This window comes from Pyrus communis, chromosome 8, assembly GCF_963583255.1.
Source record: "Pyrus communis chromosome 8, drPyrComm1.1, whole genome shotgun sequence".
NCBI classification, from domain to species: Eukaryota; Viridiplantae; Streptophyta; class Magnoliopsida; order Rosales; family Rosaceae; genus Pyrus; species Pyrus communis.
In genome coordinates, this window is record NC_084810.1 from 941046 (window position 1) to 1008730 (window position 67685).

The 67685-nt window shown below is 36.2% G+C and overlaps 8 protein-coding genes, 2 non-coding genes and 2 pseudogenes across 11 annotated transcripts; 4 read left to right on the forward strand and 8 right to left on the reverse strand.

Moving 5' to 3' along the window:
• Window positions 1–4466: 4466 nt before the first annotated feature.
• Window positions 4467–6755, reverse strand: LOC137742156 (bifunctional protein FolD 2-like). Of its 2 annotated transcripts, none has more exons than XM_068481925.1 (6): window positions 6625–6755; window positions 6110–6299; window positions 5849–6032; window positions 5577–5734; window positions 5178–5390; window positions 4467–4788 (listed from the first exon to the last, which is right to left on the reverse strand). In XM_068481925.1, the coding sequence occupies exons 2-6, from the start codon at window positions 6221–6223 to the stop codon at window positions 4558–4560; spliced, it is 900 nt and encodes a 299-aa protein (XP_068338026.1). In that variant the 5' UTR covers window positions 6224–6299; window positions 6625–6755; the 3' UTR covers window positions 4467–4557. The 2 variants fall into 2 exon arrangements, with proteins under 2 accessions (XP_068338026.1, XP_068338027.1); XM_068481926.1 differs by lacking the exon at window positions 6625–6755 and adding an exon at window positions 6393–6512.
• A 6859-nt stretch (window positions 6756–13614) lies between these two features.
• LOC137743865 (heavy metal-associated isoprenylated plant protein 36-like) lies at window positions 13615–15491 on the reverse strand (annotated as a pseudogene).
• A 3215-nt stretch (window positions 15492–18706) lies between these two features.
• LOC137742437 (dephospho-CoA kinase-like) lies at window positions 18707–23078 on the reverse strand (annotated as a pseudogene).
• On the forward strand, window positions 21036–21106 carry TRNAG-CCC (transfer RNA glycine (anticodon CCC)). Its single transcript has one exon. It is a non-coding gene; the product is annotated as a tRNA-Gly (tRNA).
• A 1333-nt stretch (window positions 23079–24411) lies between the features above and the next one.
• On the forward strand, window positions 24412–26766 carry LOC137743705 (pentatricopeptide repeat-containing protein At1g06143-like). Its single transcript, XM_068483637.1, has one exon. The coding sequence runs from the start codon at window positions 24482–24484 to the stop codon at window positions 25898–25900; it is 1419 nt and encodes a 472-aa protein (XP_068339738.1). The 5' UTR covers window positions 24412–24481; the 3' UTR covers window positions 25901–26766.
• Window positions 26767–26942: 176 nt separating this feature from the next.
• LOC137741350 (glutathione S-transferase F13-like) lies at window positions 26943–28115 on the reverse strand. Its single transcript, XM_068481073.1, has 3 exons — window positions 27776–28115; window positions 27626–27674; window positions 26943–27504 (listed from the first exon to the last, which is right to left on the reverse strand). The coding sequence occupies exons 1-3, from the start codon at window positions 27920–27922 to the stop codon at window positions 27047–27049; spliced, it is 654 nt and encodes a 217-aa protein (XP_068337174.1). The 5' UTR covers window positions 27923–28115; the 3' UTR covers window positions 26943–27046.
• A 1677-nt stretch (window positions 28116–29792) lies between these two features.
• Window positions 29793–32970, reverse strand: LOC137741974 (autophagy-related protein 18a-like). The gene is made up of 4 exons (XM_068481691.1): window positions 31979–32970; window positions 30928–31132; window positions 30271–30397; window positions 29793–30106 (listed from the first exon to the last, which is right to left on the reverse strand). Exons 1-4 carry the CDS (start codon window positions 32834–32836, stop codon window positions 30016–30018), a joined length of 1281 nt encoding a protein of 426 aa, XP_068337792.1. The 5' UTR covers window positions 32837–32970; the 3' UTR covers window positions 29793–30015.
• Window positions 32971–33204: 234 nt separating this feature from the next.
• Window positions 33205–33276, reverse strand: TRNAD-GUC (transfer RNA aspartic acid (anticodon GUC)). The gene has a single exon. It is a non-coding gene; the product is annotated as a tRNA-Asp (tRNA).
• Window positions 33277–33390: 114 nt separating this feature from the next.
• Window positions 33391–35883, reverse strand: LOC137741789 (uncharacterized). The gene is made up of 12 exons (XM_068481507.1): window positions 35838–35883; window positions 35679–35769; window positions 35536–35587; window positions 35307–35315; window positions 35090–35188; window positions 34789–34999; window positions 34398–34648; window positions 34191–34316; window positions 33997–34112; window positions 33809–33903; window positions 33597–33688; window positions 33391–33498 (listed from the first exon to the last, which is right to left on the reverse strand). Exons 1-12 carry the CDS (start codon window positions 35881–35883, stop codon window positions 33391–33393), a joined length of 1296 nt encoding a protein of 431 aa, XP_068337608.1.
• A 595-nt stretch (window positions 35884–36478) lies between these two features.
• Window positions 36479–39813, forward strand: LOC137743903 (wee1-like protein kinase). Its single transcript, XM_068483833.1, has 10 exons — window positions 36479–36726; window positions 36837–36897; window positions 36989–37064; window positions 37161–37421; window positions 37534–37601; window positions 37717–37826; window positions 37910–37950; window positions 38027–38175; window positions 38811–39164; window positions 39469–39813. Exons 1-10 carry the CDS (start codon window positions 36509–36511, stop codon window positions 39562–39564), a joined length of 1434 nt encoding a protein of 477 aa, XP_068339934.1. The 5' UTR covers window positions 36479–36508; the 3' UTR covers window positions 39565–39813.
• Window positions 39814–47754: 7941 nt separating this feature from the next.
• Window positions 47755–54701, forward strand: LOC137743487 (potassium transporter 5-like). The gene is made up of 8 exons (XM_068483390.1): window positions 47755–48101; window positions 49046–49271; window positions 50396–50644; window positions 51500–51550; window positions 51883–52143; window positions 52686–52853; window positions 53022–53276; window positions 53475–54701. Exons 1-8 carry the CDS (start codon window positions 47907–47909, stop codon window positions 54464–54466), a joined length of 2397 nt encoding a protein of 798 aa, XP_068339491.1. The 5' UTR covers window positions 47755–47906; the 3' UTR covers window positions 54467–54701.
• A 4192-nt stretch (window positions 54702–58893) lies between these two features.
• LOC137741299 (nuclear transcription factor Y subunit B-4-like) lies at window positions 58894–59643 on the reverse strand. Its single transcript, XM_068481021.1, has one exon. It carries the CDS (start codon window positions 59599–59601, stop codon window positions 59104–59106), a length of 498 nt encoding a protein of 165 aa, XP_068337122.1. The 5' UTR covers window positions 59602–59643; the 3' UTR covers window positions 58894–59103.
• Between the last annotated feature and the right edge of the window lie 8042 nt (window positions 59644–67685).

Here is a 67685-nt window from a genome sequence, read left to right on the forward strand (position 1 = left end):
TCGTAAGCAGCCTCACCTTTACTTTGCAAAGAGGTGGTTTTCACGATGCTAATGAAACATAAGGATTAGGACTAATTGTTATTTAGATCAAACTAAAACAAGTTCGGGGACAAGAGGGAGTGGATAAGCTGCAGAATCTCATTTATCAGCTAGACATGTTTCTCATTTCTTTGGTATGCCGCAGCTCTTGATTTTATTCAATGTGTACTTTAATTTGTAATGAGGTGGGAAGGAATTCGACCACAAAAAGTTGAGTTGTATTTGATCATGTTGAGCCATGTCAAAGCGACAAAATCATTGTTGTAGTATTGGAGGGAGCTAGGAATTCGACCACAAATGTATATATATATACACATATTAGAGGGGGGAACTGTTATTAGCACTCCAAAAATCTCATTTGGCTCTTCTCATATGTATTTTTCTTTCTAAATATAGAAAGTTTCGAGTGTCAAATGAGATTTTTGGAGTACCAATAACAATTCCCATTAGAGGAAGAAAAATAAACATGCAGATTGATAGTGCACACATAATACAAGCCCCTTCTCTTTTGAGTGAAATATGTAAGACTATGGAGAATGCGTAGCATTTGCTATTGTAAAATGGGATCTTCCTATAAGAAGTCATTTTTAGATGATGCGCTAACATTGATCACAGCATAATTGGATACCTAGAGGCAGCAATCGATGGGCCATAGGTTAGGTTTTATCACGTACACAAAAAAAGCCTCCGAGAATTGTACTAACTAGTACGCATATTACTACTTGTCATGATCGATTGATTATTTTGGTCTTTGGATAATATGGTGCTCAATCCGTTAGTAGTTTGTAGTCGACAGAATGTGTAATTAGGATCATTTAAAAGAGGAAGAGAGAGATCTCTATCCTTGATGTTTCTGAAGTGGGTTAGTAGGATTGACTAATAGGGGTTGTAAGATTTGAAATAAGTGATCTGAACTATTCAGTCCGTCGACTCCAGATTGCGAGAACCGAAAAGGATCTCAATTCAATTAAGACACAGCTCAGTCCACAATAATGCCACAAGGGTGCACGTTGCATATTCAAATTATATATGCAGCTCCACAGGATTTTCAGGTGATGTGTCCCACCCTGTATGAAATTTGAGCATAGTCATGGTGCTAATCAATCGTTATAAAGTGTGTGTGTGTGTGTGTAGATGCATCGATCTGACACCATGTTCAAGTGTGCACCAGCATGCGCATACAAAAGGAGCACTCCTTCTTTGGGCGATTAGGGTTGGAGGAAAATGAAGGATCTCAATTTTCTGTTTACTACTTTTACCCTAAAGTTCGGGCTTTGCAAGAGACGGACGTACGCCACTAGTGAGAGACAGAAACCGAGTCACCATGCACTAGCTATACCTTGAAGACTTTGAAACCATGTGGGAGGAATTCAAAACATAACACATAAAATCCAGAATAAACTCTTATAAATTTAAGTTATTTGGTTCCAACAAAGTTTAGATAGTAACTCTTAATAATCACAAAAAGAAAAGTTTACATATTCGTGTCAAAGTGCAAATCATTTCTCCTTTCAATATAAGGGAATCAAATATTTTTCTTATATGAAGAAAAACGACCATATGTTGATAGTGCATGCACTCTCTCATGAGTGAATGGATGTATTTCACATCTTATAAATAACATGTATTCATTGTATAAATTTTATAACCATAACTGTTTAATTGCTCAATCATCCTTATAAAAAAATCAATTCAATTGGACATCATTTACACATCCAAATATATCAAATAAATGAACGGTTGATCATGAATATGTTACTTGGTACTCACATTGTAGATTGGTTCTATACATTTGGATTCATAAATAATTTCTAATTCAAATTATTTTTTGTAGAGACAATTTTTAAATGAAGATTAAAAAATTAATTTATTCCGATTATAAAAGTTATAAGGTGAGTCGCATGTGGAATATGTGCATTCCCGCAATAGGAACGCAATTGTTATCCATATATGTTTACGTGGATCATGTAACAAACAAATAGGGGAAGGGAAGGATCTCCTTAGACAATGACCATATATCTTTCCATCTTTGACAAACATGGTTTTAGTTTATTCTGCCTCCCACCAGAGAGTGCTGTCAAATACCCACTTGTCAAACAACTTTACGAGCCAAAGTTGACAAATAAAATGCTAAAGCAACTAATTAAATGCTCAAGCACATAACCAAATATGCACTACAATAAAACATCGATAAATGAATGTCCAGTCAATTAATGGGGTGTGATACCCACACACACCCCATTTTACTTCTCACATATTTTTTTAATTTTCGGTTATTGAATCGGATGAATTGAATAAGATCAATAGACAAAAATTATCAAATGATGTGTGAAAAGTAAAATGAAGTGTGGCTAACACACCCCTAAATTAATAACTTCGGTTTTTACTAAGTCAAAGACATTTTTGGGCCGAGAAACTCACTTTTTGCATTCCAAATGTCTTCTATATCTTAGAGGTCTGAGCAAGAGGCCGTATTTATATTTTTAGGAAAATTAATGAAAATGGCTTGAAAACTTTGAGTTTTAATGACAATGATAAAATAAAGGGTAAAATGAATAGTACAATGATTGACTTTTTAGTGTAAAAATGTGGTTTTTCGTTAAAGTGAACAATACCGCAGATTTTTCGTTAAAACTCCCATTATTTTTTTATGATACTTTTTGGATGAGAAAAACAATTCATTCTGCTAAAAAGGAATACCTGACTATAGTTATACCTCTCCCGATTAACAGAGCGTGAGAAAGAGGCAAAGTAACTCAACTAGAAGGGCTATTTCAATAGTGGCATCTAACATGCATATACGAACTCAATTCATTCTTTCTGGATAGGAACGTAGAAACAAACGAAAATGTTTCTTGGATGAAAAAAAAAAAAAAAAAAAACAATTGCAGGTTTATTTTTTGTTTGGAACAAATAATATTTTTATTTTTTATTTATACCTTTGTTTTTCATTCCCGACTTGTGCAAATGTACTAAATAATAGTCTCGCTAAATAAATAAGATAATAATTCTTCAAATTCTTTTAAAACCTAGACGAACATATAAATTAGTAATTGACAAAATATATAAAAAAAAATAACCACATAAATATTCATAATACATATTTATGATTTGTTTACTTTAAACTTATATATTTTTTAATTCAACTCTTTCTCAAAATAAACTTCTATATATGTTTCAAGATAATGTCATGGTTGTTTTTAAGGCTTATTTTAATTGTCTTTTCATTTACACTTTTACCTCTCTATGTTTGAAAAATGAGTTTCTACCTCCTTATTTTGCCCTTTCTCTCCCCTTTTTTTCTTCGGTACTTCTCTCTATTTCTCTCTCTCCCCTCCTTCGTCCTTCTCTCTCCTACTTCTTATCCATATTTCTCCCCTCTTCTTGTTCGTATTGTTAGCTAGATTTATAAGTGTTTTGTTTCTTTTATGAGAACAATTGGGATTTTTTTTTTTTTTTTGGCTTTAATATTTTGTTAAGTACTTGATTTTTGAGGTTTTGGTGATTTGGATACATAAATTTTGAAATTGATCTTGTAGAAGTGCTGAAATTTTGAAATTGATATTACAGAAGTGCTAGAGTTTTGAAACTGATCATGCAGAAGGTGCTGAAAGTTTTGAAATGGTCTTGTGAAAATGTTAAAATTTTGAAACTAATCTTGCAAAAGCGCTAAAAATGTTGAAGCTGATCGTACAAAAGTGTTGGAATTTTAAAACTGAACTTGTAGAAGTGTTGTAAATTTTGAAATTGATATTGCAAAACTGCTTAAAATTTTGAAACTAATTTTGCAAAAATGTTGAAAATTATCTCGCAAAAGTGCTGGAATTTTGAAACTGATCTTGCAGAAGTGCATGAATTGTAAACTGATTTTGTAGAAGTACATAAATTAATTTATACGGATCTAAAATCAACTTGAAGTTGTTATAGGTGATATTAGTTTGTACGTTTGGAAGTTTTTATAGGTGATGTTAGTTTCTAATTTTGGCTTGGTTAAGTAACAAGTTTATTGAAAGCATAACTGAAAATTTAAAATTTTGATTTGCTGATTTTTTGGGTTAAATTTGTTGGGGTTTAATGAAACACACCCACAAGTTATTAGATAAGACCTCATACCTAGATCTAACGTCGTATAACCCAATTGAGACAACGTAGAATAAGCTAAGCTTTTCTTAATATCTTCTTGAGCAAGAGCTAAAGTGGCTCCTAAAATGATGAGCCCATCAATAAAATTATTTAAACACACAAAATTAACACTCTAATACGGGTAAGTCCTACCAATTTACGCATTCCCCGCCCTACTTGTATTAGAAAATGTGTCAATTTGTGTCTGAACAAATCATTAATTAACTCTTCATACAAGCATAGCATGAAACAGCTCAAGATCAGTCCAAAGACTTAAAAATAAAATGTAAAATTTATAAATTACATCCATAAAAATCAAACTTTATTGCCGAAATGTGTACTGGAATTAGCAGCAGCTTATTATGAAGGGATCAAAGGACAAGGGGAGGGGGGGCTTTATTGAGCAATAGCATGCTTAGCACCATCCAAAGTGTTCTTGAGTAGCATTGCAACCGTCATTGGTCCGACACCACCAGGAACAGGAGTTACCCATCCGGCTACCTTACATGCTTCCTGGAAATCTACATCTCCAACCAATCTATAGCCTGACTTTCTGCTCGGGTCGTCTATAGCATTTGTGCCAACATCAATGACAGCAGCACCCGGTTTTATCCAACTACCCTTGATCTGAAATTCAGTAAGAAATAGATTTCGTTGAGTCAACACATACAATAATCGACACTAGGGCCAATGAAGACAAGGAAAGTACAAAATTGACACAATGCAGCTGCACTGGCAGATGTTGGTTATTCCATTGAAGCAACGATAGAGCCTAGTGAAAGCTTATAAACATCTAATGAATTGTCTTGCAACTGCAAAGTGAAAGATGATGGAGTGTCCTTTTTCCTTCACTTGGGATGAATGGAACCAAACAACTAGTCGTATTCTTCTAACTAGAACAAAACTAAGTACTAGATTTTTCATGGAAAGCCAAGAAATATGAAATAAGATAACACCTGCATGTCATAAGATGATGTTACTGCATACCACGGATCTATAATCTATGAAGTGCCTACCATCATTGCCTGTCCCGCTGCAGCAATAATAATGTCCGCTTCACGAATGAAACTCTCTGGATCTGGTGTGCGGGAATGGACTACGGTAACAGTAGCATCTGCTTTCAAAAGCAGCAATGAAACCGGTAATCCAACAATGTTACTTCTGCCAACAACCACTGCCTTCTTTCCCTTTATGCTTATCCCACTTCGCGACAGAAGTTCAAGACAGCCCTGCAGAAAAAATAACCATTATAAGACAAAACTACAACCTATACATGAATGGCTTTCACGATTTTATGTGAATAATACTTGGATAATAAGGGTTCCTTCCTTGTTTGACAGAATACTTGAACAAACCAAACATACGTGTGCTGTGTGTGCGTCAGCATCTATCTGTGTTTAACACGAGTGTCTTGCCTTGGGAGTGCAAGGAAGGAACAAAGGTTCTCTGCCTTTCATTGCAAGCTTGCCGATGTTGAGAGGATGAAAGCCATCGACATCCTTCTCGATGCTGATTTCGCTCAACACTTTCTCCTCATTAATATGGTTTGGCAATGGGAGCTGAACTAGTATACCTGTCAACAAAATTAAACCTACTTTCAGGTTCCACTAAGCCTAAATCAAATATCTTCCGAATAATTTGTCAACTCAAAAGTATAAATTGAGCAATCATCATTCATTCAACTAACCATGTACATCGGAAGTAGCATTCAATTCGTGAACTTTGGCAATGAGGTCATCCTGGGACACATTCTCGGGGAGGTCTATATCCACGGATTTAATCCCAACTTCAACGCACGCCTTTCGCTTCATGCTCACATAGCTTTGGGAGTCCTTCCTGGTTCCTACTATCACTACCGCCAGTCCCGGGACCTAAACAATTTCCCAATTACAATGTCAAAATTCATCCACCAAACAACATCAAAAACCCAGCTACAGAAAAAGCAAACCTTGCCGTATTTCTGCGACAGATGGCGAACTTCCTCAGCAATCTCATTTCGGATGGTCTGAGCTATGGCTTTCCCATCGATTATCGCAGCCTTGTGATCAGATTGCGAAGCCATTGATCAACCACTCACTCAATCCTCAAGATATGAAAGACGGGTCGGGCTGATTCGGAGCTCGAACCGCAGCGGGTTACTGTAATCCAGTAAAACCAACCATTTATTTTCTGTACCCATAAAAACCCTAAACTGGAATTACATTTTCTGAGACCAAAGCATCGAACTTTACAGTTCCTGCAAGTTTGCCCAACATGAAACTGAATCTTTTAAACACCAAGAAGCAGTAAAATCCTCTAAACCTTCCACAAAAAAATCCGAAACCGAATCTTTTGAACACCAAGAACAAGATAACAATGATGGGGATAGTACTCCACAGAATCAAATAACAAACATAAAAAAATTAAAAAATTAAAAACAATCCAGAAATCTCAACAAAAAAAAGGAGGACCAGAAATACTCACCGCAAGCTTAGCGAAAGTGGAAGAAGCAGATGACGGGGAATCTCAAATACCAAATTAGGGTCACCAGCAACCAAATTGAGATAAACGACGCCGTTCGCAAGTCTTTTTGTTGTGGTTGGTGGGGGGTGTTAAGTTCCAAAATCAAATAACGACGTCGTTTTAAAATTGCGCTTCGGTTTGTTTTATGAACCACTGAAACCGAACTGAACCAATAGATTTCGGTTTAATTCGATTTTTCAACTTCGGTTCAGTTTTTCTCGATTCAATTTTTTTCAACTTCACTTCTTTTTTTTTGGTTTTTGATTTTTTGAACTTAATTCTTTGTGTATGTAAAACTTTTTTTTGACAAAAACAAAAAATTTCTTACATATAAGAAACAGAACAGTATCGATTATGATATCACGTATGACCATATATTTGATATTTTGGATAAAATACATTCATATGGTAATTATTTAATTACACATAAATCACCAATAATCTATCGTATTTGACATAGTTTATAACAAGTATTCAAAACCTAGGTGTGGCTCCAAGACCCCAAGAATATGAGAGTTCTAATGGGGTCTTCTGCATAGTTGTTCCATCTTCTTCTCCCAATTGGTTTGGAAACTAAGAGACCCCTACCATTATTATGACCTCCATGCCTAGCCATAACCACCATGGCGGCCTGATAAGCCTGACGGAGCGTTTCTCGGAAACCCCTCGTCGATTCATCACACAGAGAACTCTCCCCACAGATGTTTTGGGGCTTCATTCTTGATACTTTGATAGTAGTCTCTTTGTTTGTTTGGCCAAGAGGGTAAGATATTAGACTTGCTTATGGCCTTGCCTTGATTCTTATAGAAGAACAAAATGGTAGGAACATGCTGATGACATGAGGAAATGCTTGAATCCAATGCCATATTCTAGAGGAATGTGTGCTCATTGTCCATGTGTCTTATGCCAAAATTGATTGATGAAACATGATATTATTTAGGACTGGTTTGCCTTGCTTAAAGTTTTTTAAAGGTAGATTTTTATAAAAGTTAGGGCCTTTGTGTTAGGCAAATGAAAAAAAAAATGTGTGTTTTTTTTCAAAATTAAGTATCCAAAACAACAAAAAGCAGAAGCGACACATGATTTTCAAAAAACGATTTTTTTTATTGGAGGCTGGTGAACAATGTTAATTAATAAAATTTTCATATTAACAATCCTAACCCTATCTTTTTTTTTTTTTCTTTTTTGATAAAAGCACTTTTAACACTATAGTTTACGAAACTCTTACTTGTTTTTTCCACAGTTATTTTTTCTCACAGCACATTAACCCTAAACTAGCCATAGTTGCTTACATGTGAATAATATTCTTCTCTTATACATAAATTATAGTTTGATATATACGCAAACTTGAAACGATATATATAAAAAAGCAAGTATCTTTAAAAGAAATTGAAGTGATATCTTTAAAACTCCAATTTTTATTGTGCTAAGAATTTGAAAGATATGCCCCTTTCAAATCCGAATACACTTTTTAACAAACTTAGATTCCAAATGTTTATATTCGAAAAATGAACAAATGTTCATGGGAAGCTATCAAACTTAAGATGCTTTGCTACTCAATGTGCTAAGACAACCCACCTATGGCTGATATGCTCATTTCAAACTCACAATATGAAAAGGTGGAAAGAAATGAGTGGGAAGAGGATGGGAATAAATTCAATCGTATCTTTGTTTTTGGCATAGTTAGTGCCATCAAATTGAGCTTTTCGTCTAGTGATGTTAAGTAGGTCTATAATTTTTTGCACGACTCATTAATCCAACATAAAAAGATGCAAAAATAATCTATTTTGGGTCAACCTGTTAATGAATCGGATCATTATCGGATCACCGGTTAAGAATCCGATAAGTATCATTTGCCAAATCTAAATATTAGTCACTAGAATTTTTGCATGACCCATTATAACTCGTACCCGTCATGTAATGACACGACTAGTTAACGAATCAATTCACATGTTAAGAAGACATTAAGATAACAAGTTTGACACGAAAACGACACAAACACGATAAACACAACTCGTTTCTCATACCTAATGTTTAGTCTATACTTTGTGAGAAGTTTCGAGTTTGGTTGTTACTTTTTTTTTTTTTGAACAAACGATATTATCTGCACTAGGAGGGAGGGGATGAGTTAGCAATAATGTAGTTCAAATTTATCTTTAGCGAGAATCAAACCTAAGACCCCTCATTTACAAGTGAAGAGAAATATCATTATACCATAATACTAAGTGGCTGGTTTTTACTTTTCTACTGTAGAAGATTCAAATTTAAGATCTTAAAGACAGATATAAATGCTCTTAACTATTTGTGCTAAAATCCCTTACTTCAGCTCAATTTTTATGAGTAACATGTATTGGATAAATAAAAATACAATTAAAAAAAAAAAAAAAAAAAAAGCCGACATGGCCGGTCCGAATCCAGTGGGCCCAAAAATGAGAGTGCACTACTCTAGACCATGCCTAACTAGAAAAACTGCCTACTCCAACCGGGCTTTAGAATTTTGTTCGGGCCGAATGTAGGACAATTACATTTTTCACTGGGTTGGGTATCTTTTCCCAATTTCGTTGGACTGATGAAATTGATTTTTGTTTCGGATCCCTATTTTACAATTTTGCCCTTTTCTGTTTTTCTTTTTGTGTTTATCTCGGGAAGGATTCGGATCCTCTAATTTTTTCTTTTAAAGGAGACTAGTTGGCAACTTTATTGTGGCGGTTTACCATTTAGAGCTCAAAAAGACTCATAGAGACATTTCAGTCTCATTCTAGCCATCATTGTATGATTCATCAGCGCTAAGAATTGAATGCATAATGTACCATGTGAAATACAATCTGAAATTTGTCCCCGCACCACTATATGTGGTCATTCAGATCCTCTAACTGGTTTCAGTCCATATTTTACGATTTTCTTTATAAAAAGATTTGTATTAGCAAGGATTCTGAAACCTGCACTTTCTTTCCTTTTTCAAGTTATATTTTACACATACAAATAGCGAATCACTTATATTTGGTCTCAGCTACCTGAAACTAATCTCACTCAAATAAAGTAGGATACCCTATGCCAATGTCTGGACATAAGAATCTTTTACGAGGGCTGGCTTAGTCAAATAGTAGTGCTCTGGATCTTTGCCCTTTATGGGCGGTTGGCTAGGTCAAGAATCAAACTTCATTATCCGATTGGGCAAGTTGTGGAAAACTACTTGCTACAATTGTGATCAATTGGGAGGCCAAGGGTCACCAACTTTGTGGGACATATCATGTAAAACGACCGGCTGCTCTCAACCTAACCTTGAAAAACATATCGTGTTTGTTGTGTTCGTGTACCTATTATTTAAAGGGGTCATGTCTTGCCGTTTCGTGTCAAATTAACAAGTCATCGAAGAAATTATCATGTCTAATGTCTAAATCTAACAAACGATATTTTATCAGGTGCCCTGATAACTACCCGATAACGACCCGACTCACTAATAGATTCCTAACGGTTAACCTGATAACGATCGACTTGTTAACACGTTGACCCTAATTAAATCTATTCCTTTCGTGTTGTTTCTACCGATTAACAAGTTGTGCAATAATTGTTAGGCCTAACTCAACCTGTTAGAATTTATCTTCCAATGAATACGTCATCCTACTTATTTGTTAGTGATGTTACCATTGTACCATCAAGCTTTAATATCCACCTAAAAATAAAACACAAGCTCTAAACTATAGAGTAATGGAATTAAAGAAATCATTTTTTTCACCTTTTTCCGTACAAAGATTTTAGATATTCAATAGAAGAGAAAATCAAACACTGAACTTCAAATACAAAACCGAATCTTCTTAACCAATTACGTTACAAATAATATCTAATGAAAAATATAAGAATACATTTCATATTCTCTTTTATATAATATCTCATTCCTTCTCATCTATATAACGAATAGTACAGCAATTGTCGTCCAAATACGTAATACTTTAACACCAACATCCAACAGCCTCAAATATCTTCAATCTTTTTCCTTTTGGATCGTGATCATAAATTACAAAATGCAAACGGTTTATGGTTTTCTTTCTTTGTAGATGTTTTGCTTTTGGTGGTGGGGGACTTGGGGTTGATGAAAAAAATCAACTCCTTTTCTTTCTAGATTCTTCTAAATGCAGCCCAAGATATCATATCATTCAATCTTTACATCCAAAGGGAGCAAAATCTTTTAGTAATCATGCATGCAACTCATGAGATTTTTCTTTTCTTCGGCTTTTTATCTAAAATAGTCATGATATTGGTATAATTCTTCATTTTGATCTTTAAAATTTGAGAATCGATAGAAATAATCTCTGAGTTTATTTACTATTGTGACTTTATGACTTCTAACATAAAGCCATGTTTAGTTTTCTGGTTATTACCGGAAAGTCACGTGTTGTTTTGGCTGATGGGCCTGGTCCCATACCCCATACCCGATGCCAATAGTCTACGTTCTGAGGGTCGGGAAGACTTATAAAGACATCTCAATTTTCCTATGATTACCATCGTGTGATTCATTTACACCACGTAACTTATGAGATATTAATCAATACTGAAACAACGTTGACTATTTATATTATTTGTAGGTAAGTACATAGTTTAGAGTCAGCCAACTTTCATTTGACCAGCATGCGTTTTAGAATTATCATCCATGCATTTAGAGCCAGAAATTGGTTATGACTGTATGTATCCGTTGCGAGCCACAAATTGGTATGGAAATTGATCGAAAAGGAAATTTGGTCAATTCCAAGTTTTCTTTTATTTTTATGTGAAAAATATCTGATAGGATAAACAACTTCTCGAATCCGAATCCTGTCAGATCTTCTTTGTAAGAATCTCAGGAATTTATAAATTATGTCCGTTCAGCGTATATCGTATGGTCATAAATAATTTTAAATTTTTTATTCAAAATTAAACACAAATAGTACATGACAAAAACTGATTACACGATGTACGATAAACGGATAAAATTAACAAATCATCTAAATTCTCTCAAAGAGGATCCGGAGAGGATCCTGTTGGCAACTTCTCTTGAGGTGTAATCCGGTTTCGAAAGAGGTTTATTCCGGTTTGGATATTCCGAAAATCAATAAAAGGGAAAGTTGAGGGGAAGAGATTGAAATCTAGCTATACTATTCACATGATTAATTTGAAATATCAGTCCTTTGGACGTATTAGATAATATTATGTTTTTTATTTTAAATACTATTACTTTGACGTCGGACTGCATGCAATGAAGATTCCCACAAGGTTGAGAGTCGACACATGTACACATATGGCCCTCATAAGGTGATCACGAATCACATAGATATTTGGCATACATTTTTTTTAGGTGGAGAGTGGACACATGTACACATATGGCCCTCATAAGATGATCACGAATCACATAGATATTTGGCATACATTTTTAAGGTTCTCCCCTCAATTTAATCTTTTTTCTTTTCCCCTAATTGAACCAAAGAAGGTAAGAGTTATTGGGAGTCAACGGCCTGTTATCCTCGACAAGCCTTTAATCCTTCGAGTTCTCAAGAGCCCTTCCACACACAAGAGACTTCCGGATTACTACGCTGATTTTCATTTACGTTTGTTCAAAAAGTTTCACAATCAGTAACGAAATTAGAATTTTATATATGGATACATAAGTAATTTGAACTCAAAATAAGAGAGAATGGAGTAATTTGCATGAAGGACCTTAAGTTCAATAAAGAGAACTATAAAAACATTGTAAAAAACCCATAAATCCGAATATGAGGTAAAAAGTAAGCAAGAATTTTTTTAAAATATAAGTTCAAGCTAAAAAAAAAAAATTGATATAATAAGGACGGTAAGTGAAGGCTACACCCCAAAAAGAGGAATGGAGAGAAAAATGAGATCTGGCTTGGAGTAGAAAAGAGTTTGAATTGACAACACACTTGAATTTTAAAGGTATTAGACTGATATGTAGCAACATCATTTGTTAGAGTAGCAAGAAAATAAAAAGGCAAGATGGGAATAACACGCACCAGCAAGCTTACACTAACATGCTCAATAATAAAATCTTAGCTGAGGTTCTACACACCTATTTGTATCTTCTTACACAATTTTGTTTATTTATTAATTAAATATAAAAAATTAAAATTAATGAACATAAATAAGCATGATTATGTAAAATATACGAGTGTGCATAATTCATTTCCATTTAAATATTGGTCAAGTTAGAATGAGTTTAGTTGAGCAAATTGCACCATTAGTGAGAGGGATATCAAATTTATTCTATCCCCGATACCCTCTGGATCTTATTTCTTAGGTCTCGTCCCCATGCATGCTTAAAGCTTTTGCCCTGTTGTGCGACTTAAAAAGAATAAAGAGGTCAAAAGCTTAAGACAACCGCATACACAGAGGATAGCTTTCAGTCCAAAGTGAGTGGGAGACTAATAATATTCTGCAATATATATATATATATATATGTCGAATTTGGATCCTCTATACACCTTAACTCTTAATTTGTATGAAAGAAAAATCGGAAATTTTAATTTGTGTGAGATAAACTAGCGAAATGAGTTAACGAGGATTTGCCGAATTCAATTTGAATGGTCTAGATTGTTTCATCCTTAGGCTCAAGATAGTGAAATCCGAATGGATCTCTGTCCTGATATATCTACATCCCTCACATGCATAATTGAAATAAAAATCGGTACCGTCTACAGAGACACTTTAATTTCAAACCAAAAGATGGAGATATGCATGTTGCTTTTTCTAAAGGCGACTTAACTAAAGCATTAAGTAAATCAAATTGTTGGAACCAACTTATTTGTTGTCATTAAGTAATCAAAGAGACCTGCTAGCTAGCTAGTATGCATTTGGATTAAGAATTATACCTTCGCCTTTTCTTTGTCACCAAATTTTTAAGGATGAATTGTTGTTACAAAATCGACAAGGTGTCGATAATATGTCAATAAGAAAATGTGTCGATAATATGTCAATAAAAAAATGTACTGAACAATACTTATGCTCTGACAAAGGCCTTTCAACGATTCGACGTGCCCCTAAAGCAACACGCTTAACCTACCCGACCTCGAAGAAAATATATCGAGTCGCCTAAACACTAACTATAATTTTAAAAGACTTTTCATTACTTTACACATCAGGCTGGGAGGAAATGAAAGATTTAGGTCCTACAAATAACCAAACATTACAAGGCTATTGGCCTTCTTACGCAAGCAAACCCAAACTTAGTAATAAAGCTAAGCTACATAATACAACCCACTACAACCCCTTTTATTTTCCCCTACTTTTACATTTTAGAACTTTCGGTGTGTTTGTTGCATTGGATTATTTCGAACTGAACTATATTAGTTCTTAATCCAGTCGATCCAATCCAGTAAAACTTAGTGAAGGCAAACAAACACACCTTATAAGTACATCAAAATTTATCCTCCCTCCCTTCCTCCCCCAAGTACACACCGTATATACTAGTATATATACGCTAGTTCTACATACGACTCTCGTAAAATCTTCACATAATGTAGCACCCAACTCCATCTTCATCGTCAACGAACGTATCTTCATCATCGTCATTGATAAAATCGGACGGCAGAGCAAACGAGAACAAGCTCGGATGAGAATACGTAGCAGTATGCATGGGATCAGGAGCATAGTATGAGGTACTTGTACTGGTAGGGTACGCCGTATTGTAACTTAGCCCGTACGTTGGGGGCTGATAGTACATTGATGTTGGATACGGGCCAAGATACGCATGCTGAACTGGTGGGTCAAGATTCATGGAGGCAATCGGTTGGGCCATGTCTGGCCCACCAGCCATATACGGCCCAATACTGCCCGCAGGAGGCGGAGCATCTCCAAAATTGTGCTCGCCGGGGTTGGCAGGGACACCGCCGCCATTTGCGGAATTACCACTTTGCCCTTTCTTCTTCTTCTTTTTCTTCTTCTTTTTGGCCCCAGTACTTGCTGTGTTTCCGCCGCCGCCACCACCAACAGTAGGACTAGCACCGCTTTCTCCACCACCTTCGTTACCTTCGCCATCCTCTGCGTCGGATTCACCGCCGTCGTCAGCATCATCACCGCCGTTGGTTTTATCCGGTTGATCATGATCACCATCTTGTTCATGCTTATGATCTGCGGACTGCTTCTCACTGTTATTACTACTATTCTTTGATTTCCCGGACTTTTTCGATTTCTTAACTTTCGGCCAAAGCTCGGCGTGCTTCCCTGACTTCTGCAGCTTCTTCAGCAGAGTCTCCGCCTCCACGTTGCCGGTAACAGTCACTTTGTGCTGCTGCGAATCAATATCCGTCGTGTAAACCCCTGATCACGTCAATCAATCAAAACACGAACGATCAATTACGGATTAATTTAGAGAAGACAATCGCTAACGAAGTAAAATATTAGAACATCCGTGTCTAATAACCATTTGGTTTTTAGTTTTTTGACCGAAAAAAAAAAAAACGCGTAGCAAGAGGGACGAGGGAGAAATGAAGGAGAATGTATAAACGTACCATCGATGTTCTGAAGAACTTTCTTGACTTTCCTCTTGCATCCTTCACAGTGGATTGAGACTTTCAAGACCCATGTCTGCAAAACGGAGGAGATGATCAACTTATAATTTGTGAAGAAAAAAACTTGAAAAATAATGAGAAAAAAAGAAGAAAATATTTGTACTAATTACCTGGTATTTTAAGGTTCCAGGAGCTTCTTCAGCCGGTTTTGCCATTGATGAGAGAGAGAGGAGAGAGAGGAGAGGGTGATGAAGTGGAGAATAAGGGAAGTGGGGAGCCTTGGGGGAATGTGTTATGAGGTTTAAAGAGTGCGAAGGAAGCATCTGATGTGGTCATGGTGGGGATGCCACGTCAACTTCCACACTCCCAATGAACCAGTGCTGCTCTGACACGTCATCAAACTCACGTGACAATGTCACGTGACCATTCCCTGAGGACCCCACCACATCTCAATTAACTGACTTCAATTTCACACTCTCACAAGCTCACTGATTCGCATGCGTAAATTTCATATTTTCACCTGAAGGTTATGAAAACCTAATTCAAATCAATCTGACAATATCTCAAGTTAATCACGCACTTACGTTGCTGAAACTTTCTTATCTCACAGTCCGGCACAGTGACATTCATTGACAAACAACATACAGTTCCAGATTTCAATCCAAACTCTGCCCGTGAGGAGAGAGAACCTTTTGATTGATGATCAGCTTTGTACTGTGACTTTTGCTGCATCTTTTGCTATCCTCAATAAGATCGGACGGTCTTTATACTTTTTCAAGGTTCTGATCATCGACTTTTACTGCCACTGATATAATTGACTGAGATGGGCCCTCAGCTAACCTACCCTCAAAGGATGCTGTTCAGAACTTCCGAGGCCTAGAAGTTTCTTGCAAGTAATCCAGGAAGCATGGCTATGAACAATCTTTTCTGCTCTCGAGCGAATCTACATTGCACCGTCGGAGAGGAGTTTGCCTTGTAATTGAATGTATACGTACAAAACTTATACGTGTGGTATATGAAACAAATGTTTATACACTCAAGTAGAATCTGTTCGTAATCGGATATATACGTTCGAGTCATGTAATGAATAAGATAAAAACGTTCTGGCATGTAATCCAGAACGCAGGACTATGAATGATCGTCATTGTTTTTGAGCTAATCTAAATTGTAAAGGAATATCTGTTTTGTAACCAGTTGTATAAACTAATATCATATTATTAAAGAAAATATGAACAAAGTGCTATACAACCAATTACATTTTAGAATAGACCTGATAATACCGCAGATTCTCTCGATAAAACTGATTTTGCATTTTAACAATTTTTTATTTTTTTTCATTCTCTCAATAAAACGGTGAATAGGGTATTCTACCACGTTCTAGAATCAACTGGACTTAAGGCTGCCCTCCTTTTTCTTTTTTCTTTTCTGATCAGAAAAATGCTGCCCAGCCTTAGGAAGGGCTTGTTAACCTTTATATATAAAACCAACAACTTTTTTTGGGGTCATAAGTTTTATCAAAATATTTGGACAAAAATGCTTTTAAAATAAAAAATGTCAAAAGCAATTCAAAGTAATGCACCAAATAATACAAGGGATTATTCATTTACTTCAAATATTTGACTTTTCTTTTGTCAATTCATGCATATAAATACATTTAAAATATGTAAGTTGTGCGTAGCACGCTGTGATTCAAAAAATATCTTCTGTACGTGAGTAAGCGAGTGCATGAAGGCTAGTAACATCAGAAACTAAAAAAATTGTAGCAGTGGTAGGAGAGAAACAAAAGCATGAACACCAATGGCATGGCATAAGTCAATTATGTAGTCAGCTGAAGCATTCTTCTCTATAGATATATATGAGTGATTTTACGTCTTTTTTGATAGCTTCTTTGCGGTTATTTATGAGATTGTAGAGCGAGTGCGGAATTAAAACAGGTTGTTGGATCAAAGTAATAACAACAAAAGAGTTACATTTGAGAATCACGTCCGTACATTCCTCATTCTAAGCCATAAAGAGACCCATGTAAACACCCCAAAGCTCAGCTTCCATGATGATTCGTCTATCCAAGTTAGCAGCAAAGGCCTTAATCCATTTCCCCACTCGAAGTTACAAAGCAAACCTCCAACACTTATGTGGCTAAACGGATCTTACAACTTCTACCAGTATTAATTTTGTATCTGCCCGTTGGCGGACGGATTCAATAAAATGAGATGATTTGTCTAGGAGGCTTCTTGTAAGAACACTTGTTGGCATCGTACCAAAACCAAATGGAATTTTGAGGCCAGAGAGGAGTCTGTTCATTTGCAATATTGCATGAACAACAATTGTACAAAGTTTGGTGGGGTGTAAAGTGCAAAAGTAATTGAGATAGAAAAGACTAGGCAACTTCCTTTGCTCTGGGCCATTGCCATTTGCCACTATGCTTTGAGTGAACTTTTGATGGCGTTTTGGACTATCCTTGAGATAGTATTTTATATAAAACGAGTTTATTGTAGCGTGATATGTCAGTTTAATAATATAATTTACGTAAAGAGAAGCATGCACACACAAAAGATACAAACAACTAGAAGTTGACAGTTATTGTGGCTGCTAGTTGTACAAGTTTCTGTAAATCAAAAGGCAAAAGTGATGTATACGCATGAAAGATAACAATGGAAACATTCTCAAACACAACCGGAAAGAGATCAAAAGACTAAACTATGGAAGCACTTTTGATGAGAGATTATATTAGAAGTAAAGACATCATACATAGTCCGTCTATGGAATAAACATCGATCCAATTTTTATTGAAGAATGAAATGTCAATGCGTCATCAATATTGTATTCATACTTAGCGGTGCAACTTGGCTCTTACTCAGTGTATTGCGCTCAAGACGGATCTCTTTATTGGGCTAGTTGAGACATGTTTTTCATTGGGATGTGCTTGGTTTAACTAACATAATGACGTATGAGTTGTATTCGTTGGAGGCTCTATGGTTTAGCATCAAACTATCGGATCATACCCTGATTCAGTTATACATCAAGATAACAAAACGTTTGACAAATTATCAATCCATTTTCGACAACATTGACACAATATCGACCGAAAGAACGAACGTCCTACACAAAGACTCTCAATCGTGTGTGTGTATCTATACAAAAAATTCCATGTTGTCACAGCAGACAATACAGTTAACGGGTTTCACTTTCTGCTCTTTATATGAACCAATGATTCGCCAGGTCATGAGCACTAGAGTGACTTGTGACACTACTTGGCATTCCAAATCGTTCCTGCTTTATCAAATAATATTCATCCAATCACAGAAAAGAAATCAACTAACTTAATCACTACAACATCCTAATTAATGCAGTCCAAATAATCACGGAAAGTGACTCGACTTCCTTTTCGACATGACACCCTCGACATTTGGAAAAGTTGAGGTTACATGCCCCCGGCTCATACACTCTACTTACCTCTCTACCGCATGAGGAGACAGATAGTAACAGAGTGTGAAACGGGGGCATGGAAGTCTCTCTCCTGCTTATATCAAGTTTAAACAGATCAATATGAAATTATGAACTCAAAAAATCGAAGCTCTGGCGCAAATCATAGTTTGCAAATGCATCGAATCATCCCTCGTTGTTGCTACAAAACACAGAGTGAACCTTTTGGTTCTATGAATGACAGATTAAGTACCCAACAAGTACAATTCTAAGGTTGCTACATAAACTCTGACTTATACAAGACTTTCTTGAATATAAGAACGCCTACGATGATGGAGACAAGAACGGACGAGGCACCTTGTCTAGAAAGCCCGAATTCGGTCCATGTCAAGGGCTTTGTGACTTCAAGCAAGACATTGCGAAACTGTTCTCTTAAATCGTCTAGCGATCCAGTGTTGTCAACCACTATGTCTGCCTTGGTCCTTTTCAAATCGAGTGACATCTGAGCATTTATCCTGTTTCCAGCATCATCCTCACTTGTTCTGTCCCTCGACATGAGTCTCCGGAGCTGAGTTTCAGGATCAACCCATACAACAATAATAGGCTTTGTCCACTTGTCCATCTTGGCCTCGAACAACAGAGGAACATCAAGAACAATAACCTTACACCCCTTCATCCATAGCTTCAAAATTTCCCAAAAGATTCCAGACGATATATAAGGAGCTAGCAGTCTACAAGAAGATAAAAACTAGGTATTACAGCTCATATAATATGTAACTTGTGCTATAAGCTACACCAAAGTAAAATCTCATAAAGTGGTACCACAACATTTTGAATTCGACGAAATCTAGGTAACTTTTACTAAAAGGAATTGGCATATTTTTGCTGTTTTTAAGAAATCACACGCATGAATTTTGACCTTGACGTGTCAAAACTCGAGGGAGTTCTATAGAACCTAAATGCTATTTTTTCCTTGGCCATTCTAGGTTTTACATCTAATGCAACACTAGCTTTTCAACAAGCAGCCAGGAAATCCAATGGTTAAAATTTATAAAAGAGTTTGATTTGCTCAACTGCACTAGGGGTAATGTTGAATCATACAGCACAAAGTAATAACAAAGCAGTACTCTAAACAAAATCGCAAACGAAAACTGGAGCTAATAGCAAAGGGGTGGTACCGGTTAAGAAGTTGGCGCTTTTCGGGATTAGAGAACACAATTTGTCCCAGTTTAGGCCTATCAACTTCTCCATCAAGTTGCAAAATATCCTCTCCAAATGCTGAAACAACCTTTTTCCAGCCACCAGTCCCCTTCTTCAACACATCCTGAAACCGAAAAGATACTGAGTCCATGAAACAGCCAAAAACAACACATTGCCATCAAACTTTCATGACTGTCAAAAGCATAAATATCAGGGTTTGCTCATCACTCACTCGAGCAACAAGATCCGCATCAACGACCGGAATGCCGTGTTCCTTGAAGAGATTGGAGACGGTACTCTTCCCGGAAGCAATTCCACCTGTCAGCCCCACGATCCTCATTCTTTCTACTTCCTCTGATCTTCTGCTCTTTCTGTTAACAATTGCTCCTACTATCAAATTACAATTTAAGCAAAATTACATAAAAATTAAAGTAAATTAACAAACTTTAGAGCATACTACTCCATATTTTAATGAATTAGAATTTTGGGTTCCTAAAAATTAAGAGTCTCTGCTCCTCCCTGTAATTATTTCATAGGGATTCGACGTGGGAGTGCCGGCTGTGGACTACCTGATGCACTCCCCCTCCTCCTTTATCCGGGCTTAGTACCGGCAGTGTAAAATAACCTTACACAAGCGGAGTTCTTAGTTCTCACTGTACAGATTATGAAAAAAACATAAGAATATGCAATCTTTTTGCTTAGTTTACACATAAACAAACAGAAATTTAAAAGTTAATGGTGAATTAACAGAAAACCAATTGAATGAGAAGATATGGGGGAGAAATTCCCACCAATGTCTGGAAGGGGCTGACTCAGTATTTCATCTCTGCCGATTCGCCATGTCGATTATAATTTAGTCAAAGGTGAAGGATTACAAATGTGAAATCAAAATTACATCTTTTCTCCAAAGAAAACCCCAATTCTTCATAAAGGTTGCAACTTTCTCACCAATTACATCTAGCAATTCACAGATAACACTTTCAAACAGGAGGAAAGGAAACCCAGAAGTAAAAAATGGGGGAAACATGAAAAGTGTACCTTCCGCGGGTGTCAAATTTGGTTAGGGCAACTTTGGACTTGTGGGTCTGGATCTGATGCTCAACAGCGATACAGTTGGTCGTAGTTGATTGAAGAACATGAAGGAAGATTTGCTGTGGAAAAAGTGGGGACTTCGGAGTTGTGAGAGTGAGGAAAGGAGAGTCGGACGAAGAAGATTTTGATGACTATAAATATGTTGTTTGATTTCGCTAGTGAGAAGCGCATCTGGTGTAGTGGTATCATAGTACCCTCCCACGGTACTGACCAGGGTTCGATTCCCTGGATGCGCATGTTTTTTATTTTATTTAGGTGAGTTTTGGGGCTGCTTCTAGAGACACTTCTGCTCAATATCGCTATATGCAAGGGTCGAAATTCTTAAAGAGTCTATCACTTAGTTGTCCTTTTGGACTGTTCAGAATCGTATTTAACTTACCAATTAAAATTACGGAAAACTTTTTCATGCTACGAACATTGAATGACTTAAATTGGTTTGAATTAATGTTTTTATTATGGTTCAATGAATTCAGAACATATAATGCTCATAGCATAAAAATGAAACACGAAAATTACATTAACATTTTTAGCTATTCTAGGCACCCATGGCCTTAGGAGTGCTTCCCATTAAGTACAAAAATGAGACTTCAGTAAAACTAAAAGCACTTAAGATAGAAGTGTTTTAGACAAGCACCAGCGAAAATTCCCCCGCGTGATGCTGTGGGTTTTAGAACCGTATAAAACATGTAGAAAGTTATAAATATATATACACCCAACTCCTAATTGAAATATGCACGCAACATTAAGAAAGTTTTGAAATGAGTATTATACTATTATTTGTATTCTTGTCGATCTTCTCATAGTAAACCTTCATTTTGAACACATAAACTATTGAGAAGCACAACCCAAGAATGGTAAATGGATTTTAAGTTTATTTGTATTCTTGTCAATCTTCTCATCGTAAACCTTTAGGCCAAAATCAGCTCTAATTATATAAGTTAGAGTTTCTATGTGAGTTAGGAATATGCTGGTGTGTAGAAGATGAAGGCAAAGCACAATCCAATTAACATCAAAACAAAGGGAATTAATATTTAAAAAGTAGAACCAACAGATGAGTGAAAACTTGTGCAGCAAGTCTACATGGTGTGAAAACTTGATCCAAAATGCAGCTAAGGATGACGACTCTTCGCAACTGGAAGACGCACAGAACGCAGATAATTGGAGTGACTCGGTGTGTTAGGAAACTTCACTTCTTAAATGAAGTGACTATTCTGCGAAATTTAATTAATCAAACAATGATTGCCAAAAGAACAAGCAAAAAACACTTGAGAATAAGCAACAATTTGTTGAGCAAAAACACATTCTTTAACCCTATCTCTTCTTTTGACAGTAGTGTTCACAAACCACAATCGGTGTCACTGTCTCCACGTGATGTTACATTCAATGGGATAATCAAACACCCGCGTAAACCCATTTCTTTGACTCACAGAGTGTATCATTTTAACAATTGACATACATAATTTGACCTCACTGCAAACTGTACAAACTTGTGCAATATTCTTTTCCCCTTTGTCCTGGAAAATATGGGTGCAAAATATATGCATCTTTTAAGCAAAAACTCTAAATTGCACACTAATTAGAGACTTGAAGGCTAATCTGCCATTGCAGGTGGAATTGTGTTTAAGGAGAAAAGCTGCACCAAAATGCATGGACTGTTCTTGGAATTGTGCCCAACGTACTGGATCAAACCAAAGCTGATAATACTAACAATTATTACGATTTATCTTACGATTGTACAGTATGGGATGAATTTTAATTAGTAATATTAATTTCATATTTATTACAGCAGATGTAAACTCCCGTAAAACCACCCTTCTCTTAAGAGTGCATTTTTGCTCACCACCATTTAGTGTGGTGGATGCACACCACCTTATTTATCACCGTTAAATAAGTTTGAATTTTGAGATTTGTGTTTATCCACTACACGAATCTCGAAATTCAAATTCATCTAACGGTGATAAATAAAGTGGTGAGCATACACCACACTAAATGGTGGTGTGCAAAAATGCTCCCTTCTCTTAAACCCCCAGAGACTGACTATTACATTATGTTTGGATGAACAAATTTAATATTGCTAAAGAATTTTAAAATGAAGGAAATTGAAATGATGAAATTTTATTTTCTAGAATTTGTGAATTTTCTTGTTTGGTTAATAAAAAAAAATAATAATGAAATTGAATACGGAATTTGTTATTTTTAAACTCTCAATCATAAAAATTAGGAAATGATACATATTTATATGAAATTTAAACTTAGGAATTGAATGTCTCAAATTCCAAATTTTTTCCTACGCGAAAATTTTAAATTTCTATATTTATAAATCCAAATAAGAGAATTGATGCATGTTAATTTATAAATTATGACTTTAATCCAAATTCCAAGTTTATTTATCTCGTCTAAACATAGTGTTACATCTTTTATAGAGCAAAATTCGATGAATCAAATAAAGATTGTCAAAAGTTTTGAATTTTAACATCAATTACAACATGCAGACCCAAAAATGATCCAAATCTAAGTTGAAGAATCTATTAACCCCAAATTTCGACATCAATCACAATATACATCCTAAAAATCACCTATAAGACTCAGACGGTCAGATAAAGCCCAAGAGCTGTAGAATCGAAATATACCTATGATTTGGTGATTGAATGACTGTGAGGGCTTCAAAAAGACCCAACCTAGCGGATTCGCCGGAAAATCTTGCCGGAATCTGGGTTACAGATTGAGCTTCAGTCTTCTTCAAACCTTCACCAAATGGTACATGCAAGCCATGAAATCTTGACCTAGAAAGCAAGACTGGGCTCAGAATTGAGTTCGTGAGGTCGAAAGGATGAGAATGGTGATTGCTTTAGGTGTATCTGGGTTCGTGGGTCGGGTTTGGGGTTATCGCTCGCAGTGTTGACAGAAAAATGATGTCCAGCAGAGAGTGGAAAAGAAGACAAAAATGGACGGTCCAGATTCAATCAGATTTAAATTGGACTAACATCGAAATTACACACTTAAGTCAGGGGCATTTTCGGAAGTACACTGTTAGAACAGTGTTTCAGTGTATTTTTCAGCTTTAGTACCTATTAAACGGATGTATTCAATTGAGAAATTTGATAGATTTTAATAAATTTATAAATCTATGAATTTTTATATAGTTTAACTAATTTATAGAGATTCTATGTAAAATTTTGATTCAGTTCCCTTAAAATCTCATGGGAAGATATGAAATTTATAGATGCTTAAAATACATTACAAAATCTCTTCAATTTCCTCTAATTCCTTAACTTTTCCAAATATTTTAAATTTAAATTCCAATTGAATACACTTAAAATGTTATAAACTTTTTTAAAATTCTAATTGAATACATCTAGATTTCTAGGAATTTTAATAAATTATCTTAAAATCCTGATTGAATACACATTAAATTTTTGAAGAATCACTTAAAATCCTGATTGAATACACATTAAATTTCAAACAATCATTTAAATTCCTGATTGAATTCCCGAACTAAATACTTGCAAAGTTGGCTTCACATAGAAAAGCTTTGGAAAAGGTTAGGGTCTTAGACTTAAACCCGGACTGTAGTCTTGTTAAGTTCGTCCTCCCGTCCGTTCTCGGATGAGATGACGACGAGACCGCCACCGCAGCTGAGCCCCACAACAACCCGACTCCTCTCTCTCCTAACCAACTGCTCCTCCGCTTCTCACATCCCGCAAATCCAAACCCAACTCATCCTCCTCAACCGCCACTCGGACACCGCCGTCGCTTCCCGCTTCATCGCCGCCTGCCAATCCCTCCGCCGCCTGGATATAGCCCACCGCCACTTCCTAACGCAAATCCCCAAACCCCATGTTTTCATCTGCAACTCTCTCATCAGAGCCTTCTCTCACACCCACACCCCTCAAGTCCCTTTCTCTATCTACACCCACATGCACAAAAGCTCCATTCTTCCCAACAACTTCACCTTCCCTTTCCTACTGAAGTCGATCGCCGATTCCCGGGACTTCATAAATGGGCAATGCCTGCATACCCATGTCGTGAAATTGGGTCATCTCTATGATATTTATGTGCAGAACTCGTTGTTGAATCTGTATGCGTCGTCCTCCGGCCGAATGGAGTTATGTCGAAAGGTGTTTGATGAAATGCCTCAAAGAGACGTTGTGTCATGGACGGTTTTAATTATGGGGTACCGGAATGCCGGGAATTATGACGATGCTTTGATTGCTTTTGAACAGATGCAGTTTGCTGGTGTGGTGCCAAACCATGTGACAATGGTGAATGCTTTGGCGGCGTGTGCGAATTTTGGGGCCCTTGAGATGGGGGTTTGGATACATGACTTTATAAGGAGGAGTGGATGGGAATTGGATGTGATCTTGGGAACTTCTTTGATTGACATGTATGGAAAATGTGGTAGGATCGAAGAGGGATTGGCGGTTTTCAATAGCATGAAAGAGAAGAACACATTTACTTGGAATGCTCTTATTAAAGGGCTAGCTGTTGCTAAATATGGTAAGGAGACAGTTGAGTGGTTTGAGAGGATGGAACAAGAAGGGATCAGAATAGACGAAGTCACTTTGGTTTCGGTTTTAAGTGCTTGCAGTCACTCGGGGTTGGTTGATATGGGCAGGCAGATTTTTCGTTCCTTGAGTGATGGAAAATATGGATTTTTGCCCGGGGTCAAACACTATGCTTGTATGATTGACCTCTTCGCACGTTCGGGATGTCTCGAAGATGCTTTGAAATGCTTGAGAGAAATGCCTTTTGAGCCTACTATAACTATTTGGGGGTCGTTGTTGGGCGGTGCTAAAACTCATGGGAATATGGAATTGAGCGAGTTTGCAGCTTGGAAGCTTGTTGAACTGGATCCAGGGAATAGTGGTTACTATGTTTTGCTGTCTAATTTTTATGCAGAGATGGGAAGATGGGATGATGTTGAGAAAGTGAGGGGGATGATGAAACAGAGAGATCTTAAGAAAGACCTGGGGTGTAGTTCCGTGGAATTCGAGCCCCCGGACCAAGTTAATCAACTATTAGCACGATAAGTCAGATCGTATTTACAATTCTTTCAATAGAGGGTTAGTTACTATTGAATTGGGTTTTTCTCCATTTTACCGACTGCATCAAGTTTATTGGATGCCAAATGATAAGCATTGCTCTGATTGCAGCCTAGTTATCTTTTTGAATCTCAGTTAAAGTCAGTTGAGATCAAATTACTTGCTGTGATATGCGCTACCCATGCGCTAACATGGGGGCGAGATTCAAACATCTTCTTCGATTGTGTTCCCATCAAGGAATGTATGGTTGGAAGGTGGTGAAGATCTGCCAAAGTGAAGCTTTCACCCGCCGAGTACTTCGATTGAGCCAGGCGTGTCTCATAAACATCAAGAACCAGAGCCAACTTGGCTTCTTATTCCTCCACAACTGCCGCGTCTGTGGTCATTTTAAGCAGAGGCTTTGTAGCTAGCTCATAGGTCAGTTTCGAGGCTGCTGGGTCGAAATTTTGGCCCTCCACCTCCGGCCACAATGATAGAACTGCCATCTTATTCGAGTCTCGGATCACCAGCGGGGTTCCCTTGGCAGCATACTCGTGGGCAATGTATTGTCTTGTTGCCCTTGTTTCTGCATATCAGAAGCCGCACGGCTTATCTTATATGCACAAATTCTTGTTTCATGTATGATGTGTGTCAATTTGATGTGAGGACTACAACTGCGATGCTGTATTCCAAGCCGATCACGAACTGACTTGTATTTTAACTTCTTTTCACATGAAAGTGTTTGATTGGCTTGAAGTACTGTTTTTCAATTTTGTTAATTTTATACTTGTGGTCAAATTTTCGATGTCAATTTGTCTGACACGGACTGTATCGACTATGTATGTATCTAATCTCATCTAATAAGTTGAAAGAATGGAAGGTTAAACCTTACTTGGTGTGAAATGGCATATCCATATGTTCAGAAATAGCAGATGACACTTTAGCGCGGTGACGGTTCGATTCTCTTCTGCTCCCCCTTCCTTCTAACAACTAACAATTTAACCCACTAACGCTATTGTAGTAAAAAAAAATGCACCATGAGAAATAGAGCACGCAACATCTTGTACTAATTAAATTATTCGGCTACAATCAATGAAGATTTGAACCAAAACATCGTCTCAAACAAGTCATCCGACCCGTTACAAAAATTCATCTTCAAACTTCACCAAAATTCATACCCTCAGCCACCTTCTTGGAGGCCGGCCTAGCTGAAATCTCCTCCCACCACGCCTTGACGCGAGGACGATCGTTGACCAACGAAGACCAAGGCGTCTTCATGAAATAAAAGGTGCCCGGAAAGTGGTGCAGGTCAGCCAGGCTGTAGAAATCACCAGCTAGGAACTTGTTGCTGCTCAATCTGGCCTCGTACACGTCGAGCACCTTCTTCAGCTTCTCTAAACTTGCATCGATTACCGTTTGATCTGGTTCGATTCCTACCACAGGCTTTGCGAAAAACTCGAAAATAATCGGTTCCATTGCAGGGTTGTATTGTTGGGATTCCACTTCTGTCCATACCTTCACCAATGCAGCTTCGTTGAAGTTTTCGCGACGAACGAGATCGTGTCCCCTTTCCTTGAATTTTTCTGCTACATATGCTGTGATTGCCCTAGATTCTGGTGCGACAAATGAAGAAGTTCAAACTAAATATTTGACGATAATTTTTTATACGGTAAGAAGTGCAGGAGACTAAAGAACAAGAGTGAAAATCGACAGCCCAGAATATTAAGCGCTTACCGAAAAGTGTGATGCCATCGTCTTCTAATACTGGAACCAGGCCAAAGGGCTGCATGAACATGATGGAGAAAATACGATGAGCTTCTATATATACAACTGCAAAAACCATGGAGATTTGTAAAATGTTTGGAAATGAATGAAAAAATGTACATTCTTGGCAAGAAACTCAGGCTGCTTGTTTCCGCGGGCGAAAAGATCAACGGGGACAAGCTCGAAATCAACGCTTTTTTCGTGGAGACAAGCGACGACGCGAGCTGTGCAGGTCGACACAGAAAGTCCATGCAGCTTGAGCACCATTGTTGGAGTAGAAGGGAGCTTAGTAATTGCCAGTGCCTAGAGATTTTGGAGAAGAAGATATGTATGCGTTGGAGGACCAAGGTCCTTATTTAATATAACTCAAGGCTCTGAGATTCCTCTTGGTTGAGATACTCTTTGTCGGTCTTTGAAAAAAAAAAGAAAAAGAACAGTAGCACAATGTTGCAGACCTAACCTTCCGTCGGATCTTTCACATGGTTGAATGAAAGCCCCGATGCAATGACGTCAGAAGAATTGTTTCGCCCGATATAACCATTATTTTGAAGTATTAATAACAGTTATTCAACACGTAAACTGAAGAATTTTAAATGTTCTAATTAGAAGATACGATTATGAGACGGACTCATAACAAAAGGGTAGAAAAAAACCTAAAAGGACTCAAAAATAAACTTTAAGAAAAGATATAGAACATTTAAAAATAACAAAAAATTTAACTCCGAACATACTGACGATATAAAATTCATACAACCGACTCTAATTAATACGACAATGCTCGATGGTTGTTCTAATAACATTTATCCAACCAGACAGCTGAAAGTAAAATGTTGGCATAATCTTTCTTTGTATGAATAGTTACGTAGTATGTTATGTTAGTAAGACATCGACCGGTCAAACAAAGATTTCAGGGCACTGAATTTAAAATGATTGGCAGCATCTTGAGATTTGCTTTCCTTTTTAAAATAATGCACAAACTTCAAGTAAAAGATTACCAAACTTAACAATGATTACACAACATTTTTAGCTAAAAAACAATGATCTACAATATTGTTAGGGCATCTCTGACAACGAAGTTACTTTTTTTGTGCTAAAATAATAGGTGACGAGCAGTGTACAAAAGTTTTTCAACTAGCTATTTTAATTTTTTATCTCCAACAACTTTTTAATTTACATTTATTAGCTTTATGCTTAGCTTAATGTTAATTTCTTTATCCAAACTCAATAGATTTTAGAAGTTTTAACAAAAAGCTTACAGTACTATTCATTTTAACGAAAAATCACATTTTTACACTAAAAAGTCAATCATGGTACTATTTATTTTACCCTTTATTTTGTCATTATCGTTAAAACTCAAAGTTTTCAAGCTCTTTTCATTAGTTTTCCTTAGATTTTAACTAGTTAAATCTATTGGAGTTGTAATTGTTCAAATAGCTTGCTGGAGATTGCTAGTCTATTGAAGTGGTAATTTTGTGAATTTTACATTAAAATAGCAAAACAGCCTCATTTAGCGAGGTTGGAGATGCTCTTAACAAGAGTCGCTTTAGCATGTTTACTTAAGGAAAATAGGAGATGAATGAAAGAATCGAAAAACTTAAAAACATGAAACAGTAAAGAAAGATGATTTATTCAACTAGCTTCCCAAATTAATTTGCTTCCTGATTGTTAGGTCTTTGATGACGTATATCAAAGAGAAATTCACAGTTTCGTGATTCCATGTGTTAATAATAAACACATAAAAAAAAGTTAAAAACTAAAATGATTCACGTATCCATATTTTAATAAACGTATAAAACCCAAGGACCAAGTTTTAAAATTATCACAATTAAGAAAACAAAGCATTGAAAAGCAGTATAAAACATAGGATCCCAGTTGATTATGTGACCATCAACGGTCAATTTGCAATTTCCCACACAAATGTACAACAGATGGAACCTCAGAACAAATTTAAAATTTTAATCTGCAACATAGGAAACCACAACACTAGAATTAACAACAATAACACAGCGAGCTCGTAATTTTGAGGACTTTATGAGCTCTTCCTTGCAACGAGACGTTGCCAGTATCACAAACCAATCGAACACTATCATGTAAGTTAAAACGCATAACAATGCGTGATTGACTTGAATCACAGACAAACGGTACAAAACATATTCTTTATAATTAAGTTAGTTTTTTTTTTTTTTCATTTTCTAATTTCGTTATCGGTACAGCACTCAGAAATTTACAAATTTACAGTGCTCATGTATTTACAGCATGTTTTACCCACACCCTAAAACTAGGGAGAAAAACTAGCAGAAGACCAAACAGTCAAGAGAACATTATAATGTAGGAAAGGATGGATAGTACTATATTTCACTTCAAAAGGCTTCTTCGGGCTTTAGAAAGTTGTGATATTCCAGCTGGGTCATCTCTCCTCTTGTCACTGGGTCAAACTCACATCGATAGAAGCTGCATCCCAATGCAAATTGCACAACAAAGTTTAAATTCCAAACCCATCACAAGAACGACTAAGCAAATCATACGATGTACTGTATACGAGTAATGATTGAACACTGACACGGTACGGTCATCACTAAACTGCAAAAGCATCTAAAACTAATTTGTTTTCATACCTTCCATCCATGCCAAGAATCACCACAGTATTCTTTTGGTGACCAAACGCAACAATGTATTGAGAACCCTCAAGCAAGCGAAACTGAGCAACCGACCACTCTGAGCTAAAATACTTGGGCAGCACACCTGCAATACAAACCCCACCCAGATCCAGAATGACAAGCATAATTGTTGTTTACCAGTGTACATGATACACATGGTATCACGTTTTAAGGAAGGAAGCACAACACACAGCCTTCATCCACACACACTCAAAGTACTTTATTTCTAACAAATATTTTACACAAGCACACATCTTGCGCCTAAATTTAGGTTTAAAAATCTCACTGTCCCAGTGAAAATGCATCACAACCTGTGCTTTATTGGGTATTCAGGATTCGCTAGTTTTTCAGCAAATGGTACTGGAAATTGAGATAAAGCAATCCTGTCAACATGATGCTAGACTTTGCTGATAAAAGTTAAAGTGCCAATGAGCATATACAAATGTAGTTCTTACATCATATCTGTAACATCAAATTCTTCCCCTAGAAGTAAAACAATAAGAATTGAAGTGGTATAGAAATCCCTAATACCAACCATTTACAGATAGTAAACGTAAATGTTTAAAAACAGCAAACAGAGTAGAATAACTCAATCATTTAGGGGTGGGAGTTTACCTCTGATGAAAGAAAGAGATGAGTTTGATGACGAAACCGCAAGATTTGGATCAGATGCACTTCGGGGGTTCTCATTTGAGGATCCAGAATTAACCTTGAGGTTGAAAACATGGACCGTTCCCTTGTCACTTGAGACTGCTAACCACTGGGCAGTTGAAGAGAACGCCAAACTATAGATTTCTGCTCTGTCTGCACCCCTCCTTACCTGCAATGTATCCAATTAACTATCATACATCCATAATTCTACCAACCCGTAATCATACGTCTACACCAGTTAAGACTTCCAATGGAGGAGGAGGGTTGCACGCTCCTCAATGTTCAGATAAAAAGAAAGGAACTGGAGAAAACAATCTTCCTAAGTCCACTAAGCAAAAGCATACAGAAAACAAACATGTATTGACCTCGTAATGAACAGTATCTGATTTAAAACACTGAAACACGAATCCAGTACAAACTGAAATATAAATCACCATGCCAATGAACTCTAACCTGCAACTTACAGCTGCTTTTGAATTAAGCAAAGCCCCTAAATTTATATCCAAAACTTGAAACCCTAAATACTCAGTCATTAGAAGTAAATTTTTAACACCGCCCCTGTTAATGGTAGAAGAAACTACCTCTAACTTAAGAATGTTCGAACCTTGTACAAACTGAAATATAAATCACCATTTTGATGAACTCTAAGCTGCAAATTATACTTGATTAATACTACTACAAGGCTTCAAATTAAGCAAAGACCCTAAATTCATATCCGAAATTCGATACTAAGCAATCCCAATTCTCTCTAATCATAAGAAGTCTCTATATTCAAGAACTTCAAGCTCAAATACATAGCACATTTGCATTGAAACTTCATTATACCACTAAAAGGCTTTCAAATTAAGTAAAACCCCTAAATTCATATCCAAAATTCGATACCAAGCAATCCCAATTCACTCTAATCATGAGAAGCCCCAATGTTCAAGAACTTCAAGCTGAAAAAATATAACATATTGTTTTGAATTATGACCAAGTTCAGATATTTTCAAGCTAAACTGAATAAAAATTATACCTCTTGCAGCAAAGTTCCATCGAGAGTATTGAATATCCGAACAAGAGTCCCTTTATTGCTGGCGGTGGCGAGCAGCTGGCCGTCCGGCGTGAGTGCAAAGCAGGCAAGCCTGGAATCATGAGCCATGATGAACTTGGTCCGCTTCGACCCGTAATGCTCCACCCTAACCTGCCCCTTCTGCAGGCCAGGGCACACCAGCACCAGCGACCCCACCACCTGCGACACCGCGCACAGCCCCTTGGGGTTCGCGATCGTCTCAATCTGGTGCAGCAGCTTCAAGTCGGCGAAATTGTACACGAATATCTTCTGCTCTAAAACGACCACAATTCGGTCCCTCCGGAGACGCACGGACCGGACAACGGAGCGGAATGAGAGCTCCCCGATGCACCGCCCCTGGTGGTCGTCCCAGATCATGACTTTACTGGTCGGGTACTGAGGGTCGGGCCCACCGCCGACTATGGCCAAGATGTTGCAGCGAAACAGCATCTCGACGACGCCGATTCCGCCCCCGTTGTCGAAGTCACGGCGGAAGAGCTCGCGGAACGGGTCGCAGTTGTAGATCCGGAACCCGTGGTCTGTCCCCACGGCGAAGCAGGCCTGGTCTTGGTTAAAGCAGACGTGGAAGAGCGACGGAGGCGAGCGGGGAGCCGGAGGAGGAGACTCCGGGGGCGAGGAAGAGAAGGGCATGTTGTTGTGGAGGTTGTGGTCAGAGTTAGGGTTTGGAGGCGATTGGGGGTCGTGGTTGTCATCGCTGGAGTCAACGACAGAGGTAGGGTTGTTGTCGGTGGGATCGGAGAGGAAGGCGGCGGCGGAGTTGGGGTCGGGCCAGGTGGTAGCCAAGGCGGAGAGGGTGGCCATGGGAGGGGGATCTCTGGGTGGTGGGATTTTTGAGGATTCTGAGGGGTACGTTTAGATGATCGGGAACTAGAAGAGGATAGGATGCGCTGAAATTACTGTTTGAGCCTTTTCGGAATTGGGCAGAAGGGGAAACAGGAAGGGAGGTTTTGGTGGCAAATTTAGGGAGAAGAGAGGGGCAATATTGTCATTGTAAAAACACAGGTGAGTTTATTCGTACCGGTGGATTGGAGTGCACGACAAAAGCGGAGATGTGTTTCGCGTCGAAACCACGGAACGTATGATGGGAAAGCACTCATGTTTCCCGCGGCCGCGGGGGTGGGGGGTAAAATTGTAATTTAATGATGAAAAAGGGGTTTTGAAAAAGTGCGCGCCGTTGCCGGGGATCGAACCCGGGTCACCCGCGTGACAGGCGGGAATACTTACCACTATACTACAACGACCTTGTTGTTAATCGAACGAAATTACTCATATTTAATAGTTGATCTTTTTATCTCCGACAAATAAATGCGATTGCAAGACGATTTCTTATGTGTACCATAAGTGTACCAGAAATCTCACCCACCAACCACTCCTCCCATAAGTGTACCATTCATTTCAAAGACAAAATCCTTCTTCATCGCTAACTCTTGGATTGAAAAATACTGTCCATGTTGTTTCTTCATCTTCACTCATCGTTTCTAACAGAGCCGTGAGAAAAAGTGCTCGTGCATTCACTCAGAAACATGCCGGAGGAAGAACTAGGAAATGATAATTAACATACCGTCACGCTGTTTCCAAAGGAGCAGTGGCAAACTGTCAGCTTTGCATCCAAGTACCTTGAAAGAATTTTCACATCCATGCAGGTTGGTTCGGCTGGGGAGGTGTAAACACGAAACACTACGTTCAAACCTCTTTGTGCAATTTGCTCCTATCCAAATAGACTATGCATGTAGAAATTAACGTAAAAACAGAATAATTGCGAGGCTTTTTTACTTTGGTTCGCTCCATTCTCGATATTCTTCAAGAATTCCATGTCACTTTCTTTCACACTCTGCACAACCTGCTGCAGTTCCCCAAATAATCCAATTCTACAAAAGTGCCAGTATTTAACCACGTTCAGAAATCAGTCCGGAATTCACTAAAGATCAACTGCACTTGTTTAACAGGATCGTACCATTTACCTTAATGGTTTAGGCACTGCAACAAGGGTTCTGTCACTTAGAGCTTCCTGAAATCGATCCACCAATGTTTGCCTCTTTACCTCCAGTTTATCAAGCTTCCGAATTTGATCTTCAGCCTGGTAAAGAATATATGTTAAATATGGTACTGATTTGAACTGGAATAAGCCTATAAGGAAATGAGAAAAGGGAGATACCTCGCTATCACTTGGCGATCCAGAGCCTAAGTGCTCAGGGGAGCTTTCACTGTCAATTACTCTATCTCCGAGTGAAGATACCATTTTCATAGAAGGTTGCACCGTTTTACATCTTTTTCTATGATACTGAAACAGAAACTAGATCAAACAGAGAACAGAAAGATGTAAATGAGGAAAAGAAGGGAAAAACATGTTTGAAGAGAGAACCATTTTAGAAATTTCTCTCAGCATCGTTGTCTTATCCTGAAGGCCATATAAAAGCTCCGCCATTGACTGCTCAATAGATCCATGCCCAAGTTCATTGACTTCAATAGGCACAATCTCCAACTGATTTTCCTCCTCTCCTTGAATATAGTGAATAAACTCAAAATCCAAATATTCTTCGGTTATAGGCTCAATTGTGTTCAACATGTCAGGCACTTGTTGAACCTCGAATGACACATCCTGTTCGTTCTTAGCTATAGAAATGCAAGAGGGTTCGTCCTTGTGAGTCGTGAAATGGAAGGAAAATCTTGGCTTGCCTTTGCTTTTTGATTCTCGAGTTTGGCAGAACACTACAGGTTGTGACAATGTACACTAGATCAACGATCACCTTTACCTTTGGAAGATTTATTCACTTTCGAATAATCAGATTTTGACGATGAACACAACGCTTTTTCATTCAACCTCATGAGTGCCTCAGCTTCTTTACTCGCTGCAGACCAAGTGTATGATTCGTCTTCTTTCTCACTTCCAGTGCAATGAACATCATCCCTCTGGAACTCTTTAGCACCAAGAGTACCAGAAACTCTCGAGCGCATGTTGTTCCCCTTTTCCACAAACAGTTAACAAGCACATTACTCCTTGCATTAGCACAAAACACCAAAAATAAGATATCTATATATCCGAATGCATACTACCTCTTCGTCAGAGCTCACTTCATCCGCCAAGCTGCAGGCATACGCATTAGCACCTGCATCCGAAAGAATTAAACAAACATCACTGCTGCTCAATAGAGCCTATGCCGGTTCAACCCAAGTAGCCATTTTTCGAAAAAACATAACACCTATCAGCACTTCTAGCCGTGGCGAAAGGGGTAATTCCTCCTGTTTAGGAATAGAATTATGGTTAATACACCATCTCTTCCTGCAACACAAGTTTCTACAGTAAAAGCAAAACATAGTAATTATAATCATTTATCTTTTGTACATGACGATATTCTATCATAAACAATTCTCATCTACGGAGAGGGAGATTTGATTCGAACTCGTTGCAAAGAAGCTGACACACTGCCTTGGCAAACTGACCTAACTCACATTGCAGAGTAATACAACTAGAAAAGCAGTTCACATAATTTTCTCTGTACTTTCTCATATTTTCCTGGTATCCAAACACAACCGATCTTTCGCCAATTACGACTACATAAACAATACACATACATACAAATTAAATCAAGAACATTGAAGTTTAAAGCAAAATAAATATAAACATTAAAAAATAAAGAAAAACCTTTTTCTTGGTGGAAACGCCAATCGCAGCGCAATAGGGAAAATCTCGGTCCGATTCTTCCTCATCTTCCCAGATGAACAACCAAAAAACACTTCAATCCAAGAATCCCAATTCAGAAAAACACAGATAAAATGCGAGAATCGAATCGAGGGAGTTTACCGGAACTGCTCCGATCAGAATCCGGAATTGTCTGAAAACAACGCATAGCACGGCGGCGGAGCTTATAAATCTTCAGAAACGGGGGAAATTGTGGGTTCAAAGGACGAGGTTCCCCGGCGGTGGGTTTTGCCGCCAAATTTTGTCTCGATGCGTGTGTAAGCGACACGTGTCCTATATATTTTTCTGTCTCGGCCCACCACCATTGTCCTCGCGGAGCGCGCACTAATTTTGAAACATCAGATTTCTTTTCACCAAATCCAACGAATGAAGTTGTTTGGGTTTTAGAAATTTAATCTAATGGTAAAATTATTGTAATTAAAAAATAAAAAAAAAACGTCTGTTTTAATGAAATTTCAAAAATCTGAATCACTTTATCAATAGGCTTTGATAAAAAAATCCGGAAAGGATCTCTTTGCCTCTCTCTAAACCAAGACCACTTCGCTGTCGCTCCACCCCGGACACATACCCACATCAACCAATGAAACCAAAATCATCAAATCATTATCTCCCAATCCCACGGTCCAGATCAAATATCAGATTAGTGCAGGGTAGACTCTGTTTGACTCAAATCATTTTGTCGCGCGCGATTTGAAATCCCGAAAGTTTCGATTTTTAAATATATCAGCAAGAAGAACACTGACAGAGTCGATTCAAGGAAGACGAAAAAGGGGATGAATCGGAGGGAGATGAAGGGAGCGCTACCGAGGCTTCAGCTAGGGGAAACCCACCAATCGGCGTTTTCCACGTCATCATCGAACCCCTCTCGCTTCCAGAACCTTCTGGAAGCCGGAGCTGCCGACGGCAGCCTTCCCTCCTCCGCTCCTCTCGGCACCGACGTTGACCCCAGTTTCGACGACCGGGAGTTCATACTCAGCCAAGACTTCTTCTGGTAAGATCCTCCGCGTCATCAATTTTGTAAATTTTCAAGCTTTTTGGGATTTGAATTCGAAAATGGATGAAAAATTGGAATTTTCTTGTTCTGGGTTTTGATTGATGTAGCACTCCCGATTATATCACACCGGATAATCAGCATATGGTGAACGGCTGGGATTGCAGCAAGGTACAATGGATGGATTGGATTTTACAATTTGTGTAAAAGTGAGCTTGGGTGTAAAGATTGTTGCTTTAATGTGTTGTGTTTCTATTTTTAGCTGGAAGATATCCCTTGCCCCAGATCACCCGAGAAATCGAATACCGTTAAGTCGAAGAGGCGCAGGCAGGATCAGAGTAAGGCTAAAAGTTTTACTTTGTTACTACAAGTAAATTCTGATGAAAAACTACTTGGTAATTGGAATTGCTTGTAAAAATTCATAGTTGATGCAGATGACATCTCATTGAATCCTCTCAGCCCTACGTTGTTCGGAAATGAGCCGGTAGTTGAACTTGAGAAAGATGTTTTTGGCATGGATGAGGCTGTGATGGAGAAACCAATAGCAACAGAACCACGGAAGAAGCAAAATTATGTATCTCAATCTGCAGTGGCTTTACGCTGTCGTGTCATACCTCCTCCGTGCTTGAAGAATCCTTATTTGAAGGATGCTTCAGAAATTGGCATTGATCCTTTTGGCAACCAAAGATCGAAGGGTATGCTTGTGTTAGTTGCCAATGAGACGTTATTTCAATATTAAGACAAAGGTAGAACCCCTTATTTCACTTTCAGTTTTCAAGTTCTAATTGTTAATGCTGCAATTTACAGCTTTTTTCCCTGTAATTATGGGCGGAAATGGCCTTTCGCGTTACTGTGCTGATTTTCATGAGATTGAGGTACCTACCAAACTCGAAAAGTTTATGGATTTAAGCATAAATATTGCTTGCTAATTCGAAATTTTTATGTTGGTGCACTTGGCTAACGTGTTTGTAATTTGTCTTCTCTTTCTAGCAAATCGGCAGTGGGTACTTCAGTCAAGTATTCAAAGTCTTGAACAGAATTGATGGTTGTTTGTATGCAGTGAAACGTAGCATGAAGCAGTTGCATCAGGATACAGAAAGGTTGCTTACTCATGCTCTAGATATATCTGCCATTCGTTGAAGCCATTTGCTTATGCATTTTATTACTTTTGTATCCTTTGCAGGAGAAAGGCTATGATGGAAGTTCAATCTTTGGCAGCTTTAGGTAGGTTTCCGTTGCTTCATCTGTTTGACTCCATGGCAATTGCTTTTACATGGTTTAATCGTTGTGCTTTATCTAGGGTCCCATGAAAACATTGTCGGATACTACTCGTCTTGGTTTGACAATGAGCAGCTGCACATTCAGATGGAACTATGTGATTACAGCTTATCCATCAACAAGTTTTCCCGACCATTCAAAGAGGGGGAGATTTTAGAAGCCTTTTATCAGGTTTGTGTGATGAGTTTTAACAAGTTTCGCACTTATAGAGTTATAGTAACCCATGTAATGTTTATTATAAACACGTCCTAGCACCAAAACTTTTAGGAGACTGAATACCTAGCAGGGATCCGTTTTTACTACACTTGAGAAGCCAAAGTCTTCACTCATGAACGCTTACATTGAATCCTAATATTCAATGCTTATACTCCCCGCTAGCTTATAGAGTGCACTCAATCATGAATTCTTGATTCCCGAAAATCTTAATATATTCGAGTGTGTGTGTGTGTGTGTGTGTTCTGTTTCCCCGTCTTTTGAGAGATATTATACCCTTTTCTTGACACTGTTTTAGATGTTCGGTATTTGGTGTTGAGCTCAGTCCTTCACTTGCTTGATTATATAGAAAATACTATATGAACGAAGATCACGGGGCTATTGTAAACTAGATGGAATGGGTTTAATCTAATGAATGTCCATAGTCATATCGGAGACACTTTGGCATGCATGCACACACTCACTGGCATTGACACATATCTGGGATCCTATCTGGCAGGCTGTAGTCTTAGATTAATTTGAACGCTTTTTAGCTTGACAATGTTTCATCTTCTGTTGGTATATGCTAATTTCACATGTAAAAATATGTACAGGTTGCAAAAGCGTTGCAGTTTATACACGGGCGAGGAATAGCTCACTTAGATGTAAAACCTGATAATATATATGTGAAGAATGGTGTTTATAAGCTTGGTGACTTTGGATGTGCAACTCTACTTGACAACAGCCTGCCAATTGAAGAGGGTGATGCTCGATATATGCCGCAAGAAATCCTGAATGAGAAATATGATGATCTTGATAAGGCCGATATCTTCTCCTTGGGAATTGCTGTTTATGAGCTTATTAGAGGTTCACCTTTGCCAGAATCAGGACCTCAAATTTTACATCTCAGGGAGGGAAAGTTGCCACTCCTTCCTGGTCATTCGTTGCAATTTCAGAACTTACTCAAGGTAACATCACCTTTTCCTTTCCATTAGTGGTTGGATTTTGTTTTCTGTGGCTGTGCACTTGTGACTGTTTCACTTTTGCTGTTTCTATTTGTTGCAATTAATTTTCATGCGAGAATCACATCTCTCGTGCTGGATTACGAACTGCGAATCTTTGTTAAAGAAAATGGTATTCGTAGATGACTCATTTTCTAAGAAACCGGTTGCATTCTACATGTAGCATCCTATGATTTGTAGTTGGTTTGTGCTACTAAACGAACCCTGTGATAGCGTTGCTGATTGCATTACATTTTGATGAATCTCTCAGGTCATGCTGGATCCAAATCCAGTCTGGAGGCCGTCAGTGAAAGATTTGGTCGAAAATCCAATTTTTGACAAGGTGCGGCAAAATGGACGAGCCTAGGGTAACCACGGTCACCTTTGGAAGAGAATGGCATGTTGTATTCGCCATCCATATGCAGCATCAGCAGGCCCTGCAAAACAGGAAAAGGAAAGTTTGTGAAGAATGACCAATTTTGTATCTATAAGTTCTTCCTCTAATATATGCCCCCAATTTTCCACTTGTGCGGTGCATATTCTGTGACTCGAGGAATTCTTGGTCATGTACTCATGGTTATGTGCTGCTAATGAAAAGGGTCTAATTCTCCCGGAATGCACTTTGAACAGAGTTTCATTTCTCTTTTTATTCGTTCATAGGGATGTTAATGTGCAAAGAATGAAGGATGTTTTAGAGAGAAAAAAGCCTATGAATTTGTCAACAGCCAAGTTCCACACTTTGGAGTCTAAGGTCTCGTTCGGAAAGTAATTCTGAGGGGGCTTTAATCACTTCTGGGAGAAGGATATGTGCTTTTCTATAAATCACTTTTGGTGATTTTGCTTGAAATCACGATGGCTAGTGATTTTAAAGAAAAGCACCTCCCATGAGCTTCTTAGAGTCACTTTCGAACGACCCCATGGCCCATTGTAGCTAAATCATAAGGGGTATAACTGATAGCTACAACTTACATATACATATATAAGATAGCACTAAACTAGGAGAAAAACTTCAATAAAGGTATTTGGACCATATGATGCATCCGATTGCACATAAAAACACCTCTTCCCTAGGCGGATTTACCTACATTGGCATTTCTGCATGCAGTCTAATATCTTAGTAGATAGGGTGTTGAGTTTCTACTCATATATCCTGAGTTCGAAACTCTATCATTTCCTAAATTATTTTAATAGTTTCGAAACCTCCACTTTGTCCTAATAATAATAAATTTAAAATAAAAAAAAAATATATATATATATATAACACTTATTGGCATTCTAGACTAATAACACAACGCGGCGTTATTTAATTGGTTTATGATACAATCGTCTTAGTGTTTTTGTTTCATGTAAGTCCTATATTTTGTTCCATGATCCCATATACTTGCTCGTTGGTCCCTACACTTTGTATGTGTTGCCATAGTACAGTGGCCCTACCGAATACCCCCTCCTAAAACATGTAACTCTTGTTCTCAGCATCATGTTTACAAAATCTTTCAGCCGTTTATACCAGAAAAGCTTCAATTGAATAATCCCATGCATATACCTAACCTGATTCGTAAGGTGGGATCTATAGCCACAATATTTTTTGTAGCTTTTGAGTGACTAGTTTTCGATGGCAACCAGAAAACACGTAGAAAGTTGTCGTGGAGTTGGATGCATTATGTACTTTTGAAACACAAAGTTGACAACAACTACTTTGGTCGAGCAAATTAACAACGGACAACACTGCTATTAGTCGTAGCTAGAATACGTAGATGATAGTGTGAAAGAGATTCACTCCGAATCTCTATATCCAAAATGCGGATTAAGAGATCTTGACTGTTTGAGAAAGTGACAAAGAGATTCAGACTGTTTAAGTTTTAGATTTTTATAAAGTGAACCAATAAGATGGGCGAATGAGGATTTTAACATAGAAATTGAGTGGTCCAAATTTCTGATGTGAAAACTTCAGACACAGATATTTGCAGTGAATCTCAATTCATGCTAATATACATTATATAGGACCTCAACAAATACAATACAATCTCGTAGAATACGATTAAGTACAAAATATGATACAAATTCGCGTGAGCCTTGAGTTGCATGCCTGCCATGAAGCTGCAAATGCAATGTAACCGTCACATTCAAATATTTCTCGTATAATAGCAACGGATGTGACGTTTAGTCGATTGGAATATGTCGGCAGCATGTGTGATTAGTCATATTTTACAACTAGCCGTTTATATGCGAAAGTCTAGTCGCTTAGTACAAACTAATACATTATTTTTCTCTAATCATGCATTCACTAAGTAGTTACTAATCAAGGTGTGTCCACAATAATTTGTAGCATAATTTGACTAAAAGGTTTAGTTAATTAATTAGCATGACAATTGGATCTAGATCATATACACGCGTAAATATTTGTCTTTGAGACTTTGAGTTGGAATATTCTTGCATAACATAAGCATCTGTTTTTGAAAACTAATATTTAATAAGAGCATACGGTGTTAGAAAACTATAGCAGTCATTGTTATCTAATTCGACGGAAAAATTAAAAATATTAAATCATGAATCTTACAAAATATATATATCCATATACATGTAATACAAATATAGGAGCATTTTAGCGCTAATTAGTTTTTATTTTTATTTTGAAAAGAAGTGGTAGTGATAATTCATTGATGCGAAAAAGACGATTACAACAAAAAATACAAAATCGATGTCAACTGAGTACATCTTCTCAGTGATCAAATCCTTAATTTGAAGAGAATAAGCACACAACAGGCAAACTTGATCTCTATATAGCAACCACAATGAACAAAGAAACACAAAAACTATATTCGGTATAAATTCGTCGCAATAAATCGTCGTGGAAACTAACCAGTAGAATGCGATTTTGACCCACCGCAACCACAAAGCCAATTCAAATCCACGTTCTATTTCAAAACGAGGGCATCGAAAAAGATGAAGGGTATAACAAAATAGTAGGCAAATGCGGAAGGGGAGGTGCGGGTAAGTGGTGTCGGTCAACAAAATAATCACATGATCTAAAGTGTTCACTTATTATTCGCTAGGTCAAGGCATAGGTTCGAATTCTGTTGCTGTCAATACCTAAACAAGTGGTCATTTACTATAATGGTGGAAATGTGTTGAGCCCTTACATGACAGCATGAGTTTGAACTCTATCGGTGGCTAATCTAGCATCTAATCTATCGTTTGACAAAAAAAATAAAAAAAAGTGTTCACTTTTTAGGTCATCAATCATGAATCGTTGTAAAAATTCAATCAAATCGAAAGTCGTTTAGCTCTTTAATTATTATTGTAATAATGAATTTATTTATTGAGAAATGTGTGTTATTCTATTTAAGACACTTAAATAATTAACTAGCTTCCAACTTTATAATTTTTTGTATATTAAGCTTTAAATCATAATCCAAAAAGTGATCCGTTCAGATTATGAAAATTTTTGTAAGGCAAACCTAAATAAATGATTAGTGCTGTTTTAAGTTATTAACTAATTAGTACCTGAAACTGAGTTTATCCATATCTTGAATTTGGTACATGTGAAACGGCAAACAAACCCAATTCGGCTAAAAGGTTTCTGAGAAAATCCAAATTCGAAAGAGACTTGTAAGAACTAGAAACTAATACATAACATAAATTAATGGACAGGTGCAAAGTAAAATAATTAATTAGAAGAATTATTATTGGAGGTTTTCTGAGAAATTCCAAATTCGAAATAGCCTTGTAGAATATTAGAAAGTAAGAGACAAACAAATAATAAAATAAGGTATTAACAGAATCAAATGGACAGAGTGATCAGAAGGGAGCATGGTTAGTTTATTTCTGTTTGCTTCTTGTTAATTCTGCATTATTTTCAGTAAAACTACATAATTACTTATAATTGCGATGATGGAGGAGACAAAACGCACATGGCGTCTGGGATTCTGCAACCTAAACATCTTCTTAAAGCAAACAATACTATTAGGTGCGCGTCAATTTCTACAAAAATATGGGTATTACCATGAGGCCGCAAGAAAATATAATATGTTCGATGACAGACACCCAGTTTCTGGCTAATTAAATTATTCTATCTAACTCTTAATTTTGTAATATATTTCTCTTTTTAGTATTAAAAGGTATCCTAACTTTGAATATCCGAGTCTCCGACCCCTTCCCTATCAATAAAATAATTGACTAAACGCCAACACAACAGTTAAATTCGAAAGTTAACTGCCTAATTTCTCTAATGACACCGTTAACTCCACCTATATTTTGGAAGATCCTATGAACTCTCTCTCTCTCTCAAATTCTTGGTGAATATTGTAATACAATCAACATCGATCTAAATTTGGAAGTTGGCATAAAATCCATAGGGGGTTGTTAGCAGTAGCAATTGCCACACAACATAAAAATGAATAATGTTAGGGAGACCAAATTTAGAGACTAAATTTGCAAACTAAATGATGTGTCACCAATAAGAATAAGCACGTTTATCAACGTGTAAATAATAAACCTATCATCAACTTCCATTCTTTTAGTTTTCAAAACTTTGTCTACAAATTTAGTTCCTCTAATATTACTCCAAAAAAAAATAACCAAATTTGGTACGTAACGCCTGCTGATTGGCCCTAAGCAGCTACCAGCATGCAGTGGAATCTTGACAATGTCAAGGACCAAAAGCTTTGTTTGCGCCATACCATTCATGCCCTAAGTCAAACAGTTGATGCCTTCCTCTGATCCTTCCAAAAAGCTTAAAGCCTAAATCCTACTCATGTCACACGTGACGACGATCACGTGGACATCTTCCACTACAAAACTCTCTGTGACTTTTGCTCTAAGTTATCCGATTATAACTAAGCAAATCAACAAATTAACTGTGATAGATCAGTATTAATACAGTTTCTTATTTGCTGAAAATTAAGCTTAATTAGCTATACATACATACATACATACATACATACATACATACATACATACATACATATATATACATATATATTTGAGCACACCCAAATGGTGAAGCTTTCAGTATCCCCAAAATACTTCTTTCTAATTAAGATTCTAATATAAAATAATTTAATTTAAAAAACAATCCAAACTAAACTAAATAAAAATTATAAATAAATAATAAAATGAAAAATAGCAAATTGTCACACACGTGAGCGAGTTAATCGTAATCGTATTACTTGTTATCATAACAATGGATTTGTTTGACATGTGTTATGGATAACTAAACAATCTTCAAATTAAATGAAATTATCTATAGAAAGAATAAACTGTAACATCCCACATCGCCCAGGGGAGTGATCCTTAAATGTATATTCCCATCCCTATTTAGCACGAGGCCTTTTGGGAGCTCACTGGCTTCGGGTTCCATAGGAACTCCGAAGTTAAGCGAGAAGGGGGCTTGAGCAATCCCATGATGGGTGACCCACTGGGAAGTTGCTCGTGAGTTCCCAAAAACAAAATCGTGAGGGAATGGTAAGCCCAAAGTGGACAATATCGTGCTACGGTGGTGGAACGGGCCTGGGAAGTGATCCACCCCGGGCCGGGATGTGACAATTGGTATCAGAGCCTAACCCTGGTCGCGTGTGTGCCGACGAGGACGTCGGGCCCCTAAGGGGGGTGGATTGTAACATCCCACATCGCCCAGGGGAGTGATCCTTAAATGTATATTCCCATCCCTATCTAGCACGAGGCCTTTTGGGAGCTCACTGGCTTCGGGTTCCATCGGAACTCCAAAGTTAAGCGAGAAGGGGGCTAGAGCAATCCCATGATGGGTGACCCACTGGGAAGTTGCTCGTGAGTTCCCAAAAACAAAACCGTGAGGGAATGGTAAGCCCAAAGCGGACAATATCGTGTTACGGTGGTGGAGCGGGCCCGGGAAGTGATCCACCCCGGACCGGGATGTGACATAAACAATCCTAAGTATAACGTTTCTACAATATAATAATATCACATCGTCATGTATATAGAAACGACCTGTTACACATAAAATAAAGGATTATCATTTTGTGTCACCTCTAACATAAGCGCACGGGGGATTGACTTTTGAGTCTCTGACTGTAGTTATAGACCTTATTGCCTCCAATCTGCCTTATCTCTACTAATTAAAAAAACACTCATTGTCAACCAAAACTCTATGAAATTAACCCTCTAATTAAAATAGAACATGAATAAGAAATATGGGGCAAAAATGTAATTTCACATAACCAAGTTTTGCTGTTTTTATTTTCAAAGCCTCACTTAAATGTAATCCTAACATATCTCTAATTAAAAATAAATAAATAAAAAACCTTCCCACTCCCACATTCTCTATCACCCTCTTCCCCTCTCCTTCTATTTCAAAAACAAAAATAAAAAAATTTCTCACACACTTTGTGTGTGCTCATATGCTAGGACATATTACGTATACCTTTTGAGAATATCCTTGTATCATTGTAAATTTCATTATTGCCATTTTTATAGGGATCGTGTCCAAATTGTCTTTCTTTTTCTTTTACTGGTTTCGTAATATGATGGGAAAGTTAGTTTCATATATAAGTTTTCAATATTTTTTTACAAAGAATATTTATATATATAAGAAACAATTTTTATACAAGAAAGGGAAATTATATTAAAAGGAACATGAGTTATAAAATATAAAATATGGTAGATACACAGCTGGTAATAAAACTTGACCTATGAAGAAGTTGAATTATTGGGCATTTAAATACTAATTTAAAACAAAAATATTATAATTGGGTAATGTGCATTAATATTCCAAGTCCAAAAGAAAAAAGGTAACCTAATTTTATACAATAGGGAGTATGAATGATAGTGCCGTCACCTTAGAAAAATGGAAATGTCATGAAAATGTGGAGAATTTTTTTTTTTATTATGATTAGAATACAGATGATATTTTATGGGTCATATGTGAAGAAATTTTTTACTTTTAAGTTGTTAAATTTTTAGTACAAATATCACACTGTCTGTATAATGACAAATAATATGTCACTCGTATTTCAAATACCTAAAAATTTCTCGTGAATGTGATTCGTGAATAATATATAAAATAGACAAGGGCGCACCCGTGCTCGCGCACGCATATATATATATATATATATTTATAATACTGTAATAATTGACAGATCAAGGGCCAAGGGGATATATATGTGGCAATTTGTAATAATTGACAGATCAAGGGCTAAAGGGATAAATATGTAGCAATTAAAACGATTTCAAATTGGGAGCCCATCAACATCTTCAACCTCGGACGTCTCGTTTAGGTTAGCTTCACATTATTCTCACAACACAAGGTCAAGCTCTTGTCCTAATGCCATGAGATTTGTTTTGCTAGTGCCATGAGATATGTTTCCCTACGTTTTATTCAACTTTGTACGTATATGTGTGCAAACCATGCAATATACGATCAATGTATATGAGCATATAGTAAAGAGTTTTTATCACAAATAGTTCCTGAGATTGATCAAACTCATCATTTTGGTACCTCACTTTTAAAATCAATCAATGTCGTCATTGACATTCACTACCGCACATTAATTTGGTCATTCCGTTAAGATTCTGTCAACTATTATGTTCATTTGTATGGGGGACCCACAAATCCAATCAAATTGTGACACGTGGATTATACAAAATAAGGGTTTTTATCGCAAATGGTCCCTGACATTGATCCAACTCCTCATTTTGGTTTCTGAGTTTCAAAAATCAATAAATTTGGTCCTTGACTTTCAATACCACACATCAATTTAATCATTCCTTTAAAGTTTCGTCAATATTTTTTGTCCCACTAATCCAATCATATGGCACCACATGGATTAACTATAAGAAACTTTTTATTATTTTTTTTTTAAGATTTAAAACTAAAAGTAAAATAAGAAACTAAAAACCAAAACTAAAAGAAGAAAAAAAGTTATCGTCGTGTTCATCATGGTATTCTCTAGTTGGTTATAATCCTAAATCCTATCAAATTTGAATTGAATTTGGACTTTTTGATTTTATCAAATTTCGATCGAATTTTTTTTCCAATTGGGGTTGTGGGATGCGAGAAAAATGTCTGCGTGAATACTCTTCTTTTGGTTCACTCTTACAAAAATAGTTTCTTATAGTTAATCCACGTTGAGCCACATAATTGGATTAGTGGGACCACATTAATAGAGAGAATAAATTGATGTGCGGTAGTGAAAATCAGGGATCAAATTTATCGATTTTTGAAACTTATGGACCAAAATAAGGAGTTGGATCAATATTATGGACCATTTGCGATAAAAACCATTATTTTGTGTAATCCACGTGTCACCATTTGATTGGATTTGTGGGTCCCACCTGCAAACTAACAGAATAGTTGATGGAATCTTAACAGAATGACCAAATTGATGTGAGGTTGTGAATGTCAAGGACAACATTGATTGATTTTGAATGTGAGAGACTAAAATGATGAGTTTAGTCAATCTCATGGACCATTAGTGATAAAAACCCTATAGTAAATGAGTTGTGGCCTCTTCCTCAGTTAATTTTCCTTTAAATATCACCATCCATCCTCACATATAGGAGAACACCTCCCCATACTTGGCACCCCCAGATTTCTAACTCTCTCGCAAACACCTAGCTAGCTAGCTTGCTTTTGCTCTCAAAGAGGAAGACCTACCTGCAGTTCTCTCTCTCTCTCTCTCTCTCTCTAGAAATTAATTTGAGCGTGTGAGAAGTGGCTACCTAGGTTTAGTAGAAATGCCTGATGAAGAGGTAGTAGTGGAAAATCCTACAGATGAGGGAAGCGAAGATCATCAGGAAGTTTCAGATCATCATGAGCATCATAAGGATCAACTCAAAGGGAAGAAACTTTCATGGCAAAAGCTGCGAAGAAACGACTCCTTGGACATCGAGTCACGCCGTTTCACAGCTCCCCATGGCCATGCCTCCAAGGTCCATCGATCTCCATTTTTCTTATGTTCTTTAATAGTATAGTACTATTTCAATTAGATTTTATTGATATATACATATTTGGTGTATTAAATATTTTTTTAAAAGTCATTTGATACAGCGGCATCGAATCTCGATCCATTTCATTTGAAGAGGTTTCGAATTTAATTCTCAAGTTGTTTTCAACAAAAAAAAGACCAACAGTTGCTGAATAGGTGTTTTTTTTTTTTTTTTTTTTTTTATTTTTTTATTACAGTAGTTGTTGAATAGTTAAGATAGAAGACAAAATAGCTTTTTTTTACAATAGAATAGTTTTCTAAGAGAAAAAGAAAACATGATTTTATAGCGAATTAGATAGAGACCTCAATTATAGATTACAAGATAGAGGATAAAGTGGAAGAGTGTTTTAAGTGTGTTGTGCGATTTCATATGTCACTAAAGTTCAAGGAAAAAATTTATAGGACAACAATAAGCCCAACAATGCTGTATGGCACAGAATGTTGGGCGATCAAAATCAACACGTGCAAAAAATGAGTGTAAGCAGAGATGAGAATGCTTGTTGGAGGTGTGTGCACACAAGAAAATATAAGATTAAGAACAAGGATATTTGAGGTAAATTAAGAGTGGCCGCAATTGAAAATAATATGAGAGAAAATTGGTGAAAGTGGTTTTGACACGTGAACTGAAGACCTATAAATGCTCCGATTAGAAGATGTGACTATGAGACGGAAGTTTAGGGCAAAAAGGGTAGTTGAAGGGGACAAAAGGATTTTGAAAGAGACTTTAAGAAAATATATGAAGTACTTAAAATTGATGGAAGACTTGGCGTAAAACCGAGCACAATGATGTTATAGAATTCACAGAGCCAATCCACTTAATGAGATAAAATCTAATTGTTGTTGTTGTTGAACTTATTCTAAATTTATTTTCTATTGGAGCTTTTTTAGGGTGCGGACTGGTCCATGATAATGCACTTGGCATTTCAGAGCATTGGCATAGTTTATGGGGACATAGGTACATCACCTCTCTATGTGTATGCGAGCACCTTCACCAAAGGCATCAACCATGGCGATGACATTTTGGGTGTTCTTTCTTTGATCTTTTACACACTCACCTTAATCCCTCTGATTAAGTACGTTTTAATCGTATTACGGGCCAACGATAACGGCGATGGTAAGATTCCATACATCTCTCTAGATCTGTATAATTATAAACAAAACAATATCACTTATTAAATCCTTCGTATTTAATTATTTCTCAACTTCTCATAGAAAATAAATAAATATAAAAAGCATCCTTTAGCTTTCGGTGTCTCATCAGCTTGAGAGATTTTTCAATGTTTTCAGAATACAGAATGGTACACCCATGTCATCATACAAGTGAAGAGCTTAAAAAATAAAATCATACAAGTGAAGAGCTTAAAAAATAAAATTTATCTCCACTTATATAATGACATGTGGTGTACCATCATGTGTTCCGGGCAAATTGAAATTTTTTTCCATCAGCATATACTTTAGACTCATACCTTGTTAGTTTGAAAATTTTGATTGCCAAGGTTAATTTGTCAAACTTCTTATAATTATACTGTCAAAAAGAAAGAAGAATTCCCTTATATATAATTGAGTCCTCATTAATCTATTGTTAATTGCAGTTTTTCTTCGACTTTCAAAGTCCTAATTATGTCATTTTAATCCGACCAAAAGCCCCAACCTTTGATTTTTCGCTGTGTCATTTTCTGACACGTAAAATGACCAAAAGAAAAAAAAGAGACCAAGTTTGATTTTAATACAAGTTTGAGGTACGAACCTGGGAGAAACTTGTCTAGTGGAGTCTAACAAAATTATTAATTTTTAATACGCATAATGATAGGTTTTTCTAAATTGCCAATTCAATCATAGTCTTTTTTATTAAAAAAAAATTATAGTATTCTTTTAAATATCTAAAAGAAGATCCTTATAGGGGAAAACTCGTATGCAAATACAAGTTCAATCAAATTGCATAGAGAAAGCGTATTATTTTTTTACTAAAGTTTGAATCCTCTCTTATTCATGAAAACTTTATTTGATTTTTTAATCATATTTTAGTTGATTTTAACCCATAAATAAATTATACTAACAATACGCTTCACTAGAGTCGATGTACTCATATTGGTAAATAGAGTAAATATGCCCATGCCTATTGACCATGTAGGAGTTTAACTGTCTCTCTTAATTCTGCGAACTTAAATTCAGAAGAAAGAAATTGTTCACCACAGCAAATATAACACTTCACATACATAATGTTTTTTTTTTTTGCAGGTGGGACGTTCGCACTATACTCTTTGCTGTGTCGATATGCCAAGGTTGGTTTGACTCCGAGTCAACAAGCAGAGGATCGTGATGTTTCAAATTTTCAGCTTGAGTTGCCTACTAAAAGTGTAAAGAGAGCATCTAGGCTTAAATCTTCATTGGAGAACAGCCCATTTGCCAAAATCTTTCTACTATTCGCCACCATGCTTGGTACTTCCATGGTCATTGGTGATGGTGTCCTCACTCCTTGCATCTCAGGTTTGTCAAATCTTTAATTAAGAAGAAAAAAAAAGTAGCTATCTATATATCTCCTCATTTGACATGGTGGCGTGATGAAAGGTGAATATATTTCTGATTATATAGAATTTTTTAACTATGTCTCGGTTCAAAAATCTAATGAAGTTAAATTCTTTCTATATCGAATAGTTTCACTACTTATTATATTGAGACTTTTTTAAAAACAAACGATATAATCTATACTAAAGGAAATGGGATATTGAAACTTTTAATATAAAACTTATTAAACAAATGATTAAGTCATAAACAATATCGATTCTAAAACTATCTCTAAAGTTTAACAAGAATCTCTCAACTTGCATGCTCATTAGTGTAACTTACTAACTGGACAAGTACATAGCCAACTATCAGATTTTAGGGGCCTTTCACAAAAGGTAGTAAATGGGCGCTTGTACAAAACTCTTGCTACACATCTAATTTATTTGTCTATAGTTGTATTAATAAAGGATCTACATAGAATATTATTACTTGAGTTATAGCTCAAATAAAAATAAAAATAAAAGGAAAAGTCATGAAATAATAAAATAAAATAAAAATTTAGGACAAAACCGGCAGAACCAAACTCTAAAATAAAAGTGGTTCCTCTCATGCGGATAGAGTCCATATTATCTTATTCACAAGCATAAGTTAAAATAAAAAGCAGAACCTAGAAAATTTCCCAAAAATGAAGTTGAAAAAGTTGAAAAAGTTGAAAAAGTTGAGTAATTTTGCGATATAAGACAAAATCAAAGTTGCGTCTCCTACTCTCACATGATTATGTGCTTAATTTCTTTTGACTTGAATATTAAAATTGTTTTTGTTCCAATTTGATGGCAGTTCTGTCGGCTGTTGGAGGAATCAAAGAAGCCACATCTGCAATGACACAAGGTATTGATATAGATATTATTTGTGCGTGGTATATAAAACGGAATGAGGATTCTCTTCGGATTATCAGATCCTTTAATCGTGTTCGTTCATTGTATATTGTATGATCAGAAATTATTTAAAATTTTGTTATTTAAAATTGAACACAAACAGTACTTAATGAAAATTTGCGGCACGATATATGATGAACTGATAAAATTAAAGGATCCTTGGATTCTCACAAAGACGATCTGGAGAGGATTCTCATTCTATAAAACGGATAGTGAAAAGATAATTTGACTAATTTAATTTAAATGTTTTTGGTTAAATAGTTTTAATTTAATCTGTGTGCACAGGTCGGGTTGTTTTGATATCAGTAGTCATCTTGATTGCCCTATTCATGTTTCAAAGACTTGGAACTGATAAAGTAGGCTACACTTTTGCACCAATTATTTGCATTTGGTTTACCATGATTGGTGGAATTGGCGTGTACAACTTCATCAAGTTTGATCCGACGGTGGTCAAGGCTCTAAATCCACAATACATAGTAGATTACTTCAGGAGGAACAAAAAAGACGCTTGGATTTCTCTTGGTGGCATTGTGTTAGCCATAACAGGTTTACAATTAATTTCATGCCAAATAACATAAAAATTTAATTTCTAAATAAGACCATATAAAGGATTTGGAAAGAGTTTAAAAATTCGATAGTATTCATTCAAGATTTTAAATGAATTTATAAAAGTTCAATGTTATTCAATTAGCATTTTTAAAAAGGTTCTACAAGTTCATACTTCATTGATTAAATCCTGGTGTAATCAAGATTTTGAAAGAATTTATAGAAGTATCATGATTTGATTTTAAAGAATTTTTAAAAGGTGTTTTGATGGGCTTAGAGGGTTTTCATATTGTATTTTAGACTTTTAACAAATCCAGTCTCTCACCCGTTATATTTTAAGAGAATTCAAACGTAATCTACATAAGCCCATTAAAACTTCATAAATTTATAATTCTTTTAAAATTCTATAGAATTCCTATCTACACTTTTGAACTATTTACTAGTTAAGTGTTAATTTCTTTCTAAAATGGATATCTAAAACGTATATTTACCATACAAATTTCATAATCGGAGCTGTTTAATGCCCCAATCTTCATTTGCAGGAACTGAAGCTTTATTTGCTGACGTGGGACACTTCACAGTACGATCCATTCAAATAAGTATGTGCACAGTTACTTACCCAGCTCTCATATTGGCATACACTGGACAAGCCTCTTTTCTTCGCAAGCACCATCTTCTTGTTGCAGAAACCTTCTTCAAGTCGATACCAAGTAAGTGTGTGTGTGTGTGTGTGTGTGTGTGTGTGTAATATTAATATAACCTTTTACGAGCTAAGTATCAAATATGTATACCTCAACATTAACAACCATATATAGTAACCAACTTAGGTGGTTGCATAATTTTTTTAATTGTGTACTAATTGTGCTGAATGCATGCAGAGCCTTTGTATTGGCCTATGTTTGTAGTGGCTGTTATGGCAGCGATCATAGCTAGTCAAGCTATGATTTCAGGGACTTTCTCTATAATCCAACAGTCACTATCATTAGGGTGTTTCCCTCGTGTGAAAATCGTGCACACATCAACCAAGTATGCCGGACAAGTTTATATTCCGGAAGTGAACTACCTTCTCATGTTAGCTTGTGTTGGAGTCACTTTAGGGTTTCGAAGCACTGCAAAGATCGGCAATGCATATGGTAATGTTCTCTTTACAAACTTAATTATATCATCAAAAAATGCTTATGTTGCCAAAAACTGAGTCACCGTCTCACATTAAAAAAAAATAGTCGAATTAATGCGTGACCCACATGCAGTCTGACAGGAAAATATTTATGTGCTCATTAAACTAATAATGAATGACTTTGTCTAATTGTCATACGTATATATATGCACAGGTATAGCAGTGGTGTTTGTGATGACGCTTACATCATCCTTCCTAGTGCTAATCATGATCATGATATGGAAGACCAACATATTCCTCGTCATCTCATATGTTCTTGTTATTGGAAGTGTAGAGCTTCTGTATCTAAGTTCAGTGCTCTACAAATTTGACCAGGGTGGATATCTTCCCCTCGCGTTTGCTACATTGTTGATGTTTGTAATGTTTGTGTGGAATGATGTGCATCGAAGAAAGTACTATTACGAGCTTGAACACAAAATTTCTCCCGAACAACTCAAGGAAATTGCTGTTGATGCAAACTTTTCTCGTATGCCTGGCCTCGCCATGTTCTATTCAGAACTTGTTCAAGGCATCCCGCCAATCTTCAATCATTACGCTGCGAATGTGCCTGCATTGCACTCCGTCCTTGTTTTTGTCTCAATCAAATCGTTGCCTATAAGCAAGGTTCCATTGGAAGAGCGCTTTCTTTTTCGGAGAGTAGAGCCTAAGGATCTGAATGTGTTCCGATGCGTTGCTAGGTATGGGTACACCGATGTTCGCAATGAGAACGAACCCTTCGAAGGATTGTTGGTGGAGAAGTTGAAAGAGTTCATAAAGGATAGTTTTTGGATATCTCAAACAAATACTATTCCCAGTAGTGCTAATGAGGATACCAAGTTTCAGATCGAGGAAGAATTCGAAGACAGTACTTTGGCGAGCGGTGGAGAGAATGGAAAGGAGGATTTGAAGCAGCAAGTTGATGATCAAGATAAGCAACAAGATTTGTTGGACAGAGAGATTGAGGCAATAGACAAAGCATGGAGGCGGGGAGTTGTTCATTTGGTTGGGGAAAATGAAGTGACGGCTGCCAAAGGAGCTGGTATAGCTAAAAGAATTTTGATCGATTACGCTTACAATTTCTTGAAGAGAAATTTGAGGCAGTGTGACAAAGTGTTTGATATTCCTCACAAGCGGCTGTTGAAAGTGGGCATGACTTATGAACTTTAGAGCAAAAGAAAGTGGATACAAATTTAGTACAGCTTGAGACAAGCTATTTAAGGTGATTAATTACTAGCTAGCTAGCTACATCAAATAGATAAATAAATCAAGAGTTCTGGATTTATGTTTGAGTTCTTACAAATTAAAAATGTTATCAGGTGACTGAGAGCTCTTCCGGCCACGAGGTATAGTGTAATTGTAATATATAAATACGCTTATATGCAATGCTCCATTGCTAATGTATCATGACACATTTGTTTCGTAAAGTAGTAATTGGTTGTTCATGTTGTGAATTTTTTCTACAAGTTTTTCTTCCTTCTTTTCATGGTCCACCCTCTTACATGTTCTTTTTCTAGTGCAATATATTATTGATTGTACTATAATCCCGGTGATTGTTCAAATAATATTATTAATTTATGTGTTATATTATTGATAGAGAACATGTATATTTATACTTTATATGATTTATATACACCTAATGGAGGATTTAAAAAGAAAATATAAAGTGGTGGCTCATGAATTGGGAAAATATGGACTTAGCAATGGAGGATTTAATACATGGAGGAGGAACCACTTTGATTATTTCCATTCCTTGAAATTGATTTGGAGAATGATAATTAATTGTAATTAGGGAGCAAGCTGGTTAAGTGCTCGTTTTCCTTCTTTCTTGGAGGTTTTTTTAATGAGGCTACTCTTGCTCCCCAAACTTTTTGTACTATGTCTTATCAATAAAAAAACTCAGTTCTATCAACAACAAAAAAGTTAACGTTTGACTTGACCACAGAATTCCATAGTTAAGGATTGTAGCATTACCTTATTGTAAGTGCACAACTTTAGAACATAATACACATAGAGTAATTCATGGTAATAAAGTGAAAATTACCTTTCTCTAAGCCACTGTTGATTTAAACACAACAACAATTAATTGGGATTTTTATTCAACATTTTATGAGTACTTATTTCCATAGTCATTGATAAACTACGATTTAATATCTAATCACTGATTAAATAGTAAATAAAAAAAGTTGCAAAAATGCCAATCGCAATACGCACATTGTGCAAAAGTTGATACAAAAGAAAATGCACAACGGTTTGCCCAAAAAAGAAAAGAAAAGAAAATGCACAACGTGCCAACTCTATACCACGTGTTGAGTTGGGGACTCTACTAAGTGTCACATGGAGAACTCGTGAATCACATGCCTTTCTGTCAGATTTATGGATTTGGGAGGAGATTCCATGAAGTTACACTTTTCTTTTCTTTCTATTTAATCTAAATTAGATATTTCAAGGAAATTTCCCTTCTTGGGTTTCCTCTTTTCAACTAACTAGTCACTTATCGTGTAAAAAGAAGTTAGGTCTTTTAATTATTTATATGAGTAGAACAAATTGACATTTATGATAATAAATAATGAATCGGTAATTTCTTTAATTTATATAATCAACTACCCATAGTTTATATGTCATCTCTAAAGCCAAGAGAGTCCGGGGATTTTTCTTTTTTTTTTAAATACATTTTATATTACTACATTAACGATAGGGTAGTGGGCTAAACATTACAATTGGTTAGTTATACAAATTTAATTTAAATTCGTCTTTGACGAGAATCAAACCTAAAATCGTGAAAATGAATATTATCAGATTGTAATATTAAATGATAGTTGGAAGAAAAAAAAAAGTTAAAAGTATGGAAGGCTCACGAAACCAATAAAGCGATTTCCAGGAGAAAGAAAATTTTATCTTTGTTTATGTTATATTGAAATATTTCTATATTTTTCTCGGGCTTTATGACCCTTGTCAACAATTAAAAAAAAAGAAGAAATTTTTTTTTCAAACATTGGACGTAGTATACTTCACTCTACTGACTCTCACCACTAAACTCTCTAGTTGCTTATGAGTAAGAAAGTTTAATTGGTACTACTTGTAAGCTTAATTAGAGCTGCACACTTGTTTTGCACGTGTATGAGGGATTGAGATCATAAGAGTTTAGGATTGACAATACTTGTAGGTTATTAAGGAATGTGTTAAAATATAGCCTAAGAAGTCCCGGTGCAAATGGTATTATCCATATTGATGCGGATTCTTTGGTTATTAGTAATAAGGGTTATCAAACTTGATGACTACGATAGGGATTACATGATGGGAAGTATATTTAATTATCAAAGACCACTGTTTACATTATAAATAAAGAGTCCCTGCTCCCGCACAACACACGCAAACAGACTGATCAAGCCCCATTGATTGACACTACATACAAATCATGTTGAGAGAAGAACCCTAGTTTTATGCAGCAAAGGTTTCGCAAGGTTATTGGTTAAAATGATGTGTTGAGTCGCTCATTTCCACTATATTTGCTCTAACACTACTCTCACTCTCGATCCGTCATCCATTAATAAAGTAAAATTGATAGGGTTTGATTAAACAAGTAAATCACAAATTCATTAAGTTTTTTAGTAAAGCACAAATTAATTAAGTAGGTACATCATTGAACAAACAACTTTGTGTCATGCCTCATGGTATCTCAAGTTTCCATCGATTGTGTTGCCTGTCTTAGATCTTGTATCATATCGATCATCTTTTCTTTTGGAGTAATCAAGAAAACATGAAGAAAAACCCTAGAAACCCTAATAATTAATTCAGCCCCGCACTTCTCTCTTAGTTTGTCTCCATTTTCCAAGAACTCCTCACAAAAACTTCCTAACAACTTGACATATTGGAGCTTAGTCATCCTCACTTGTGGGAAGATGATCCAAGCCCCATTTGAATATGTAAAACCTTTCGGCATGATCCAGACTTAATGGGGGTTCTTAACGACAAATTAACCATGGAAGGTTGAGCCGTGGCTACTAAATTTACTGTGGTCCCCGGTGAAAAATTATGCCCTACGGTTATCATAGAAAACCCTAGCTACCCATTGACTAACATAATTAGCCTCATGATCTCCATAAGGTATGGCTGATGTGGGTGTCACTATACTTGGTAAGTTAACTGTCTAAAGTAGCATGCAGGAGTATCTATACTTGGTAAGTTAGATGACAAGAAGAGAGAGAGAGAGAGAGAGAGAGAGAGAGAGAGAGAGAGAGAGAGAGAGAGAGATTTAACAGTTAAGAGTCCAAGATGTCTAGTGCTCAAGACATGTGAAACCAGACTGCAGTATAAGTACTAAAGAGTTGCACATGAATAGTATTTGGTTTGATTAAGCTTAATTATGCATTCAATTTCTCATGTACATTTTAGTCACGTCAGTATTATGTGATCAAAACATGGCTTAATTAGCATCAGACAATAGAAAAACACTTTGTACAATTGATTTCTTGTTAGCAAATTTCATTTTTACGAGGAAAAACCCTACATGGCATATATGTACACAAACATATAAAATTGTAACCCAGAGAGAATTTCTTTTTGAATAATATATTGATGAATTGAGATTACGACAAAGGTAAAACTACGATGGTTCGAGCTATAGGAGATTAAGTGAGCCAAACTGCACATCAGGACATAATTCTCAGTTCGACTTGCATCTTACCGTTCGAGGGTAAAATTAACAACTAAGCATCAAAGTTCGTTTTGACGAATTCCAAAATTTGGCCGGACAAAGCACCTTCAGAGATATTCTTTCAATCATTATTTTCCTATATATATTCAAAGGAAACCAAACGGCAAGGAGATAGTTTTAATCTAAACAATAAGAGAGTACTCAAATGCAAACCAGTTCTCAAGAGAAAATGCATAGATATGATCTCCAAGTCTTTTATAAGATTCTAATATCAGTCAAATAGCAAACCTACAAACAAATTGTTTTCCCCAGAGTTAAGATAGATCCATGTATAAAACCCTAAGCATATCCAATTTCTCCTGTAATTGATCGTATCAGATTCAACTCGATCGCACCAGAAATGTGGTCCGAACATGACTTAGTTAGCATCAAAATTGATACGAGATTATGCACAATTGGTGTTTGTGAGTAGATTGCATAATTAAAGGGCAAAGAACCTAATGGCAGCTTGCACTAAGAAAAATCTGATGCTTAACTAATCAGATGCATATATGGTTGGTGTTTCCTGTTTTTGTTGTGAGTTAGCACAAATGTGATGTTAGGGTTTCCATCGCCCTTAATATGACATAAATTAGGGGAAAAGTATATCCAGATCCCATCACTAACCCTCCGCTTGAATTTAGGTTGAGGACAAAATTGAAAGGGAAGATTAGCAAGATAACCTGTTTACAAGATTTCACAAGTTACTGATCACGATTTAGAAAACCAAGATAACTAGGAACGCAGCTAAACATGTATATCTCATACAATCACCTGCAATAAACTTCATATTTGAATTAAAAGACAAAAAAGTCAATGGATTTACTCCAATCTCATAATTCTTGAGCTAATTACAGTCAACCAAAGAAGGATCCCCAGGACTTAATTATGAGAACACACATGAAAACAAAAACCAAAACCAAAAGCCGAACTCCCCACTTAATTATATATAGTCATGTACCTTCTACACATGCAATTTAATTAAGATCTAGTAGTACTAATTATTCGAAAAGTATATTAATTACCTCGCTTAATTCATATGATCAGTACTCAAAATTGCCGGGAGAGCGAGCTATTTCCCCTTTCCATCATATTGTGCTTCGATGGAGGATTAGAGGTATTTGCTGCTGCTGTAGGAAATCTTGTCCTTGGTGGCAGTCTGTTCTTCATTACTATTAGCCTTACCTTGGTTAGCAGCCTTCTCTCCTTCCAATTCTCTGTACCTATGCAAGTACCTCTTCAGTGGCTCCGCGTAATCATCGAATCCAAGAGTTGCCAGAGCCCAGCAAATGTCATCCCCATTCACCGTCTTGCGCTTCTCTTTGTGGCACTTGTCAGATGCTTCTCCAGTCACGAAACTTATGAACTCAGAAACACATTCTTGCATGGTTTCTTTGGCTTCTTTCGAGATTTTCGCATTCGGGGGCAAATTCTGCTTCATGATTCGCCCAACATTAGCAATTGGAAGCAACCGATCTGGCTCCTTGATGACTCCCTCTTGATGATGAAGATGGTGGTGATAATCACTAGAGACACTACCACCACCTGTGAAATTGTACTTAAACCCTTCTCTATCTGATGAATTATTGTTTCCTATATTATCAACCATCTCTATATTATGAAATTTTGATCCTCTCAAACACAGACACGTCGCGACCTAGCTCCTCTCTCACTTGCTAATTACTTAAGCTGCTTTATATAGAACCTTAGATGTCCATACATGCATACTTATGTACATATGCACCATATCATATGATATGATGACGTGGCATGCCTGACAAATACCTGGTCAGCACAACAGGCAATTCTCTATGTTGGTATAATTGGTTTCTTAATTGTTTATTCTCTAATCTCACTCTCGCTTTCCCTCTCAAGTGGAAATGTTTATCTATATTATGAATACTTGTTATCTGATATATTATTTCTCGTGTTATAATATAAGTGAGTGACATAATCGATATATGTCACAATTTTAGAGTACATTTTTTTATCAAACTTTTAGAGTACATTAACAATAATAAAAATATATATACGTGTCATAATTTAAGTAAAATAATAACACCAAATGACGGTGTTCCGGTACATCAAAAATCTCTCCTTGGATTACTGTGTGTAGAGGTTTTTTTGTGGAAGCTAAGTACTCCTAAGTAAAAGCTTTGGAAAAGAGAAAGACTCAAACATATCAACAATGGAGAAAATTGTCCCCCCTGGTGTTTCGACTATCTGTTTTGATTAAAGCTCAATAAGATTAATAACTAATTAATCTCAAATAATGAACTGAATTTGAATTTGCGGACAAAAGTCATGCACATGTAGTTGTTGCACTGCAGATTCAAACCAATGAAAACCTAAAAGGATTGTATTGAGAATCAATCACACATTGATAAAATGAGAAACCTTACATGAGCTTATAAGTAAATTGGGTTAGTCTTCAAATTGCCAATTCGTTTTATGTTGGAACTTCAACTTTTTTCATTGTATCATAGCAACGGCCATAAGTGCTCAACGTCACCTAATTTGCGTTGTCCACGTGCTAGACTTGAAAATTCGCCATACATGAAGAAGCGTGTTGAAAATGAATCTCACATTGATGAGAGGATGGACTTTACATGAATTTATGAGTAAGTTGAGTTATTTCTCATATTACTAATGGGTTTTATGATAGAAACCTCAACTTTAATGGACTGATTATATAATATAAACCCTAGTGTTTAATTACCTACTGCTAAATCTAAGGTTCTTACATGAGATTATGTCACTCTAACAACAGCGTAGTACTCTAATCAGCTTTTCAAGGCGACAGCCAGGGCCAGGAATCATGGATTGATTTGCGAAATGCAATGATGATTCGTTTGCCAAATAAGAGCACTATTATTGTTAGGTTATGTAGGGGTTGGCACGTGGCAGTTTGATCGAGCTAGGGTTTAGGGTGGATAGAATTTCACTTGGTGCAAATTAATTCACATGTCCTAATCTTGATTATTACGCCTAATGGTGAAACCTTCCCACTCCCACCCTTGTGAAAATGACATATATAATTTATTCGCAAAGGTTCAATTAGCTAATTAGATTTTCATTTTATAACTAAGGTTCTTTTAAGTATGCAACTAAGCGATAAGTATAGATGCTTATACATCACAAAAATCAAAGACTCGTTCAGAAAGAAACAAAAAAGGAGACAACTTAAATGAGAGTTGCGAAGTTTATTCGACGCTACAGTTATTTGCAATGAAATTTGATTCGTTTTGTTAAATTATAATCAACATTAGATATAATAATGAGCAAATTGTCTGTAATCATATGAATTTAATTTCTTTCTAGCATATATGTATTAATGTATTTAAATTATCCTCAACAAATCATGAGAAAGAAACATGCATGTATGACACCAGTTCTCATATATATGAATATGTTGAAGAACATCAAGTTATAATGCTCAATTAATTAAAGTTAAGTAGCCTATGAATGGAAAAACATGTGCAGTCAAGGACAACACAAACCCGTTGATCTATGCAGGAAAAGTTTGTATTGGTTTGGTTGTTATGTAGTCTAATAAAAGTCATAGGCACTTATACTCTTAATCTATGCAGTCACATTTCTTAAAGGGGATTACAGTAATAAATTTATAGATGAGCTGATGCTTGTCTGAAGATGAAAAGGACAATAAACTTGCCAGACATAGAGAAGGTTCAGACATAAAAAACTAAGAAATGACATTTATCTGTGAAAGGGTTTATATATATCGTGCAAGTCTTAGCTTCCAATGTACACTACAAATTAATATTGTTAATTTATCTCTAATATGTGAGAATTGTAGCTCAACTCTTTATAAAGGTTGGTTCACTTGTATTTTAATTTATTAAAGATTAGTTCTAAAAATATTTTCACAAAAAATAATTTCAACCATTTTAAAAGAATTTAATTATATCACTAATTTATCTCTGATACGTGAAAAGTAGCTCAGCTCCTTATAAAGTTTTTGAACCTCACAGTTGCATGTACTTTTTCTTTAATTTTACAACTTATATCAATTCTTGGGGGATAGAAGATATTGGATGGTGATGACAAAAGATAAAATTTAATAAGGCTGCAACCCTTTAATAAGGATGCATATTCGTAAATAAATTCTTTCTGAAAATTAAAATTTAACAATGTCAAAAGAATATATCCCATTCCCATTCCAGGCCAATATTATATTACCACCACATATTTGTAATATATGTTCGTGCCATGGTTACCGCTAGTGGCAAAAAGGTGCTGCTTTTAGAGTTTCAAACTTAAACCAATGTTTCTGCTTCTTGCCGTACTATTTCGCAGCGTGAAACCACTGTTTAGAGAACATGAATATTTGTGGTCCTTGTTCAATGAACATATATACCAACTCTCAAATCTGGTCGATCAGCAGGCAGATCACGCAATAAAAGTACAAGGATAAAGACACACTCATGGCTCTCGTATCTTCAAACTAATTAAGCTTGAGAACCCTAATTCTAATATTTCTTACTTTTCCGGCACAATCATCATCGTTGCGTGATCATTTTGGGAACTTGGTGGGGTTAGAACATACGTTTCTTTCAATCAACTCATTATGTGAGATCATCAAGGTCAGTCCTGAGTTTTTAGAGACAATCTGAAGCTAAAAGCTAAGTGAACCTCTGAAAAATACACATTGTATTTTTATATATAGTTTGGGGCCACACCTTCCTACTTTCGTTTCGATTCTCCAATTTGCTTGCTCTAGTGGGCATCTTAGTTGATCCATTTTGGATTTTTTTTACTTTTTTTAAATTAGGGTTTTGGTCCGTAAACTGCCTTTTGGTCCAAAGCTTGTACGCAATTAAACATTGTCATTATTACTTCTTTCTTCTTTGGTCAAAAGTTACGTTGTTACCAAAACACAACATAATGACATAAGAGGACCAAATACAATAACCACACAAGCAAAGAATGGACTTCCATGGTAATCGAAGAACCCAAAACATAGTTTTGAGCCCAAAATATAGAACACACCGAAGAAAACCCTGGTTGCTTCCTCCCACTACCGTCGCCTAAAGCGCCACAACGGCACTCCACGACGAGCTTGAACTACCACCACCAACAATTACCAGGAACCCAATAAAAAACACCTCATAGATAGAAAGAAAACAGACTCCGTCCTCCATTAGATAGCATCTCGTAGATTGCAACCACCAAGCGAGAAAAACTAAAGAAGTCAGTAGGATTACCACAAGCAACACTGCTAGAAAAGATAGACAGAAAGAATGTGATGGTGTGGTCACCCGAGCCAGTTTGAACACCAAAACTCTACACACATTCCCGTTGGTGGACCGCAACAGACCTTAATCAATAGTGATTGCAAATCGAAACGGAGATGGGATCGATGGAAGACAGATGAGGGACATGCAGATGTAGGTTGCCATGTATTACTTCTTGTTTCACAATTTCATGTATATGATTTTTCTTTCTTTAAGTACCTTAAACAAAGCTTAACTAATTAATCACAAGAATTTAGGAAAATCAATATGAAGAAACAAACGACATCACACTAAAAAGTTGTGATAGCAATTTTAACACTTCTCTTTTAATTATTTATTACTTCAAACTATATATTACTATTTCATACAGTGACAAAAGGAATGCAGATGCTAAAAAATGAGTGTTAAATCACTAGCCAACTTTTATCAATTATTGTCACACATATAGGTGACAAGCAAACCACATAATTAACCAGCGTAATATATTCTTGAACTACGAACATAGTAATGTATTTCAACAATTTGAACCATCCATCTTTTAGGTTTTCCCTCAAATCATGTCTACAAAAAACTCATACAAATCTAAAACTATATGACTGTTGGATTAAGAGTTTTTAAGTTTTCTTTGTAAAATCGTACTCGTTTATTTTCTTCACTACAAATGAATGTCTTAATAGTTTTGGATTTGTCTAATTTTTTGCAATGATGATCTATGAATAATGTTCTAAAAAATAGATGATTTGAATCGTTAAAATACATTACAAAGTGGACTCCAAAAAACTCATACTAAAGGTTGTGTAAAAAATGGTGCAACGGCATATCTTGCTACACACAGAATATACAGACATCCCCCAGAAAGAAAGGAAGTAAAACAACTTCGTGGGCTGGACCGGCATCTGATACAGATTAAGATGGGCCGGGTGGACAGCATTTCTATTTTGTTATGTGCTCCGCCATCTGGCCGAGTCCACAAGAAAATCTGCCACGTCGCTCGGGCTGAATACAAGTTGTATAATGTGATTCCTATTTTCCTGTACCCCATATTGTTTAATAAAATTGTGGTCACTTACCGTAAGGTTTTAATCCAATGCGAGGTGGTCATTCAATTTTTATTATCATACTTTACCATCGTTGGATTAAAATCGAACAGTGGTGACCACAATTTTTTTTGGATTAAATTCCGTCTTTGCTGCCTAAAGCTTCTTAAGATTCATGCAAGGCACTTGATAATTTTCGTCTCTTGAACATGTCTTAGCTAGTAATTTATCTTAATGCCCACACAACAAATCTTATAAAAACTCAATAGTTGCATTACTTACAAAAATTGTGAGCTATAGCCCACGATTTTTAGTTAGTTTTGGAAGTTTCTGCAAAAACCATCATAAAACATATTAATGTGTATTGTCACCTCAACCTAAGCTTAACATTCACGTAAAACATTTTAAAGATTTTTGGTTTCGACCATCATAAAACATATTTCTGTATTATTGTCGCCTCAACCTAAGCTTCTCAACATTCATGTAGAACATTTTAAAGATTTTCGGCCCAAGAAATCGCTTTTGGACCTTGCGTTTGTAGGGCAGATCATCTGTACAAAAGTAACATTACAATAAGTTTGTTTGTGTTGTTAAAGAACCCTGCAAATTTGTAATTAACAAAACTAATACCAGACAAATCCTGATTGCAAATCCAATTGACGAAGTTGAAGTTTGATGGCTGACTACAACTCTAAAATATATCCTCCTCCTCATCTCCTTAAATTTCTTTCCAGTTGTTTAAATTTTTCGATGTCCAAATCAAAACCCTAATTTGTTTTTGTTTATTCAAACATCGTTTTCATTACACAAAATATAATACATGTATATTATGCCTTGACCGTCTTTTGTGTTGGTTTTATCCATGGGGCTCCTTTGCTCATGTCAATTAGCAACTCATGAGTCACTAATCTTATATTTTTATGAAATTCAATTAGCACCCTAATGCTGCTTTGGTCGTCGAAAATTCGGTTTTTATCATAAGATAATCGAGGAAAACATGGAAGAATGGGTGGTGATATTTGGATCCCGTTGTCATTACGTTGTTGTGTTGATGTTAGCTTCCTCTATTGCATCGACCTTCCTCGATGATTACTAAGCAATCTCTTTGTTACCATTTGGAATGATTAGTGATTTGTGATAAAAGAAATGGAATCTGGACTCTTAGAGTTTTGAAATTATTGACCACGTATTTAGATGTTAATTTGAACCATGTTTGATATTCTAGCTTCTGTCTTCTTGTTGTTTTCCATGTTATAGCCTACATGCTTGTTTTTTCCCATTAAGCTTCTGAAAAGCTTAAGGATAAACTGCATGCCCACATTTATTTAATTTATGTGCACATATATGAACTCGTTTGGAAGTACTTTAAAATGGCTGAAAACATTTTAGGTGAAAATATTTTTAGAACCAATTCTTGGTAAAAACGCAAGTGATGCTTCTTTCATGAAGCACTTCAAGTGTTTTTGGCCCCAAAACATTTTCACTAAAAGCGTTGTCATTTTTAAAAGCACTTCCAAACAAGTCTTATATTATAATTTGGATCATAAATTAAGATTTTATTTTAATTTATTCCTTTTCAACAGACAACTTATATATAGTGAAGATATAGATTAATTAGATCGATTCTCATGTAAGTTATGGGTAATTGGGATATTTACATAAACCAAGCTATAGTAAAATCAATTGTTCGCATGCACGAATCGTTCAGAATCACTGATTTGATGTGGTAACGAGTAATCAACTAACACTAGAAGTTCTCTATCATGCACTATAAAACTTTCAGAGATATATATATATATATATATATATATATATATATATATATATTATAATCAATAATATTTGCTACCCAACAATAATCACATCAAGATTGCTGATATTAATAAATTATTGGTAGGAAATTAAAATTTTACTTGTATTTTTACAAATGATTGGTTTTAAAAATATTTTCTCTAAAAACTTTTTCGGTCATTTTAAAGTACTTCCGAACAAGCTCGAAAATTAAAAGTCAGACGTCACCTCTACGCACATGTAGGTCATATTTAATTAGCTTTGATGTAGATTAATTTGGCTGGACATAATAGAATGGAATGAATATAATTGTGCCTAGTGCTCTTCTTCATGACTAATTATCTTAAGCTCTTAGCTAATGTCGTTACTCATTCACTTTGAACTTGACCTTGAAAACAAAGCAGCAACATCTATTATATATATCATGAATTAATTTGTCAATAAATCCTTTAAATACAACAAATATGGACTTGTTTGGTTCTCTTCGATCGTTTGGAAGTAATAAGGACAAATCGGGTTCGGCAGCTCTCAACTAGTTAATGTGACTAAGCTTAAATTATTTGTGAAATTTTTGTTTAAACTACTTTAGGGTTTATAATTACTTACGTAGGTTTGAATTAAACTAATTCATTTCAACAGGATGCATGGTAAAATACAAGGGCATCTAATCAGGAAGGTTTGTTATGGAAGAACGATAGATAGAGATATAAAAGTTGAATTATATAGCTTGGAAAAGTATGCATTTTTACTTTGAACTTAAGAAAAACTTAAGAAATGAAACCATGCTTTCAGTAGCCATATTTCTTCCCATCTAAACTATACTACATATATGTGGACCCTAAAGCTACAGAGAATGGCCATTAGGTAATTAAGTAAGTTTGATTAGGACATTGCCTAGATCATTAGTGAAAAGAAAATATATATCAATTCCTAAGTTAAATTCAGTGAATGATAATCATATCTTTTTAATATACTTAAAATAAGCAATTAATATGATTACTCAAAGCTACATACTAGGAAAAGAGGAAGTAGGATTCTCTCCCCTCTTTTTTTCTCTCCCATTCCCTCTTCTCCAATCACGATTAAACCACGTCAACATCTTATATTAATTTTTTATAAAAAGAGAAAGACAAAATAGAGAATGTGAGAGGAGGGGATGGAAGGGGATTGAAAAAGGAGGGGAGAGAATCCTAGTCCGGAAGAGGTGAAAGAGGAGGGGATGGAAGGGGATGAGAAGAGGAGGGGAAAGAATAATAGTCCGGAAGAGAGATGATGGTTTGAATCCGAAATGTACTTTGGAGAAATTTTTTTGTACGTGAAACACTATTACGTGGTATTATTGTTCCACTCAAATTATGACACATGTATTTATTTTATTAATATACCCTAGAAGTGAAACATCAACCTTGCCCATGCATAACATAACACAAAATAATACACCACGAACAAGTGTTCCTGGTACCTGTAACCCTTTTATGCGTCAAGTTTAAGTAAGCTTCTACACTTCTGTTCACCAACCAAAATCCAATTATTATTTCTCTCTTAAAAAATGATTTGTTTATAAATTTAGGCCCTATGTTGAATTTTTTTTTTTTCTTGACTTTAAGCGA

Bases quoted from the DNA above. Each gene is read 5' to 3' on its own strand.
- LOC137743903 (XM_068483833.1), top strand. From the start codon at position 36,509: ATGAATCGGAGGGAGATGAAGGGAGCGCTACCGAGGCTTCAGCTAGGG. The intron at 37,065-37,160 runs GTAAGGCTAAAA...TAGTTGATGCAG, and splicing joins GAGGCGCAGGCAGGATCAGA to ATGACATCTCATTGAATCCT. The intron at 39,165-39,468 runs GTAACATCACCT...TGAATCTCTCAG, and splicing joins AATTTCAGAACTTACTCAAG to GTCATGCTGGATCCAAATCC.
- LOC137742156 (XM_068481925.1), bottom strand. From the start codon at position 6,223: ATGGCTTCGCAATCTGATCACAAGGCTGCGATAATCGATGGGAAAGCC. The intron at 6,033-6,109 runs GTTTGCTTTTTC...GAAATTGTTTAG, and splicing joins TGTCGCAGAAATACGGCAAG to GTCCCGGGACTGGCGGTAGT. The intron at 4,789-5,177 runs GTAGGCACTTCA...ACTGAATTTCAG, and splicing joins CAGCGGGACAGGCAATGATG to ATCAAGGGTAGTTGGATAAA.
- LOC137743705 (XM_068483637.1), top strand. From the start codon at position 24,482: ATGACGACGAGACCGCCACCGCAGCTGAGCCCCACAACAACCCGACTC.
- LOC137741974 (XM_068481691.1), bottom strand. From the start codon at position 32,836: ATGGCCACCCTCTCCGCCTTGGCTACCACCTGGCCCGACCCCAACTCC. The intron at 31,133-31,978 runs GTATAATTTTTA...GATACATTGCAG, and splicing joins ATGGAACTTTGCTGCAAGAG to GTAAGGAGGGGTGCAGACAG. The intron at 30,398-30,927 runs GTAAACTCCCAC...TTTGTATTGCAG, and splicing joins ATCTCTTTCTTTCATCAGAG to GTGTGCTGCCCAAGTATTTT.
- LOC137741789 (XM_068481507.1), bottom strand. From the start codon at position 35,883: ATGCGTTGTTTTCAGACAATTCCGGATTCTGATCGGAGCAGTTCCG. The intron at 34,317-34,397 runs GTTCTCTCTTCA...TTTCTGTTTCAG, and splicing joins TGAGAGAAATTTCTAAAATG to TATCATAGAAAAAGATGTAA. The intron at 33,904-33,996 runs GTAAATGGTACG...GCACTTTTGTAG, and splicing joins GCAGTGCCTAAACCATTAAG to AATTGGATTATTTGGGGAAC.
- LOC137743487 (XM_068483390.1), top strand. From the start codon at position 47,907: ATGCCTGATGAAGAGGTAGTAGTGGAAAATCCTACAGATGAGGGAAGC. The intron at 49,272-50,395 runs GTAAGATTCCAT...TTTTTTTTGCAG, and splicing joins GGCCAACGATAACGGCGATG to GTGGGACGTTCGCACTATAC. The intron at 52,854-53,021 runs GTAAGTGTGTGT...GAATGCATGCAG, and splicing joins CTTCTTCAAGTCGATACCAA to AGCCTTTGTATTGGCCTATG.
- LOC137741350 (XM_068481073.1), bottom strand. From the start codon at position 27,922: ATGGTGCTCAAGCTGCATGGACTTTCTGTGTCGACCTGCACAGCTCGC. The intron at 27,675-27,775 runs GTACATTTTTTC...ATGTTCATGCAG, and splicing joins CTGAGTTTCTTGCCAAGAAT to CCCTTTGGCCTGGTTCCAGT. The intron at 27,505-27,625 runs GTAAGCGCTTAA...TTGTCGCACCAG, and splicing joins CGATGGCATCACACTTTTCG to AATCTAGGGCAATCACAGCA.
- LOC137741299 (XM_068481021.1), bottom strand. From the start codon at position 59,601: ATGGTTGATAATATAGGAAACAATAATTCATCAGATAGAGAAGGGTTT.